We start from the raw sequence: 72,089 nt of genomic DNA, 5'->3' as shown, positions 1-72,089 counted from the left end.
CATATGCTGATTGACTTTTGACTTTTTAACTTTACTAGTGCCTTCATAGGTTACTTCAAGCTTTTTCCAAATCTCCTGTGCTGGCTCACAACCTGAAATCTTATTGTATTCTGTAGCATCTAAAGCACAGTGAAGCATATTTATAGCCGAAGCATTAGTTTGTAATTTTCTGAGGTCATCCTCTGTCCACTCAGCTTCGCTCTTAACAATTTTCTCATTGTTAACAGTTTTATAGGGCACATGTGGACCTTGAACAATTACAAGCCATGCACTCATGTTTGTGGCTTGAATAAAGTTTTTCATCCTATTCTTCCAAAATGTATAATTAGATCCAAAGAATAGGGGAGGTCTAGTGATTAACAATCCCTCAGGGAGTATTTGTGTAGTTTGGTTCCCTGAAAGGAAACGAGTGCTGTTCTCAGCCATTTATGGGGATCCGCTCAAGATAGTTATATCTTTGAGTAGTGAGCTTAGGCTCTGATACCACTTGTTGGTCCCGTGTGATTAGTTCCAAGGGGGGGGGGGTTAGGAACTAATATAACTTTTTCGTTTAATTAATATGCTGACTTAGTTATTTGGTGAGTTTGTCAACTCAGCTTTTGGTCAGTTTGGCCAGATATGTTACAAGACAGCTTCGACCAGATATTGACTAAGGCTATTTTATTTGTAAGTTAGATATTGACACTCTTGGAGGTCAGTTTCTAACTCAGCACTTGAAATAACTTAGAATCAACTTTAAAACAATTTTGTATGCTGAATAAACTTAACACACAACACATGCAAATATATATATCGAGAGAGAGTTTAGAGATTACTCAGTATCACTTATCCTGGTTCGGCCTCTCCGCCTACGTCCAGTCCCCAGAGTCCTCCAGGCTTTTAGAATCTAATACTGAGCTCTTTAAAGGTAGAGCACAAACCGATTACAAGGCAGTTGAATATGCATGAGTACCTTCCTCTATTCGTCTACTCAACTCCTACTAAGTGCTACAACCCAGCACCTAGATTTCTCTACCACTGAATGTTTACAACCAAACACTCAGCACAACACTCTCAATGTTACAATTGATAAACACTTGTTCCTTTTCAAATGAAGAACACTTTAGAAGATTACAAGTAATCACTCTAGCATTTACACAAGGAATGGAAGATGGGTGTAAGATCTCTTTTTGTATCTAAGTGCTTTTGTATCTTTTCTCTTCTTGTACTTTTCTTTTTGTAAAAACGGCTTATGATCCAAGAAGTTCGATTGTCCTTATATAGGGTAAATCTGTGATGGATCATTTTGAAATGATTTAGCCGTTGCTGTTAAAACGGCTCTTTTAGGGGACAGATTCTGGTCAGCTTCAGACTGTTCCAGCCATTCCCTTCCTCTGCTTTCCTTCAGACGTTAGGTTTGTCTTCTTGCGTCTGGCTTGTCTTTTTGTGCCAGTCGTCCTTTACCAATAATCCATTGACCCATACATCTCGGAATGTGTCTTCTGCGTATTTTCAAGGATTCAATTATTGGTACAGAGGGGCGGTAATCATTGTCTTTTAGCAAACGACTTTTTCATGCTGTCCTGAAGAATCACTCAGCTTCTACTGCGTAAATCATTGTCTTTGGCAATTCCTAGGCTAAGTATGTTTTTAGTCAGCTCAGCTTCGTAAGACAGTTGTTGTTGCTGTTTCTTATGCTGAGTTGCATTTCGCTTCTCTTTGTTGGACTTTTATGTTTTAGTCTCTTGATGCTAAGGTTGATTCCACTCAGCTTGATACTTTAGGCTTCTATGCTGACCTTCATTCTACTTAGCTTGTTCTGTTCATCTCATGCTGACTGCTTCCTATCTTACTTTTTATATTTATCTTTATTTGTATTCATACTCAACATTGAACAAACGGATTAGTACAATTAAAATAAAGCACTTAAATTTAATTGTCTTTTAATCATGGATGATTTTGTCAAATCAAAATCTTGTGGAAAGGTGTTTCAACAAACTCCTCCATTTTGATGTTGGCAAAATGCATAATTATGGAACTCAGTTTTGAAATTCCCCATGATTGATTTATTTTTCATGTTTCTAAAATTTCTCCCCCGTAAGGGTTGCATCTGTTAATTTACCTCTTAAACCTTCCAAGATTTTATTTTGAGACAAACTAAGGATGTGTGTACTGACTAGATTCAGTTCTAATTTATTTTGAGTCTAGGTCAGCTTTCAGAAATGCTTGAATACTCAGTTTGATTTACTCGTTATTATGTATACTGAGTATTTGTTTGTTCAATTTGCTTATGTTAATGTGCATTGACAAGCATGGCATTTGAACAGAATGAAAAACACAGTTCATTGGAACTCAAAATAAAACATACAAATACAAAATACTTGTGCCCACACAAAATAGAATCATAAAAAAAATTTCACTAGTCTCTCTTCTTAAGCCTTACCTTTTCCTTTCTCACCCTTGCCTTTCTCTTTGCTCCCTGATGTTCCTGTCCCTTGTTGAGTTCCATCTTGAGTTCTCTCCCCCGTTTTGCCAGCATCGGGTTTATAGACAAAGGTGTCATTTCTCGCAGCAGAGGATAGAACATTTGAATAGCGTTGTAATCTCTTTGTGCTTTCACTCAAGCTATCTATCACAGGAACATAATCATCTCGAACGTTTCGAGGAACTGGGATAGACCCAGTGATCAGGTTGATAATACACTCATGGGACTTACTAAGCCAAGTAAGGGAGCTGGTAATCTGAGCAAAGGATTGATGATACATCTTCAGTAGAGCAGAGTCATAGAAGATGCGTTGAGCATTGTCGTAGCGAATGGCTTGCAAAATACCTTTTGACAGATTATCATTGATGGGGTCAACATCCATCTGAGCTTTGTTGACACTGAGAAGACTCACGGCTTCACTGAGTTGATCAATTGTACATTAAGAAGTGGAGGAAACGAGCTCTCGTGTACATGTGAGATCAGCAGTCAGCTTGGCAAAGCAGTCATGCAGCTCAGCAGATGTGGCATACGCAAGATTGGTCGTTGTCCCAAGGTTGGGTAGTTCTGTTCTCAGTTTGGCAAATTGTTGATCTAACTCAGCCGAAGTTGCATATCCTGGATTAGGTGCAGAAAGATTGTTGATTTTACCTTCAAGGGAGTTCATGTGGTTTATCATCAGAAGGAATAGCTCAGTCAGTTTGGCAATGTGATCTTGTTTAGGTTGCTGTGATTGGATGATGGTCATAACACTGATATGATCCTTGAGTCCCTTAATTTCAGTAAGAAGTTGAGTGATGGCAGAGATATTTGTTGACTCAGGATGAGCAGACCTAGCAGCATCAGAAGTGGTGAACTCCTGGAGAAGAGATTGAGCCGATTCTATGATTCGACGGCCAGACTGAGTTGCACTAAGATATGCAAGTTGATCAGTGGAATTTGGCTCAAACGCAGGAATGGAGGTGGAGCTGGATGGTGGTGGAGTTGGGTGCTTACTAGCTTGAGTAATTGGTTCTTGATGAGGTGCAATACCAGGATGTTGAGGTTGAACAGGTGGATCCATAGCTTTCTCCCCGTGCTGAGTGGCTGGATCTTCGAGCTCTTGCTCGGCAGGATTTGGATTCTGTGGAGTCTTGGCATGTTCCTCAGTGCGAGTAACAGAGGCTTGATTTTGCTCTAGTTCCTTAGGAGGAGACTCAACATGGTGGGAAAAATACTCGAACTGGATATTGGATGGATCCGTAGTTTGCTCCAAAGATGGAGAATCTGCCAAGAGATCAATGAGAGGAGTTTTAACAGCTTTCTTTTTCAGTCTTTTTAGGGACTTAGTTTTTGGAGGTGATGGGTCAGTTTGAACATTTATATCCTCAACCTCGGCTTCAACATTCAGATCCTCTCTTTGATTATCTTCTTCTTCTTATTCAACATGTGCTTCCTGATGTTGCTCAACATTATCCGGCTCAGCATGATCTTTCTCTTCAGTATTAGGCTGAGTATCAACCTGTCTTTGTTCTTCCCCTTCATCAGCTTGCTCAACTGGAGTTTTCTCAAGATCAATCCCAATGTTCTGAGTGCAGTGAGATTTAGGTGTCACAACCCAATCAATGGGATCAGCTTCAACAACTTTCAACCCAGAACTTTTACTTTTCTTCTTTAGAGGTTGTTCAGGGGATTCTTCATTTTCTGCTTCGGGCTGAGCTTGCCCTTTCATTTTCTCTGCTGACTTAGGTGTAACCTGAGGTAGGTCAGCATCAATATTCTTTCCTCTGGTCATAGCCCGTTTCTTCCTAGGCACAGCTTCAATATCCTTAGCACATTTTGCAAGTGCTTTTCTCTTCTTCTTTGCCTTAGGGGACTCAGCAGGAACTTCCTCTGGTTCAACTTCTGGCTCAACATCATCTGCTGCTAGCTCAGTTTCGATTTCTTGTTCAACATCGTTTTCTTCCTCATCTTCCTCAGCATCTTCAACTCCCTTTAAAGGTTGGTTGAATAGCAACCCAAATAACAGAGTCGCAGTTATTTCTGATCCCAAACTTTTAGTCTCAGAGATTGTCTCGATCTTGTGATCTTCAAGGATTTTGGTGATTAGAGAACCTAGTCGAAGTTTCTTACCTCCACGTTGGAGTGCACCAACTAGAAACACAAGCATATTGAGTGGGCAATAGGTTAGCATGTGCCATATAAAGCACTGCTCGAAGTTGGAGGCAGACGAGGCTGAGTTGAGTTTAGGGAAGATGAAGTTGGTGAATATGTAGTGCGCCATCTTCTGGTTTTGCCCCATACTAGTGCTGGGTATTTCTCCTTTGTGATTTTTGGGTTTGCAAAATCCCTTCATCTGGTCAAGCTTTTCCGTTTATACCTTTTCCTTTGTTGTTCTAAACTTGGTTCCTTTGTTAGGCAAGTTGAGTAAGGTTGCCAAGTAGAATGGAGTGATTACAATCTTGTGACCCTTAACGTGCGTCTCCAGATAGTCAGCATCGTCCTTATCAACATGGAGACCGGAGTAGAATTCCTTAACCAACCGAGGATAGGTGGTTCCGGGGAGAGAGAAGAGGCATGTCCACTCGTTCTTCTCAATCCATTCACATAATGGCTTTTCGGCGGTAATGAAGCTGGGAGAGAACCAGCGGCATTTTAGGACTTTTAGGTTTTTGACTTTCGTGTGAACTTTTACCATGGTTCTAGCCTTGGTTTTTTGTTTTGAGGAGCTTGCTGGGTCATCTTGACGGCGTTTGCTCGGAGTTAGAGTAGATTTAGGAGTAGATCTGGGGCTTTCATCGGTGATTATTTTGCCGGAATTTTCACCGGAGATGTTTTGAGTGTTGGACATTTTCAGAGATTTTTTAGGAAGTTTTGAGAGAGAGAGAGATTCTGAATACCAAAGGATTTACACGTGAGAAGTTTTGAGGAGTAATTCTTCCATTTTATATAGATCTAAAACGACCCTATTTATTGAACTAGCCGTTTTTCCTTGGGGCGTTCAACCGACAGAGATTCTGTTATTTATGACATTTTCGGCGCATGGGTTGTCTCATAATTTTTTGCCTTTTCCAGGTGCCAATTATTTACATGTGTTGGCATTTAATGGTGCAAGTGGGTTTTGGCGCAGTTTTTCTAGAAAATGAACCGTTTGTGATACTGAGAACCTAGTTCTTATCAAGGTGAATTCCTAACTTAGTATATGATAGTTCCTCAGTATATGTACCTACTCAGGATAATCACTCAATATGTATTTCAACTCAGTATAGGATGATGTTTCTACATTATAAGCTCAGTAGGTAGTAGTTACTTAATTTACTCAGCATGGCATTTGCACAACGTTCTAATTTTCACTCAGCATGGCAATCATTCAACATTCACTAGAGAATTATTGAAGGGGATTAGACATACCGATAGCTTCCCTTAGTATGTTGAATTTTTCACGTGCCAAAGGCTTGGTGAAGATATCTGCAAGCTGTTCATTTGTTGGCACATAGGTCAGATTGATCTCATCTTTTAGTACGTGATCTCTGATGAAGTGATGCCTTATGCTGACATGTTTCATCTTGCTATGTTGGATTGGATTTTTGGACAGATCAATGGCACTCTTGTTGTCACATTTGATCTCTATTGTTTCAGTCTTCACTCCATAATCCTCAAGCTGTTGCTTTATCCATAGAACTTGAGCAACACAGCTTCCGACAGCCACGTACTCAGCTTCAGTTGTAGACAGGGCTACAGATGATTGCTTCTTGCTGAACCAAGATACTAGACAGCTTCCAAGGAAATGACATCCTCCCGAAGTGCTCTTACGTTCTAGGTTATCTCGTCCATAGTCAGCATCAGTATATCTAATGAGTGTGAAGTCATTTGAAGTTGGATACCATAGACTTGCATCAATTGAGCTCTGCAAATATCTAAAAATTCTTTTTACAGCCGTTAGATGAGATTCTCTGGGGTCAGCTTGATATCTCGCACAATAACATACTGAGTATTGTATATCAGGTCTACTCGTTGTGAGAGAAAGTAGGGAACCTATCATACCTCGATAGAGTTTACTATCTATTAACTTACTTTTCTCATCTTTGCATAGGACAGTATCAGTACCCATAGGGGTTGATATTGGTTTGCAATCTACCATGCTGAATTTCTTTAGCATCTCTTTGGTGTACTTGGACTGACTTATGAAGATACCATTCTTACCTTGCTTGATTTGGAGTCCGAGGAAGAAGTTGAGTTCCCCCCATCATGGACATCTCGAACTCAGTTTGCATCTGTTTGCTAAATTCTTTGCACAAAGATTCGTCAGTAGCACCAAATATTATATCATCTACATATATTTGTGCAAGTAGGGTATGTTTCCCTTTTTTCTTAATGAACAAGGTTGTGTCAGCTTTTCCCCTGACATAGTTCCTGGTTAGTAGGAAGTTGGTCAACCTTTCATACCAAGCCCTTGGAGCTTGTTTTAGGCCGTACATGGCCTTTTTGATTTATAAACGTGGTTTGGAAATTTTGGATCTTCAAACCCAGGAGGTTGATTAACATATACCTCTTCGTTTATGAAACCATTAAGAAATGCGCTTTTAACATCCATTTGGTACAACTTAAAGTTCATGAAACTGGCATAAGCACACAATATATGTATTGCTTCTAACCTAGCAACATGTGCAAATGTTTCCCCATAGTCAATACCCTCTTGCTGACTATAGCCTTGGGCTACAAGTCGAGCTTTATTTCTTATTACATTTCCATGCTCTTCTAGTTTGTTTCTAAACACCCACTTAGTTCCTATAGGCTTTTGATTCCTAGGTTTAGGCACTAAATCCCGTACCTCATTTCTGGTGAATTGGTCGAGCTCTTCTTGCATGGCATTGATCCAATATTCATCGTGCTCAGCATCAGCAAAATTCTTTGGCTCATGTATTGAGACGAATGCAACATTGCTGAGGTATTTCCTAAGCTGATCTCTGGTCATCAACTTGTTGTCAGCAGCATCAAGAATGGACTTTTCTGAATGTCCTCTTGGGATTTTTATTTCTTTGGGCAATGTTGAGTCATTGGGAATAGGTGTTTCTACAATCTCTACAGGAATAGATTGGTCAGTAAATGTTATTTCAACTTCTTGTTTACTTTGTGTTGAGCGATTTCCGCAAGTGCACGGTATACGCTTGTAGTAATAAAAGATATCGAACCCACAGGGAACGCTTTTTAACTAAATTTTATTTAATTCGGTTTAATCACGTGTTTTAGGTTTAATAAAAGAAATACGTTTAGTTGATTGAATAGGTTTTGGTAAATTAGGATTAGATAGAAAGATTATATCAAGTTTAGAGAACAATTCCTTTTTGGAATTTTGATTACAAAACAGATACTTCCGTAATTGGAATAAAATAGATCTTTATTTTCATAAAGCAAAGTAAACAACTTTAACTTTGTGATATTATGGACATGAAACAATATATCAATTTACTCAATTAAATGGCTTTGAACCGTAGAAATCCCCCTGATCTTGAGATGATTCCTACCTTAATCAAACTAGTGTTTTACTTCTGATAAGCCGCGATCAGCGATCATGTCATCCATAAAAACTAAATTTGTTAAGTGTTCAACAAAGTTCTTATGTGAATAAGATGGAATAGAACGTTTTAATAAAAACACCAATATATCATTTTGAAAATCATTTTGTCAGAACAACATCAAAATAACAATAGTAAGAATATATTGAATAAAGAAGTATATCATTAATCGAAATGTGAATTTTCACAAGTTAACAGAGAAGTAGAAACTTGGATAGCATGGTAACGAAGGTTTTGAGATCCGGGTCGTCAATCTTTCTCTCAAACTTCGTAGGCTCGTCAAACCGTGGGCGCTTCAGCCGTTAATTCTTCTCGCTGGATCTTTGGAATAGAGACTGATCTCGTCTACTACCAGAATGAAAACTAAACTAATACTGTGTTTGTAACTAATCTAAATACAATTCGTGTTCAACACGATTGCTTACAGAAATGAACTCTAACTTCCTGATTCTTTTCTGAATCAGAAACTTTAACATAACAACTCTCTTCTCTAATTTCTCTAACTTTTCCAACATAACCAACCTTGACTTCTGAAATGAATCACTTATTTATAGTTGTTGAAGGGTTGTAAATGATGGGTCGTGTCTGCTGGTGAACGGTTGCTTTTATCCGAACGAACAGACGCGTTTTTACGAAATTAACATGTGTTTAGTGTGCAGGAGGGCTGTCTGTCGCGACTGAGATTCTGAAAATCTCAGTCGCGACAGGGGGTATAGGGGCGAGCTTTGAGACTTGATTTCCTCCGGTCTGGGCTCCGTAAGTCGCGACTGAGATTTTGAGAATCTCAGTCGCGACAGAGAGTATTCCTCCATGGCGTTCGACTGTTTTTCGTCCTCCTCGAGCGTTCTTCTGACTGATATGCATTCTCGATGCGTTTTTTAGGTTTTTCCTTCATTTTAGCTCCGTTTTCGCTCCTATTTGGATTTTACCAAATATTTAGGTACCTTGAATCAAAGAAGTAAATAAAGACGTAAAAGTATTCCAAATGAATATAATTAACACGATTTCAATGTAAATCTAACGTATTTATATAGGATATTTTAGGTATATTTTGGGCTTAACAAACTCCCACACTTAAGCTTTTGCTAGTCCCGAGCAAAATTTCACTGAATTTATTCTTTAATCAATCTCTCTATAAATAGAATATATATCCATATATTTCTTTTTGAATTAGTTAAACCGAAAGATAAACTTTTCATCGTACATTTATACGCAAAGTATCAAACTAGCTAGTATAAAAGAGATATATCATTCGTCTTGTATTTCAATTTTTATATTGAAGTATTCGGGACGGTGTAAGCACGCATGTTTCCGAATCTTTTGTCTCAAGGCATTTCTAAGCACAAAATTTCCTTTCCCAAACCTAAACTATTACAAATATAGATTTATTTAAGGACTTAGGTTTAATATATTTGCTTTAATTACGCCCAAGATAAGGGTGGTCTCGATCGTAACTTTATACGCATTAATTTGCTTTCGTGTTCTTTTAAGAGGTACCGACCATGCCATGGGTGGACGCAATCGTTACTTAAAACTTTAAACACTTTTAATTTTGCTTTAATTTATATCGTTGCTTTCATACCTCGACCGTGATAAGGGTGGTCGCAATCGTGGCCAAAAGTAAACGATACTTAACGTTCTTCCCTTTCATACCTCGATTGTGATAAGGTTGGTCTCAATCGTGGCCAAAAGTTAAGAATACGACTACTTGATTTAATTAATAAAATAAAATTGGGAAAGAAAAATAGCACATTCATCCTATATTGACTTGAAATTCAACATGTATTATGGCTAAAGTTTCCTTAAAAACTTCAATTGGTTTTTAATGTAAGACGAAAAAAATAATATCGAGCTAAAAAGCTTAAGTTGTTAGTTCGATTTATGCCTATAAACCTAATTGAAAATTGAAAATAAGATTTATATTTATCATGAATTCATGATATAAAATAGAGATGTGAAACTAAAGAAATTTTACTTATATACATTTACTCGAGACGTTTTTGATAAAATCGTATCGGAGATTTGTAAAAATATTTGTAAAAATATAGCCCGTATAGAAATATTATTTCTATAAATAATGATAACCTTAAAATATGCTTAACATTATTTTGAAAGCAGAATTGTTTGAAACATATGAAATAAATAGTTTAACAAAAATTTATGTTTATGAAAAATTTGCTATTATTTTGGAAAAGTGGTGCACGTTATATAAAAATGTTGCATGGTTTTGAAAAAAATGTTGCAACTTATATTTGACTTAAAATGAATAATAACAGGCATTGATACTTAAAATAAATATCATTCATTCTCATTCGTTGCATTCATTCGTACTTAAAAATAAAATGGTTGACTTAAAATGAATAATAACAGGCATTGATACTTAAAATAAATATCATTCATTCTCATTCGTTGCATTCATTCATACTTAAAAATAAAATGGGTATGAAATACCTCCTCCCACACTTAATTTGGACCATGTCCTCATTGGTGCAAAAAGCGATAAAACACGAAAAATAGTACGAAATAAATCATACGAATTAGAAATGAAAAATATAGTACCATAACATTCAAACATTTAATAATAAAAATTGTACCAAACATAAGTAAAAAGATTGTACTAAACCGAATAAAACATAATAATAATAACGAAAATGAGTTAAAGAGAGAAACGATAAAACCTATCAAGGTGATGGTGGTGGAGAAGGCGTAGTCTCAACTCCTTGGCGTCGGAAGAAAGAGAGCATCCGGCGACGAGTAGACTTGTGCTCACGACTCAATGTAGTGATCCTTGAACTCATTTCGGCATTATTGGCAACGACTTCATCTAACCGCAAATTCATGTTACGGTTATGCTCGTTCATTTGTGTCAAAACACGTTGCCATCCAACTTGTTCCGCTTCATTCGGTTCCACATTTGCTTGCTCTTATGCATTGGCATCAACATTCTCTTCCTCCTCATCTGCTTCATCAAATTCCGCTTCATCCTCCTCATCATCATCTTGGGCACCTAAACCTTATGAACCCGATGCTTCACTACCCATGGTAGCGAAAACACGCCTTGTGCGATCCGCATAAGAGATAAAGGCGGGTGGTCCCAACTTCTTCAATAAATTGGCCCTTTGAAGTGCCGTGAGATCCAATGATGGTAAACCAACATGAGACATATTTTGATAATCCGCTAATTCACCCCGAGCGCCCAAAACAATGCCGGTAATTAAATTACCCATAGGCACTTGCTTATTGCGGGACTTGGAAGCTCGAACGAAATTAGTAAATATCATTTCAATACTATCAATTGTCAAACCCTTAAAAATAGCATCAAACACAACCAAATCACGAACTTGCACTTTTGAACTTTCAACCCGACCAAATAAGGAGAATGATAAAAACTTGTGAAAGAAGAATACACAATCATCCTTAATTAGCTTGCTAGATGTATTCTTAGGACTAAAAGCATCTAAACCGGTTAAAGAATTCCAAACTGCGTTTGAATCAAAAGGCTTCGGCTTTGAATAGAAATTTCGAGTAGGAAAACCAAACCAACGGTTCATATTATAACGGACTCCATCACTCCGAAAAGAGATAACTCCTTTCTTTTTGTCATAGGTTAGAGTAACCAAAAACTCAATAATATGCGTTTTAAGACTAGGAAAACGCATACTAGCAAATCGTTTCCAACCAAGAATGGTAAGAAATTCATCAATACGCTCGGTAAAAGAAAGAGTATTTACCGTGTCGGTGTCAAGAAAAGGCATGTCCACAAACTCTACAAGGACATTAGAAAACCGGCGATATAGGCGTCCTTCGGCTTCCGACGTGATATCGAACGGTGCTCCATATTGAACCCGTAATCTATTGATCTCGGTAGCCTTGGTTTTGTTTGCAACGGTCTTTTGTCTAGGCATAGTGTTTGGTTTGTGAAATTTGGATGAAAAAGAGTAAGAAAATATGAAAATATGAAGGTTAGAATGAAAGATAATGGTGGTGAATTGAGGAAGAAGAAGATGAATAGGGTAAAAATTTATGGGGAAGATGAGTGAATCTTGGTATTGGGAAGAGTAAAAGATGATTGATTGGTGTAAAAAGAGGTGATATAAATAGGTGTAAGTAATAGGTATTGATTAGGATAGTTGAATAGGTAGTAAATAGAGTAGGAATAGGAAAAGAGGGTGAAAATTTCGCCCAATCCCGCACCTAGAAGTCGTAAGTCGCGACTGAGATTTTCAAAATCTCAGTCGCGACAGACAGAAGGGAAAGGGCAAAATTCTTGCTTGAAAAATGTTCCTTTGCTGTCTCAACTGAGAATTCGAAATCTCAACTGAGATTCTGAAAAATCTGGGTAATTTGGGACTGTTTTGGATGATTTTAACACTTCGAAACCAATTCCTCTTTAAAATTAAGTACCAAAATGTGAACATTAATCCCTGAAACTGAGATAAACAAAACTAAAACATTAAATTAAAGGAAAACCAAAGGTTGTTCCTTAAGATAAAAGAAATAAACTAAAGAATTACTGCATTTTTATTTATCTTTGGTAAACAATACCATAATTTACATCTATATATAAACATTATAAAAACATAATTGACAAACAAGCACTCATATATATTAAAAACAACAAACAGAAACACATAAAATGTATATATATATCCCTAACTAGAAGATGGACGACGTGCATTGGCCCTTTTGATCTTCTTTTGAATGAAGACTTGCCTCTCTGGTGCAGAAAGGAATGTTGGACCAGAACGGAAAACTCGTTTAACAAGTCCCTCGTTCTCCAAGAACTCGTAGTCTAAAATCGGGTATGGTTCTGTATCAGTCCAAGGAACAGAAATGTTTCCCTTGGCTCCTAATATGATTCCACAAATGATGTTGGCGAATCCAATCTTCCGTTTCTTCGAACGAGAAGCAGCAACTAACCCCTCCATTAGAATCTTCGAGGAGTTCACTGAGTTGCCTTGGAAAATGTCGCCCAACACATAGAGATCAGTATCTTTCACAATATTGCTACTGACCCGACCAAAAAGGCTGTGACAGAGGAACTTATGTAGATACAGCATGGAATTAGAATTAATGGACTTGTTGAAGGCAAGACATGGATTGAATCGCCAAAATCCTGTTAGCATTCTCCATATATCTCTAGAAGTCATATCCCTTCCAGGATGGTGTTGAGTTGTGTCTCGGGGTGGAAATCCAAACCAACTATGTAGTTATGGATATCCAAAAGTGAATACCTCCCCCTCACAACGAAAACTGAGACGAACACGTCTCTTGTTGACGAACCTAACGGTGGAGAAAAATTCCAGAACCCAATTTCCAATAATAGGAAATTTCATAGAAACAAATTTGGTCCAACCCAAATTAGTCAGATGGCGATCAATGTCTTCGCTTATCCCGAGTTCCTCGTTCAGAAACTCGTCCAGATACATCATGCCAAAGAATTGAGCATATCTGAATTGCAGAAAACGTTTCCCCTCATCATGGTTATAAATGGGAAACCATGCACCATATCTATCAGAGATATCTATTTTCCTTTTTGGAGAAGAATTTCGTTGTTGAACGTTCTTCAAAGACTTAGTCATGTCTGTGATGGAAAAGAAAAAAATGAAGTCTGTAGGATTTGGGAATTTGAGAAAGAAATTTAGAAAGATGAAGTGAAATGGAAGAAGTCTGATCCTACAGGAATATATAAGAACTATAAGTGAAAGGTTATGTCTGTTAGAAAGAAATAGGTGTCAAAGTGATACCTCTTTGATTTTAACTGACAGAAAATGTAAAGAAAGAATACTGTAAACCCTTACAGTTATTTAAAATGTAATAAGATAGAAAATCTCTCAACTGAGATTCTCGGAATCTCAACTGAGATTTTCAAATCCTGAAACATAGAAAATCTCAACTGAGATTTCTGCACATATAGTTTCTCAATAATACTTAACACTTAATGAAAATTTCAAAACATGACTAAATGAAAATTTTAATGTGAATAAAACTCATTTTGACTTAATGATAATAATAAAAATAAAATTAAAATCAAAGTAAAATAAATTAAAAATAAAAATTGATAAATTAAAAAGAAAACAAAAACATTAAAAAGAAACAAATAAAATTAAAAACATGAAAATCAAAGAAATTAAATTTTGTAAAATTTATCCACGGATTCAATTGCTTGAATTGGAGTTCCGTCAAAATAAATTTTGCAACGATTACCATTGACCTTAAATCGGGCGCCATTAGACTTTTCTAGCTCCAATGTCCCGTAATCAAATGTTTGAACAACCAAAAATGGTCCAGTCCATCTAGATTTTAGCTTACCTGGAAATAATTTTAATCTAGAATTGAAAAGTAAAACCTTATCTCCAACATTAAAGGTTTTAATTTTGATTTTGGCATCATGCCACTTTTTAATTTTCTCCTTATAAATGCTCGCATTTTCGTAGGACAAATAGCGTAATTCATCCAACTCGTTTAAGTCAAACAAACGCTTTTTCCCTGCGCCTTGCAAATCATAATTAAGGGTTTTTATAGCCCAATATGCTTTATGTTCTAATTCAACCGGCAAATGACAAGCTTTACCATAGACTAATTTATAAGGTGTCATCCCGATATGTGTTTTAAATGCAGTACGGTATGCCCATAGTGCATCGTCAAGTTTATGTGCCCAGTCTCTTCTAGAAGACGAAACTGTTTTCTTAAGTATCCATTTGAGTTCTCTATTTGAAATTTCTGCTTGACCATTCGTTTGAGGATGGTACGGTGTAGATATACGATGGTGTACTCTGTATTTTTTCATAAGTGACTCAAAAGCTCTATTTACGAAGTGAGTACCACCGTCGCTTACCATAACTCTAGGAACTCCAAATCGACAGAATATTGAATTTAAAAACTTAACAACTACTTTAGAATCATTTGTCGGGGTTGCAATTGCTTCAACCCACTTTGAAACATAATCTACGGCTACTAATATATAATTTTTGCCAAAAGAAGGAGGAAAAGGACCCATGAAATCAATACCCCATACGTCGAAGATTTCAACTTCCAATATGTTCGTAAGAGGCATCTCATCTTTCCTTCCTATATTCCCCGTTCTTTGACATTTATCACAGCGTATAATAAATGAACGGACATCTTTAAACAGAGTAGGCCAAAAGAATCCGCATTCAAGTATTCTAGCTGCTGTTTTGCTTACGCTATTATGACCTCCGTAAGCACTAGCATGACATTCTATCATTATAGACTCTTGTTCAAACTCACTAACACATCTCCTGAATATTCCATCGCCGCATGTTTTGAACAAGAATGGATCTTCCCAAAAATATTTCTTAACTTCTGAAAAGAATTTCTTCTTTTGCTGGAAAGTCAATCCATCTGGTACAACATGTGCAGCTAAGTAATTGGCTATATCCGCATACCATGGAGTTATGACACTTTGTAATTGCATGAGATGTTCATCGGGGAAATCATCTCGAATGCCTGATGTTTCACCGATGGGACCGTCTTCATCCTCAAGTCTTGATAGATGATCGGCGACCAGGTTTTCAACTCCCTTTTTATCTTTAATCTCAATGTCAAATTCTTGCAATAGTAAAACCCATCTAATAAGACGTGGTTTTGCATCTTTCTTAGCAAATAAATATCGCAAAGCTGCATGATCAGTATAAATGATAACTTTAGATCCTAACAAATAAGATCGGAACTTATCACATGCAAAAACTACTGCTAACATTTCTTTTTCAGTGGTGGTGTAATTTAGTTGTGCACCGGACAATGTGTGACTCGCATAATATATAACATGAAGTTTCTTATCCTTCCTTTGACCTAATACACATCCTACAGCTAAGTCACTCGCATCACACATAATTTCGATAGGTAGATTCCAATCGGGTTTTGATATTATAGGTGTACTGACTAAAGCCGTTTTCAAAGTATTGAAAGCTTGTAAACAATCTTTATTAAAATCAAAAGTTGAATCCTTCATAAGCAAATTAGTAAGTGGTTTGGAAATTACAGAAAAATTCTTTATAAACCGTCTGTAAAAACCTGCATGACCTAAAAATGATCTTACTCCCTTAACAGTGGTTAGTGGGGGTAATTTTTCTATAACTGAAGTCTTTGCTCTGTCCACTTCTAATCCTTTTTCAGAAATCTTATGACCTAAAACAATTCCTTCGTCTACCATGAAATGACATTTTTCCCAATTTAATACTAAATTTGTTTCCTCACATCTAGACAATACTTTATCTAAGTTTTGTAAACACGCATCGAAAGAATCTCCATAAACTGAAAAATCATCCATGAAAACTTCCATTATGTCTTCAATGAAGTCATTAAATATTGTTGTCATACATCGTTGAAAAGTTGCTGGTGCATTACATAAACCAAAAGGCATTCTCCTATATGCAAAAGTTCCGTAAGGACATGTGAAGGTTGTTTTATCTTGGTCATCCGGGTAAATGTAAATTTGAAAGAATCCGGAATAACCATCAAGAAAACAGTAAAATGCATGATCGGCTATCCTTTTGATCATTTGATCAATGAAAGGTAGAGGAAAATGATCTTTCCTGGTTGCTTTGTCTATACAAACCCTCCAACCGGTGGTGGTTCGTGTAGGTATAAGTTCACCTTCATCATTTCTTACAACAGTTATGCCTCCCTTTTTAGGTACACAATGGATTGGACTAACCCATTCACTATCCGAGATCGGATAAATGATTCCATTGTCTAAAAGTTTAGTAATCTCATTTTTGACTACTTCTTTCATGTTCGGATTTAAGCGTCTTTGTCTATCCACTTTAGGTGGCTTATCTTCTTCTAGATGAATTCTATGCATTACTATACTAGGATTAATTCCTTTTAAGTCTGAAATTTGCCATCCCATACTTCCTATCCTATTTCTAACAACTTCTTTCAATTTTTCTTCTTGATCGCTTGTTAATTTGTTAGAAATAATTATAGATAGAGAATCGCTTTCGCCTAAGAAAGCGTACCTCAAATGACTGGGTAACTCTTTAAGATCTAATTTAGGGGGTGTTACAATTGAAGGCAGAACTGGTCCATCTTCTCTAATCAAAGGCTCTGGGTCCTTATCGTCTAATTCCTCATTTACTATAGGTTCAATTATTTCTTCACGTTGAATTATATCATTGACACATTCTTCGACTAAATCAAGTTTCATACAAGCGAATTCCTCCATAGGGCATTTCATCGCTTTGTTCATGTTAAACTCGACCTTATCTTCTCCTATCCTTAAAACTACCTTCCCTTCCGACACATCTACTAGAGCGCGTCCTGTGTTCATAAACGGTCTACCGAAAATTAAAGGGCAATTTACATCATATGCAAAATCTAAGATAACAAAATCGGTAGGAAAAATAAATTTATCGACTTTGACTAAAACATCTTCAATTATACCATACGGCCTTTTAGTGGTTTGATCCGCTAACTGCAAAATCATATTGGTACGTTTGATATCTTCTTCTAAACCTAACTTGTTAAAAATAGACAATGGCATTAAGTTTATACTTGCTCCTAAATCACAAAGACAACTTGGGAATTCAATATCTCCCAACTTACACGGAATAGTAAAACATCCGGGATCTTTGAGTTTAGTGGGCAAATTACTTGATACTATTGAACTACAGTCTTCAGTTAACAAAATGGATGAAATTCCTTCCCAACTGATTTTCTTTGAAATCAAATCCTTTAAAAACTTACCATAGTTAGGAATTTGTGTGATTGCATCCATAAACGTCAAATTGATATGCAAATTTTTAAGTTTATCCAAAAACGTTAGAAGTTGTTTATCATAGTCCTTATTTCGGACTTTGTGCGGAAAAGGTGGTTTGGGTACAAAAGTTTTGGTACCTGTGTCAAATGGTGAATTATTTTTGTTTAATATATCTTCTTTGGACTTTGGTAAATCAGTTCCTGGTAATATTGCATCTTTGGGCATTTCAGGCCCTTGATAATTTTTTCCTGAACGAAGAGTAATAGCCTTCACCTGCTCTTTCGGATTTTCTTCCGTGTGGCTGGGAAGACTTCCCTCTTTTCGGGATGGAATTGATTTAGCAAGTTGACCAATTTGAACCTCCAAATTATGGATGCTAGATGAGTGGTTTTTAATAAGCTGATCGAATTTATTTTCGATCCGTTTAAAACCATCGTCGTGATTACTTATTTTTCCACTGATAGCATCTATAAACTTGTCGATTTTAGAAGATAAAGTGCTAATCGTATCTCTTGACTGATTTTGATAATTAGTGGTACGATTTTGATTAGCACTAACATTATTGTTACTGTTATCTTTCCAGTTAAAGTTAGGATGATTCCTCCATCCAGAGTTATAAGTATTAGAATAAGGATTATTAGTTTGGTTTTGTCATTGGACAAAATTTACCTGTTCGATCTCACTCATATTTTCGTAGTCCACATCCGTTTGGATTGGATTACCATTGGTATCGCGAGGTGCCATAAACTTGTCAATTTTGTGCGATAAAGCAGAAAATTGGGCTTGTAACATCGCGACTGGATCAAGTTCAACTATACCTTTAACTGATGGTGTGGTTGAGGATGATGGTTTTGCTACCGGCATATGTCCACGTTCCGCGGGCCACATACTGCTGTTGATTGCCATTTCCTCCAAAAGTTCTCTCGCTTGGGCTGATGTTTTCTTCATAAATAACCCTCCCGATATAGCATCTAATGAACCCCTAGTTGTAGGATTAAGTCCATTGTAAAATGTTTGCATTAAAAGTTCAGCGGGTAATTGGTGGTGTGGGCATAAATGTTGAAGTTCTTTAAAACGTTCCCAAGTTTCATAAAGGGTCTCATTATCATTTTGAGAAAAAGATGTTAACTCCTTTATGACTCTTGCGGTTTTTGCTAAAGGAAAATATTTAGATAAAAACGCTTGGGCTAATTGTTCCCAAGTGGCAAAAGTTGCGGCTGGCATAGAAGTTAACCATTCTTTGACTCTATCCTTCAAAGTGAAAGGAAAGAGACGAAGTTTGATTGCTTCTACAGTCACATCTGGGATTTTAAAAGTGTCACAAATTTCTAGGAAATTTGTTAAATGGGTGTTAGGATTTTCGTTAGGTAACCCATAAAATGTTACATTATTTTGCAACATATTAAGCAAAGCTGGCTTAATTTCAAATTGATTTGCGGTGATTCTGGGTCTAACGATACTATTGGTTACATCGGCCACACCTGGCCTAGCGTATTCCATAAGTGTAGGTGGGTCTGCCATTTTGTCTGGCTCGGTATGTGTTTTTACTGGGGTCTTATTTTTTTTTCTTGTTTTTCTTATTCGTCCTAAGGGTTTTCTCAATTTCTAGGTCTATAGGGTCTGGTGCAATGCCTGAATTTCGAGAACTGCGCATGAACCTGAAATCTTGCACGAACCGAAACTACCTACAAAAACAGAATTTGATAAATAAATAAATTAATTAGTATATGAAAACTTTTAAAATTATAAAAGTTAGATTAAGTATGTTTAAACCTAGATTCGAAATAAAACACGAAAAATTTAAAATTTTGTCAAAATTTTGGCATTCCCCGGCAACGGCGCCAAAAACTTGTTGAGCGATTTCCGCAAGTGCACGGTATACGCTTGTAGTAATAAAAGATATCGAACCCACAGGGAACGCTTTTTAACTAAATTTTATTTAATTCGGTTTAATCACGTGTTTTAGGTTTAATAAAAGAAATACGTTTAGTTGATTGAATAGGTTTTGGTAAATTAGGATTAGATAGAAAGATTATATCAAGTTTAGAGAACAATTCTGTTTTGGAATTTTGATTACAAAACAGATACTTCCGTAATTGGAATAAAATAGATCTTTATTTTCATAAAGCAAAGTAAACAACTTTAACTTTGTGATATTATGGACATGAAACAATATATCAATTTACTCAATTAAATGGCTTTGAACCGTAGAAATCCCCCTGATCTTGAGATGATTCCTACCTTAATCAAACTAGCGTTTTACTTCTGATAAGCCGCGATCAGCGATCATGTCATCCATAAAAACTAAATTTGTTAAGTGTTCAACAAAGTTCTTATGTGAATAAGATGGAATAGAACGTTTTAATAAAAACACCAATATATCATTTTGAAAATCATTTTGTCAGAACAACATCAAAATAACAATAGTAAGAATATATTGAATAAAGAAGTATATCATTAATCGAAATGTGAATTTTCACAAGTTAACAGAGAAGTAGAAACTTGGATAGCATGGTAACGAAGGCTTTGAGATCCGGGTCGTCAATCTTTCTCTCAAACTTCGTAGGCTTGTCAAACCGTGGGTGCTTCAGCCGTTAATTCTTCTCGCTGGATCTTTGGAATAGAGACTGATCTCGTCTATTACCAGAATGAAAACTAAACTAATACTGTGTTTGTAACTAATCTAAATACAATTCGTGTTCAACACGATTGCTTACAGAAATGAACTCTAACTTCCTGATTCTTTTCTGAATCAGAAACTTTAACATAACAACTCTCTTCTCTAATTTCTCTAACTTTTCCAACATAACCAACCTTGACTTCTGAAATGAATCACTTATTTATAGTTGTTGAAGGGTTGTAAATGATGGGTCGTGTCTGCTGGTGAACGGTTGCTTTTATCCGAACGAACAGACGCGTTTTTACGAAATTAACATGTGTTTAGTGTGCAGGAGGGCTGTCTGTTGCGACTGAGATTCTGAAAATCAATGGGATCAGCTTCAATGGGATCAGCTTCAACAACTTTCAACCCAGAACTTTTACTTTTCTTCTTTAGAGGTTGTTCAGGGGATTCTTCATTTTCTGCTTCGGGCTGAGCTTGCCCTTTCATTTTCTCTGCTGACTTAGGTGTAACCTGAGGTAGGTCAGCATCAATATTCTTTCCTCTGGTCATAGCCCGTTTCTTCCTAGGCACAGCTTCAATATCCTTAGCACATTTTGCAAGTGCTTTTCTCTTCTTCTTTGCCTTAGGGGACTCAGCAGGAACTTCCTCTGGTTCAACTTCTGGCTCAGCATCATCTGCTGCTAGCTCAGTTTCGATTTCTTGTTCAACATCGTTTTCTTCCTCATCTTCCTCAGCATCTTCAACTCCCTTTAAAGGTTGGTTGAATAGCAACCCAAATAACAGAGCCGCAGTTATTTCTGATCCCAAACTTTTAGTCTCAGAGATTGTCTCGATCTTGTGATCTTCAAGGATTTTGGTGATTAGAGAACCTAGTCGAAGTTTCTTACCTCCATGTTGGAGTGCACCAACCAGAAACACAGGCATATTGAGTGGGCAATAGGTTAGCATGTGCCATATAAAGCACTGCTCGAAGTTGGAGGCAGACGAGGCTGAGTTGAGTTTAGGGAAGATGAAGTTGGTGAATATGTAGTGCGCCATCTTCTGGTTTTGCCCCATACTAGTGTTGGGTATTTCTCCTTTGTGATTTTTGGGTTTGCAAAATCCCTTCATCTGGTCAAGCTTTTCCGTTGATACCTTTTCCTTTGTTGTTCTAAACTTGGTTCCTTTGTTAGGCAAGTTGAGTAAGGTTGCCAAGTAGAATGGAGTGATTACAATCTTGTGACCCTTAACGTGCGTCTCCAGATAGTCAGCATCGTCCTTATCAACATGGAGACCGGAGTAGAATTCCTTAACCAACCGAGGATAGGTGGTTCCGGGGAGAGAGAAGAGGCATGTCCACTCGTTCTTCTCAATCCATTCACAGAATGGCTTTTCGGCGGTAATGAAGCTGGGAGAGAACCAGCGGTATTTTAGGACTTTTAGGTTTTTGACTTTCGTGTGAACTTTTACCATGGTTCTAGCCTTGGGTTTTTGTTTTGAGGAGCTTGCTGGATCATCTTGACAGTGTTTGCTCGGAGTTAGAGTAGATTTAGGAGTAGATCTGGGGCTTTCATCGGTGATTATTTTGCCGGAATTTTCACCGGAGATGTTTTGAGTGTTGGACATTTTCAGAGATTTTTCAGGAAGTTTTGAGAGAGAGAGAGATTCTGAATACCAAAGGATTTACACGTGAGAAGTTTTGAGGAGTAATTCTTCCATTTTATATAGATCTAAAACGACCCTATTTATTGAACTAGCCGTTTTTCCTTGGGGCGTTCAACCGACAGAGATTCTGTTATTTATGACATTTTCGGCGCATGGGTTGTCTCATAATTGTTTGCCTTTTCCAGGTGCCAATTATTTACATGTGTTGGCATTTAATGGTGCAAGTGGGTTTTGGCGCAGTTTTTCTAGAAAATGAACCGTTTGTGATACTGAGAACCTAGTTCTTATCAAGGTGAATTCCTAACTTAGTATATGATAGTTCCTCAGTATATGTACCTACTCAGGATAATCACTCAATATGTATGTCAACTCAGTATAGGATGATGTTTCTACATTATAAGCTCAGTAGGTAGTAGTTACTTAATTTACTCAGCATGGCATTTGCACAATGTTCTAATTTTCACTCAGCATGGCAATCATTCAACATTCACTAGAGAATTATTGAAGGGGATTAGACATACCGATAGCTTCCCTTAGTATGTTGAATTTTTCACGTGCCAAAGGCTTGGTGAAGATATCTGCAAGCTGTTCATTTATTGGCACATAGGTCAGATTGATCTCATCTTTTAGTACGTGATCTCTGATGAAGTGATGCCTTATGCTAACATGTTTGATCTTGCTATGTTGGATTGGATTTTTGGACAGATCAATGGCACTCTTGTTGTCACATTTGATCTCTATTGTTTCAGTCTTCACTCCATAATCCTCAAGCTGTTGCTTTATCCATAGAACTTGAGCAACACAGCTTCCGACAGCCACGTACTCAGCTTCAGTTGTAGACAGGGCTACAGATGATTGCTTCTTGCTGAACCAAGATACTAGACAGCTTCCAAGGAAATGACATCCTCCCGAAGTGCTCTTACGTTCTAGCTTATCTCGTCCATAGTCAGCATCAGTATATCCAATGAGTGTGAAGTCATTTGAAGTTGGATACCATAGACTTGCATCAATTGGTCTGCAAATATCTAAAAATTCTTTTTACAGCCGTTAGATGAGATTCTCTGGGGTCAGCTTGATATCTCGCACAATAACATACTGAGTATTGTATATCAGGTCTACTCGTTGTGAGAGAAAGTAGGGAACCTATCATACCTCGATAGAGTTTACTATCTATTAACTTACTTTTCTCATCTTTGCATAGGACAGTATCAGTACCCATAGGGGTTGATATTGGTTTGCAATCTACCATGCTGAATTTCTTTAGCATCTCTTTGGTGTACTTGGACTGACTTATGAAGATACCATTCTTACCTTGCTTGATTTGGAGTCCGAGGAAGAAGTTGAGTTCCCCCCATCATGGACATCTCGAACTCAGTTTGCATCTGTTTGCTAAATTCTTTGCACAAAGATTCGTCAGTAGCACCAAATATTATATCATCTACATATATTTGTGCAAGTAGGGTATGTTTCCCTTTTTTCTTAATGAACAAGGTTGTGTCAGCTTTTCCCCTGACATAGTTCCTGGTTAGCAGGAAGTTGGTCAACCTTTCATACCAAGCTCTTGGAGCTTGTTTTAGGCCGTACAGGGCCTTTTTGAGTTTATAAACGTGGTTTGGAAATTTTGGATCTTCAAACCCAGGAGGTTGATTAACATATACCTCTTCGTTTATGAAACCATTAAGAAATGCGCTTTTAACATCCATTTGGTACAACTTAAAGTTCATGAAACTGGCATAAGCACACAATATATGTATTGCTTCTAACCTAGCAACATGTGCAAATTTTTCCCCATAGTCAATACCCTCTTGCTGACTATAGCCTTGGGCTACAAGTCGAGCTTTGTTTCTTATTACATTTCCATGCTCATCTAGTTTGTTTCTAAACACCCACTTAGTTCCTATAGGCTTTTGATTCCTAGGTTTAGGCACTAAATCCCATACCTCATTTCTGGTGAATTGGTCGAGCTCTTCTTGCATGGCATTGATCCAATATTCATCGTGCTCAGCATCAGCAAAATTCTTTGGCTCATGTATTGAGACGAATGCAACATTGCTGAGGTATTTCCTAAGCTGATCTCTGGTCATCAACTTGTTGTCAGCAGCATCAAGAATGGAATTTTCTGAATGTCCTCTTGGGATTTTTATTTCTTCGGGCAATGTTGAGTCATTGGGAATAGGTGTTTCTACAATCTCTACAGGAATAGATTGGTCAGTAAATGTTATTTCAACTTCTTGTTTACCTTTGGTCAGCCCTTGTATTGATGATTCAGAGGCTCCATTTTGATCAGCGGAAGCTGAGCTTGGTTCATCTTCAATAAGCTGAGTTGACTTTCCTGCAGGGTCAGCTTCATCGAACTCAATATGGATAGACTCTTCTACAACCTGAGTTCGTTTATTATACACTCTATATGCTTTGCTGTTAGTTGAGTATCCTAAGAAGATCGCTTCGTCAGCTTTAGCATCAAATTTTGCAAGATTGTCCTTTGTATTGAGTATAAAGCATTTACACCCAAAAGCACGAAAGTACCCAATGTTGGGCTTTCGTCCTTTCCAAATTTCATATGAGGTTTTCTTAAGTATAGGTCTTACTAGAGCCCTATTCACTATAAAGCATGCTGTGTGGACAGCTTCACCCCAGAAGTACTTTGGAAGCCTATTTTCGCTCAGCATGGTTCTAGCAATTTCGACAATAGTTCTATTCTTCCTTTCAACAATCCCATTCCATTGAGGTGTTCTAGGAGCAGAGAAATTGTGCTCAATACCACTGGTTTCACAGAATTCATCAAACTGTTGGTTTTTGAATTCTCCACTGTTGTCACTTCTAATATGAGCTACTTTTAGGTCTTTGTCAATTTTAAGTTTCTTAATAAGTGTAGTAAACATCTTAAAAGTTTCATCCTTGCTACTCAGCAAGATGATCCAAGTGTACCGAGAGAAATCATCTATAATGACCAAGGAAAATTTCTTACCTCCCAAGCTGAGTGGCTGGATAGGTCCGAAAAGATCCAAGTGTAGTAATTCTAATGGTCTCTTGGTTGAGACAATATTTTTACTTTGAAATGACTTTTTGGTTTGTTTCCCTTGCTGACAAGCTTTACATAATTGATCTTTCTCAAATTTTAATTTGGGTAATCCTTCAACTAATTGCTTTTTAGCTAATTTGGCAAGAAGGTCCATGCTGACATGCCCAAGTCTTCTATGCCATAGCCAGGAGTTATCCTCTTTAGACACTAAGCATATGTTTTTAGAAAACTGTTTTTCTAAATTTAGCATGTATACATTATCTATACGAGGGGCAGTTAAAATCAATTCATTTATGTTCCCCTCGAGTATTTGACACTTAGTGTCGTCGAATACAACCTTTCTGCCGCTCTTGCAAAGCTGAGCTACACTCAGTAGGTTGTATTTGAGACCTTTGACTAAGGAGACAGACTCAATAGTTGGGTTACCTCCGATAGTACCTGAGCCGACTATCTTACCCTTCTTATTGTCTCCGAAGCTTACACTTCCACCTCGTTTAAGCTCTAGTGTGATGAATTGTGTTTCATCACCCATCATATGTCTTGAGCATGCGCTGTCTATGTACCAAAGTTTTGACTTCTCCACGTATGTCAAGCTGACCTGCATTTTAAACTATTCATCTTTAGGTACCCAATTCTTTTTGGGTCCTTTCTTGTTAGTATAAACAGGTGCAAAATCATATTTTAGTTTCTGACGACATACTTTTAGAGTGTGGCCATTTTTACCATAAAAGTCACAATAAACTACCCTTTGAGGGTGATGCTGAGTGTGGTCAGCATTGTTATGTTGAGCATGCCAACATACCTTAGTGGTATGTCCTTTTCTTCCGCAGAAGTCACATTGGACAATCCGCTTGTTGAACCAACACACATCTTTTGTGTGTCCTCTTTTCCCCAACATTCACACTAGGTGAATTGTTTATGCTGACTAGTACTTGAGTACTCAGCATGGGATTTATGTTTATTTGAGCCTTTTACTTGACTCTGTAGGGTTGTAATGTCCTTTCTAAGTCTCTTTGACTCAGATTGAACCTCTGTGACAAACTTATGCATTATTTGAATGTTGTTATGTCAATCTGCATTGTCTTGGAGGAGATATCTGAGATCACTCAGCTTGACCTCTTCAATCTCGTCACACCGCCTGCCGAGTGATTTGATTTTCTTGTTACACTTTTTAGTTAGAGTGTATAAATCACTCAAGGCATTTACCATCTCATTTCTAAGCAAAAGTAGGGATGTTACCTCATTGTTGTGTTCCTCCTGGTCAGTTTCGTCAGAGAGATCAGCTTGCTCAGATTGAGAGTGTTCAGCATCATCCGCCATGAAGCATATGTTTGCCGTTTCATTTGCATCAGCTTCGGATGATGTTGATTCGTCACTGTCACTCCATGTTGCTACCATTGCCTTGTTGTTTCCCTTCTTATCTCTTTTTAGGTTTGGGCAGCTTGACTTGATGTGCCCAGTTTGGTGGCACTCAAAACATGTGACGGACTTGGAGCTGTCCTTCTTATATTTATCACTAGACTTTGTACCTCTCACCTCTCTTGTATGGCCGTTTGCTATTTCTGTCATTTCTTCTGAACAGCTTTTTCATCTTTCTAGTAAACATAGCCATTTCCTCATCATCAGTAGACTCAGCTTCTGTGGAGTCAGCTTTCATCACTAGAGATTTCTGTTTCTTATCTTCAGATTTTTCTTTTGCCTCAAAGTTTTTCATAGAGATCTCATGGGTCAGCAGGGATCCGATCAGCTCATCATATTTGTAAGTAGTCAAGTCCTGAGCTTCTTCTACAGCTGTTTTCTTTGCTTGCCAACTCTTAGGTAAACTTCTCAAGATCTTCATCACTTGTTCTTCTTCAGTGAAATTCTTTCCAAGCCTTTTAAGCTCATTTATAATATTTGTGAACCTTGAGTTCATTTCAAAGATGTCTTCGTTCTCGTTCATCTCGAACAGCTCGTAGAGTCTCATATGCTGATTGACTTTTGACTCCTTAACTTTACTAGTGCCTTCATAGGTTACTTCAAGCTTTTTCCAAATCTCCTGTGCTGACTCACAACCTGAAATCTTATTGTATTCTGCAGCATCTAAAGCACAGTGAAGCATATTTATAGCCGAAGCATTATTTTGTAATTTTCTGAGGTCATCCTCTGTCCACTCAGCTTCGCTCTTAACAATTTTCTCATTGTTAACAGTTTTATAGGGCACATGTGGACCTTGAACAATTACAAGCCATGCACTCATGTTTGTGGCTTGAATAAAGTTTTTCATCCTATTCTTCTAGAATGTATAATTAGATCCAAAGAATAGGGGAGGTCTAGTGATTAACAATCCCTCAGGGAGTATTTGTGTAGTTTGGTTCCCTGGAAGGAAACGAGTGCTGTTCTCAGCCATTTATGGGGATCCGCTCAAGATAGTTATATCTTTGAGTAGTGAGCTTAGGCTCTGATACCACTTGTTGGTCCCGTGTGATTAGTTCCAAGAGGGGGGGGGGGTTAGGAACTAATATAACTTTTTCGTTTAATTAATATGCTGACTTAGTTATTTGGTGAGTTTGTCAACTCAGCTTTTGGTCAGTTTGGCCAGATATGTTACAAGACAGCTTCGGCCAGATATTGACTAAGGCTGTTTTATTTGTAAGTTAGATATTGACACTCTTGGAGGTCAGTTTCTAACTCAACACTTGAAATAACTTAGAATCAACTTTAAAACAATTTTGTATGCTGAATAAACTTAACACACAACACATGCAAATATATATATCGAGAGAGAGTTTAGAGATTACTCAGTATCACTTATCCTGGTTCGGCCTCTCCGCCTACGTCCAGTCCCCAGAGTCCTCCAGGCTTTTAGAATCCAATACTGAGCTCTTTAAAGGTAGAGCACAAACCGATTACAAGGCAGTTGAATATGCAAGAGTACCTTCCTCTATTCGTCTACTCAACTCCTACTAAGTGCTACAACCCAGCACCTAGATTTCTCTACCACTTAATGTTTACAACCAAACACTCAGCACAACACTCTCAATGTTACAATTGATAAACACTTGTTCCTTTTCAAATGAAGAACACTTTAGAAGATTACAAGTAATCACTCTAGCATTTACACAAAGAATGGAAGATGGGTGTAAGATCTCTTTTTGTATCTAAGTGCTTTTGTATCTTTTCTCTTCTTGTACTTTTCTTTTTGTAAAAACGGCTTATGATCCAAGAAGTTCGATTGTCCTTATATAGGGAAAATCTGTGATGGATCATTTTGAAATGATTTAGCCATTGCTGTTAAAACGGCTCTTTTAGGGGACAGATTCTGGTCAGCTTCAGACTGTTCCGTCCATTCCCTTCCTCTGCTTTCCTTCAGACGTCAGGTTTGTCTTCTTACGTCTGGCTTGTCTTTTTATGCCAGTCGTCCTTTACCAATAATCCATTGACCCATACATCTCGGAATGTGTCTTCTGCGTATTTTCAAGGATTCAATTATTGGTACAGAGGGGCGGTAATCATTGTCTTTTAGCAAACGACTTTTTCATGCTGCCCTGAAGAATCACTCAGCTTCTACTACGTAAATCATTGTCTTTGGCAATTCCTAGGCTAAGTATGTTTTTAGTCAGCTCAGCTTCGTAAGACAGTTGTTGTTGCTGTTTCTTATGCTGGGTTGCATTTCGCTTCTCTTTGTTGGACTTTTATGTTTTAGTCTCTTGATGCTAAGGTTGATTCCACTCAGCTTGATACTTTAGGCTTCTATGTTGACCTTCATTCTACTTAGCTTGTTTTGTTCATCTCATGCTGACTGCTTCCTGTCTTACTTTTTATATTTATCTTTATTTGTATTCATACTCAACATTGAACAAACGGATTAGTACAATTAAAATAAAGCACTTAAATTTAATTGTCTTTTAATCATGGATGATTTTGTCAAATCAAAATCTTGTGGAAAGGTGTTTCAACAAAGTGTTTATTTAATTATCTAATTAGGAATCTTATTCGGAATAAGATTCCAATTATTTAATTACCTAACACAACTGGGATTAGGATTTAGAGAAGTCTATAAACAGACTCCCTAACCCCATAAATTCGGCCAACACAAATAAGAAGAGGAGGAATCGTTCTGTCGTCGTCTCGGCTAATTTACTTTGTTTCTTACTCCCTCTTTGATCTCGTATCGATTTCTGTTAGACGCAATCATTGCGATTTTTATACTTTAAACGTTGATTACTGATTAGTTTTATTTTTCTGTATTGAACAAAAACGTTCGTTGCTCACGAGTTGATAATAAGAAGTTGTGGGCACTTCGTTTGCAACGGTAGATAGTTCTTCACTAAAGGTATTACTTTCTATCCTTCTTTATATGAAATAACAATTAACAGATCTTGGAAAAGGGAAATATATAAAATAGATAAAATTTTATTATTCCGTTACGCCTAGACTTGTCTATTTTCCTACAGTATTTTTATAAAGCAAAATTATGCATGAATGAATTTACATTTACCTATCATGGTTAGTGTATTTGGTGGTTATGTGCCTGGGTTTATCCTCATTGTTCAAAACATCAAGCAAATGATTGAAACGTTCAGCGGATGGGAAGTCTGCTTGTTCTATGCATAATTCAACATTAGTACATAGCCAAATTGGTTATAACATTAGTCTTCTTATTCAGTGGAGGAATTAATGTTTTTTGCTTTCTCATTCTTATCAACAATATCATTGTTGGATCTAGTTAGGCAAGGGAAAGATTAAATGAAGAGAAATAAGGTAGAGAGAGGAGTTAGAGAGAGAAATGAAAAGGAGGAAGGAGGAAGAATGGGGTATAAAAGTAATCTTATATTAGGTGGTCAAAATTTGACTTTTTGACAGGTCAAACTCCTGATGTGGCGCGTTGACTGGTCATTTTTACCTTATGTACATTAAAGTGAGAGGTCACCTATAAGTTTGTACATATTAGTGAGACAAATTGAAGGTTGTACACCAAAGCGTGAAATGAGGCAAATGTTGTACACCATTAATGAAATTTATCCTATGATTAATCAAATAAAAGTAGTTAAAAAGTTGAAAAGGAGTCTCCTAAGGGGTTATGAAAAGCAAGAAAATAAAATAAATGAAAAGTTAATTCTAAAGGGATTTGTTTCATCATCTATTTCTTCTAACCAAAATGTGCGGACTTAATATGGTATTTAGTGTAACACCCCGATCCAATACCATGTAAATATTGTCCGCTCTGGCCCAATTCCAACACATTGGGCCTCACGGCTTTAAAACGCGTCTGCATGTATTGGATTCACATCTTACTAATAAGCCCCAATCACTCCCTCTCCACTTCCGATGTGGGATTCAGTTCATTCCTGCCCCCATCGCCATCCCTTAGGGCCGCTCCTTGCTCAGGCCTTCTTACCCCGGCGCCACCCACTCTGGACCGGGTCGTTACAGGCCCACCAGCTTCCGCCTAGTTCGTCCCCGAACCACACATCGTACGTGGAGAGTCGGCTCTGATACCATAATGTAACACCCGTGTCAAAAACCATTTTATTTAATTAACATTTAGCTATAATAAACAGTTAAAACATCATTAAAACAAACAGTTGTTTTGAACACGCCGATCTATTAATTGATCACAACTTTACACCTTAAAACTTACAATAAGTCTATATTTCATACTATAGACTGCAACATAGTTTAACATACTGATCATCCTTGCCGCTAGTCAATTATTACTTTTAACCTGAAAAGAAAACTGGTGGAGAGTGGGGTGAGCTTGGTGGGCTCAGTAAAATAGCTAATTATATACATAACTCAACCACACGCGCATACAATTCAGTTTACATACATTTAATAACTAATAGGTGACCAAGCATCAAAACACGGCCTTTATTATTTATTTATTAGTATCTGTTTTTAGGGCCCCACTTGTCACGAGGAGATATACCCAATGGTTCATCGGTCAATTCAAACAATCACAGTCTCATCATATTATTATATATCAACAGCACAGGATACCATTCCACGTCAGGTATCCCCGCACCACTCTGGTGCGTAGCAAAAACAGCACAGAATATCTCCTGCATCCCGAGATACTCCGACACTAGCCTCAAGGACAAGTGCCTAGCAAATCATATATCCACTCAAACATATATACCATCAATTAACCATTGAATATATCTTCGTCATGACAAGCTATAATTATCATCTTTTTCTTTCTTTACCGAACACCTCTTACATTCGTTTTTCTCAATAATAATTATTTCATAACATTTAATATCACACTATTATTATATGCCTCTAGCCATATTAAGTAAGCAAATCACAACGGTCACGTAGTTTCAACCATCATCATAGATGTCATCAACCGTTTCATATTTACAAACTTAACACATCAATCAACAACCCAATATAATAATTATAAACTTAGCAATCAGATACACTGAATCTCTAAATAAACATTATTATGCATATAATTAACCACTTACCTCTATTTCGAAACAGAGTGCTAAATTAGCAAGTGATGATGATCATCTATCTTCAATTCATACATCGTTTCCTATCTAGAACAATAAAAAGAAATTTTCTGGAGTATCAATGTGGTGGTTTGCGGCCTCCCCTCTCCCCCTTTTCTCAAAACCGAATTCCTCCTATGTATCCATAGGGAAAAGAGTTGTAACCTAATTAAAATTGATTTGTTTTTTAAATATAATTATTACTTATCTTCTAATATAAATATTTATTTGTGTTATATTTCAATACAAACACATTATACTCAACAATTAGTAATATATCTTAGCACAAACCTATTACTCTTTCAACAAATAAAAATGCTGATTTATTACGAATTTTTCTTTTCAATATAACTATATAATATTTTTTTTAGATAAATAATAAACCTTAATTAATTAATTTAAAAACCCAATTTTAAAGATTTAAATGCATGAATATAATATTGACCCCCTTTTTTCCGGGCGTTACATTTAGTGCAATACACACACAAGAAAAGTAAAACTTTTTTATGTTCGTTCTCTAGGCTCGAAAATAATTCACACAATACTAGGTTATTTTGTGTTTTCAAACTTCCATAAAAGTTCAAGTTCGGTCGTATATGCCTTTAATAGTTAGCCTATGAACTAAGGAATCAGATGTAGACTAATTATCACGAAGTAGACTTAATGCGGTCCTAGTGTTTTAAGTGTACAAATAGCATTGTTCGAGTCTTACACTAAAACTAATTGTCATGTCAAATTCAAATTCGGGTTTATATCTAACTATAGGGCAAATAATGAAGCTTAATTTCAGATGGAGCAGACAACGTGCTTCCAGCAAACCCTAAACCCTAAACCCCAGCAATGTGCTTCCAGAACAGAATGATTAGCAAAATATTCTAGAAGCACACTTTCTCCCTAGTGTGCTTCCAGGACATTTGGGAGAGATTGTGCTTCTAGAAAATTTGCTAAGAAGTTCAGAAGCAAAAGGAACTAGAACATTTGATCTTCACCATCTTCATCATATCCCAATCACCCCTCGCTATAATTGATGCCTTTGTATTTAAGATAAATGGATCACTGTGATTGATGCCTTTGTATTCAACCTTCACAAAAATTAAGTCATTTTAGGTAAATAATGAAAGAAACGCTTCGCAGAGACCGAATCTGCGAAGAGAAATACACCTAAAAAGAAATGATTTTTGCTTTGTAAAAAGCAAATCTGCGAAGAGAAATACACCTGAAAAAGATGATTTTACTTCGTAGAAAGTGAATCTGTGAAGTTTGCGAAGAGAAAAACAAGCTAAAAAATGATGATTTTGCTTCGCAAAATGTGAAGCCAAATCATTCTGCGAAGTTATCTTCTAGAGAAAATACTACTTCAGAGGATGATTTTTCTTCGTAGGCTTCGCAAAATGTGACGCAAACTCATTTTGCGAAGCCATTTTCTGGAAAGAGAGGAAGATGAAACATGAGAAATACAGTAGATACTTACCTTATTTCCGTCTTTTGCCATTGAAATCGACAATAAACAAATGATAAACGCAGAAGAACGTCGAATACGATACCTTTGATTCGCACAACAAGAAAGAAACAAAGAGACGAAGAAGAAACACGAAGATGAAGAACCATGCCTTCACAAAAATAGAGAGACAAAGAGAGGAAGAATAGACAGGATGATGAAAAAATGGAGGTGATTCCCACAATATAAAGGAAGGGGAAGATGAAACGATGAAACCGATAAAAAAGAAAGGAAAAGATGAAAGGTTTAGGGTATTTTGGAAAAGTCACAAATATATAATCTAGATATATAATGGTACGGGTAATTGGTATAAATATGTAAATAGCCTCCCATTTGATCCAATTTTATAATTTTTCTTTTTTAATTAAACATGTGTAAATGGCTAACCGGACCAAATCGCTCAACCGGACCAATTTACGGTTGATCCGACCGATTCAAACGGTTCAATCTGATTTATTGAAAATCTATTGAAAACTAGTAGCAATCGGACCAAAGACCTAACCAATTTGCAGTCGAACCGGCCGGTCCCATCCGGTTTTCATAACATTACATATTTACACCAACATGTTGAATACCTTGCAAAACAAATACAAACTATATTTCAGATCAGGGTGTGTTCACGCTTACTTTGTTTTTGACAAAGTAAATTTAACTTTGTTTTTTCCACCATTGGATGAACTTTGTCAAATTTCACCATCATCCAATGGTGGAAAAAACAAAGTAAGCATAGTCTAACCCTTCAGGTCATCATGTTGTCGAAGCAACAACCTCGATGAATATAATTAATATATCATTTAGGCTTAATACCTTCCGAACCCCCTCAAGTTGTCCCAATACTGCAACTGACCCTCCGAACTTAGACTTTTGACAACTAACCCTCTCAACTTACTTATTTGGAACAAAGAACTCCTCAAATTGCTCAATGGGAACAAATAACTCCTTAAGTTACTTATTTAGAACAAATAACCCTTAAACCAAAAAAAAACATTCAATATAATATCACATCAGAAATAAAAGATTTCAAGTTATCGGTTGCTACATATAATATTACCCGGATGTGATTTGAACCCATGACTTCCCTAATAATAGGTAAGTTCTCAAACGCTAGGCTAATAGCTTCACCACAAGATCGGAAATATATATAAAGCAAAGAATATTAATTACTTGTATTTAACAAAATATATACAAGGAAAGATGAGTGAAAAGTAATATAATATTCAACTATGATTTGTGTGTACAGTTGATGTTCCTGTATATTGAAAATTCAACTACGACGTGCCTGTACAGGACTTGATAAATTTCAATCTATAAAAACATGTGTTGTTGTAATATTTGCATAATTTTCAATCTAGACAAGCCAACAAAAGGAATGGTATCGAAGTAGTTGAAGGAGTTTAGAAATTTAGGATTCAAAAAAAGCAAACTAGTTGCGTCCTAAACCACAAAAGTGTTGTCGTGTATGCAAGTTGCAATAAAAAAGAAAAGTCGCATCTGCATTTTTACAACATCTGCCTACCATTCCAGCCAGGAAGATATATAAAAAACCAAGCTTTGAATCCTATTCATTATTATATCAAATCAAATCAACCCTCATTACATTTATACGAGTTGACCATGCTAATAATAACATCTTCATCTAGTCTTTCCATCCCACAATATCCTCTCTCTAACCCCATTTTTCTGTTGCGGAACTCCCAGTTTTTGCAAATTTCTTCAAGACCCACCTTTTTGAAACTGCAGCATGGAAATAATAATAAAATGTAAGTACAATACTAATATATATTCATGATTTTTATAGCTCTAATTAACTTGTTTGTTGGATTCGATGATCATGGTGCAGCTGCAGCAGGTATATGGCTGTGCATGCTGGGGTTGATCCAGGATCTGTTGTTCCTCCCGATCCCTCGTCTATTCCTTGGTACGTAAAAAGTATTCAAATTTTTGGAGTAAATTATATAGGTGGTGTACAACCTTTGATTTTTAGCGAGGTCAATTGTGTTGATCAGTTACAATTACCGGCTGTAAAAATTGTATAATTTTATGTGCAAAATGAAAAATTGTACACCAAATTATGAAATAGGTCAAAGATTGTAGCTATGTAATTTATCCAAAAATGATTTATCAAATAATCCATCTATATTTTTATTGTCTTGATTTCATAATGTTATGTGCTGAATGCTGATGATGCATTTACAGGAAATTTTGGATCGTTGGAATGCTAATAACTGCAATTCTACCCTTTTGGAACAAATTTTGGCCACTAACTAAGCTAAAAGGTACAAAAATGAATTAATTATGTTTTGAGTTAATTAAGGTGAAATAGCTGATTTAATTAAAATGGATACAATTAATTAATTAAGCAGATAGAGTTGATTCAATTGTGGAAAACGTAGAAGAAGTGGCTGAAGGAATTGAAAATGTGGCTGAAGGAATTGATAAGGTTGCTGAAGAGCTCGCCGATCATCTGCCGGAAGGTGGTCGCCTTCAAAAAGCTGCAATGTTTGTTGAAGATGCCGCCGAACAAGCAGCTAAGAATGCCCATCTTCTAGACCAGTTCATTGACAAGGTTTTCTTTTTTCTTTTTCACCCTAATCTTTTCTTTATTTAATTATTATTGTTACTATTAGTTTAACTTAATCCTATCATATCCCATATCACACCATTACGTTAGTATTTTAATTAAGCAAGTGAGGAAAATTATAATATCAGCTTTGACTTTTTTATTTTGACTTTTCTCTTTTAGAAAATTAATTCACAATTTTGACTATTATATTTAAATGCTACTTAGTTTTGATTTGTCTACTATCAAACTTTTCAAAATTAATGACTTGTTTGAATTGAGGTATTTTAAAGTAAGTGTAATTAGATAATGTTTGTTTTAAGATGTAATTGAAGGTAATAGTAAGTGGAAGTAGGTGATTGGAAATTTGGATAGTTTTCCTTAAACCCTTAAATTGAAGGGAAATTACAATATATCTTTTTTTGTTTTTCAAAATTACCCTTTAACTTTTATTCTATTTAAACAAATGAAAAAAGTAAAACTTTTATTTGTAATCTTAAAATTTTCAAGTATCTAAATATTGGATTGGAAAATACCACTTATGCTCCTAAACTTTATCAACAAAATAAATAAATATTCCTCATCATTTTTAACATTAATTAATGTCATATATTTATTTATATATCATATATGTCAAAAAGATCTTATATTCTAATTTAACATTAATTAAGATCATATATATATATTGATAACTTGCCGAATTTGATTGGATGATCCTCGTTGTAATTACCTGCAAAACAAAACCGGAGACACGATCTCCGGGAAAACTCTCCGACGATCAAGTCAGTTTTATATGGAATTTAGTAGATCGATAATCGTATAGAGGATTAAAAAATGCGAAGCTACCTCTCTCCTAGCTTCCTTATCTCTTTTATAAACACCTCCAGGTAACCGCCTTCGGCGGTTACTCCTCCTGTGCCACGTCCCCCACGTGGTCATATACGTGGTCCTTTATAACCGTTTCTCTGAGTGGGTGGTTTAGTGTCTTATTAGGATTTCGGGCGGTTAGCCCTTTCCTTTATTAGGAGCCCATTCAACTTAAACCGTGGGCTTAAGTTATCGTGGGTTGGGCCCGTATTTTGGATTCGGTCCAGTTGGCTTCGCGAATCATCACATGCCTCCCCCCTGGTCTGGTAAGAGCCCTTTTAGGGTCTTTTCATACGTTTAGGCAACTCTTCACATTCGTCTGGGTATTGGAAATTTGGGGGTTTTAACCAGTAGCTCTTTCGTTGTCCAGTTGGAGGCGAAAGATGCTGACATGGATGAGGTACTTCTCCTTGACTGGAAGAGTTCCAATGACTTTCCAATCAGCCGCGAGATCCCAAACCAGGATGTAGAAGAAGGTGCACCGCAAAATGTTTCTCACGTCGAGCCAGAGGTACCTCGCTCTGATGTGATTACTAATCTTATTGTTGGGGATTCGCTTGAAGCAGATCACCCTAAAAAAGATGGGGAAGCCGCTGGAGGCGAAGGGGGGCAACAGAGGCGAATAGGAAGAAACTGTAGTATAGTTTTATTCATATCTGAACTTTTGTATGTAACAAACTTTAAGCATATATTAACCGAGTGACTTTACTTTCTTCGCTTGCCGTTTTACTTACATGTGCAATTTCTGTGGGGTTTCTATTCCTTGTTGCCTTAATGCCGGTTACTTTTGTATGCGACCCTTGCCTTTTGCCGACTTCATACTTGTAATTTTTCGTAGTTAGTTTTGTTTTCGTTAGGGTGGCCAGACCCTTTTCGCAATTTTTGAGTACTCGTTTATTCGCTTAATTTTATGCCTGCCTTGTAATTCTTAAACAATCATAAGGTTTAATCATAAGGTTTTGCGAATGATGCGTAATCATGCATCCGCCTTTCTTTTTGTAGGCAACACATTTATGTGTTTCTATTATCAGTTGAGAAGGACATGCATTCAGCTGTTGCATATTGAATAATTGTAACCGTTGAATATCTTTATTTTGCTAAAAATAAAAAACTTCACGTTACATGGATACATAAACTGTGTGGGATCAAAGCCTCATTAAAACTTTTTATCAGAAAATCCAGTGGGAAAAAACTCATAAAAGGAAAAAGAGTACTCGTCATTTCCCTGAACTACTCAGCCTGTTTGTATTGGCGCAAGTTCTCTAGATTCCAGGTGCGCGGGAGCTTTTTCCCGCTCATTTCTTCTATTTCAAAGGTTGTCGGTCCCAATTTCTTGGATACCCTGTAAGGCCCAACCCAATTGACGCCTAATTTTCTTTTGCCTTCTCTGGATTGTATTTTGTCTGCTTTTTTCAAGACCAAGTCCCGCTCATTGATTATCACCTTTCGCACCCTTCTGTCATGATACTTTTTGATTCTATTGTGATATACTGCCATTCGCATGTAAGCTTTTTCTCTTCGCTCTTCAACAGAATCCAATGCATCTTTAACATTGATAGGATTTTGGGTGGCGCAGTAATAAATCATCCTGTCTGTAGGTGACTTGACTTCAACAGGAAGAACTGCTTCGGCCCCATAAACCAGCGAGAAGGGTGTTTTGCCTGTCGCTGCCTTCACCGAAGTTCTGTATGCCCATAACATATGCGGTATCTCATCCACCCAACCCGTTTTCTTATCACCGAGTCGCTTCTTGATGCCCTGAATCATGGCTCTGTTGGTAACCTCTGTCATACCATTCGATTGGGGATGATTCACGGAGGAAAAATGATTCTTGATCCCCATGCTTTCGCAATATGCTTTGAATTTGACACAGTTGAACTGGGTACCATTATCGGTTATGAGCATTTGCGGGATTCCAAACCGCATGATAATGTTCTCTCGTAAGAACTCGATCATTCGATCAGGCGTTTGAGCGGTTACTGCCTCTGCTTCTACCCATTTGCTGAAGTGGTCCACCGCGACTACCAAGTACTTCCTTTTCCTTGTTGCTTCTGGGAACGGGCCTACTATATCGATCCCCCACGTTGCGAATGGCCATGCCGTCATTATAGTGACTTGTTCGGCTCCAGGGACATGCTTTTCATTCGTATGGATTTGACAGCTGTGACATTCCGCTACCATTTTCTGGGAATCCTCTACCACCTTTGGCCAATAATAGCCCATCAACTTGACTTTTTCTTGCCAATGTTGCGGATGCCTCATGTGCACCACAAATTCCTTCATGAAGTTCTCTCAGCACGTAATCTCCTTCGTTGCGGCTAATACATTTCAGCCATGGACATGTATATGATTTCCGGTACAAAGTCCCATCTCGAATTGAGTATCTCGCTGACTGCCCAATTAGCTTTCTGGCCAAACTTTTATCAACCGGCAAATCTCCATTTTCCAGATATTGGCGGATGGGCATCCGCCAATCTTCATAATCTTCTAGCTCTTCGATGACCATAATCTGATCGGCTTCGAATGCTGGTGACGACCTTATTTCCAAATTACATGCTTTTTGACTCCATGGGTCCCTACTTGCCGCCGCTTTTGTCAACTCGTCAGCCTTCTTATTCTGGCCCCTTGGAACATGCACCATCTCCCAAACGATTCCTTTATGTGTTAACTCCTGTGTCAATCTACTAACAACCTGATGATATTTGACCAGATCTTCCTGTTTCACCAGATAATTCTTTGTGATCTGATTTATCATAAGCTTAGAGTCGCTGTAGATTACCACTCTTTCTGGCATAAGTTCGTTAATCAATTTCAATCCGCATATCATTGCCTCATATTCTGCAGCATTGTTAGTAGTTTTGAATGTTAACTTTGCTGTATAGTACAGGCGAATAACGTCCGGACCTTTGATAACGACTCCTAGTCCAGCCCCATCTGCGGATAATGCCCCATCTGTGAACATACTCCACTCTTCTTTTTGTGTTTTTGGACATTCGTTTTCATACCACGTGAACTCATTCACGAAATCGGCAAGTACTTGACTTTTTAAAGCTGGTCTTCCTTCATAACGAATGTCGAATTCTCCCAAGCGAATTGACCATTCCATTAATCGTCCGGATGCGTCAGGTTTCTGCAATACCTTTCGCATTGGAATTCCAGTTCTCACAATAATAGTATGCGCCTGGAAGTATGGCTTCAACCTAGCCGCCGTGGTTATCACCGCGAGGGCCATTTTATCTAACCTCGAATATCGAAGTTCTGCATCCTTCAAGACTTTACTCACATAGTACACCGGATATTGTTGCTCTTCTTCTTCTCGCACCATTACGGTGCATATCGCCGTGCTGGTGACAGATACATAATGAAATAAATCTTCTCCATCCATTGGCCTGCTCATCAAGGGCGGATAACATAGTAATCATTTTATCCCCTCGAATGCTTCTTGACAATCCGGCTTCCACTCGAAGGACTTAGATTTTTTGATGGCATTGTAGAAAGGTAGACATCTTCTAGCAGAGCATGATATGAATCGCCCTAATGCCACCAACCGCCCATTGAGTCGTTGTACTTCCCTTATGCTCCTTGGAGTCTTCATCTCCATCACTGCCTTAACCTTCTCAGGATTCGCCTCAACTCCCTTGCCACTAACAATAAAACCCAGGAATTTTCCTGCTCTCGCTCCAAACGTGCATTTCTCCGGGTTTAATTTGAGGCCATATTTGATCAGTACTTCCAAAATTTCTTTAATATCCTGTGGATGATCTTGCATTTTTTTGCTTTTAATGATCATGTCATCTACATAGATCGAGAAGTTCTCACCTGATTTGTCTGAAAATATCTTGTTCATCATTCGTTGATATGTTGCTCCCGCATGCTCCAGTCTGTGGTTCCATCTGCCATTATGTTGCGAATGCTCATGATATCTGGATTCTGCAACCGCACCAGGATATCATTAAATGCCATGACAAATTCCCTCAGCGAAGTGTAATTTCTATGTTTGATCTCTTTTAGCTGTCTGTCCGTCACGTCCGCTGCTTTACAACCCACAAACTTTGCACAGAAATCACGACTGTACAGAGTCCAGTTGTGAATAGATTCGGTGGGTAGAGATCGGAACCAATCGGATGCTGCTCCACCTAAAGTGGTCGAGAACAATCGACAAATTATGCTTTCGCTTACTCCTGCAACATCCATTAACTCTCTATAGTTCCTGACATGCGCCTCAGGGTCAGAATTTGGATCCCCATAATATTTAGGTATCGCCGGTGCCTTTATTCTGTGATCTGGAATAAATTCCCGCAACGATGGGGCAAAAGGCGAATCACTCTGCACTACTGCTCTCGCCCTAGGGGTGTACCCCATTCGCTCCATCATGTTTCGCAGTTGATCTTCCAATTCAGCATTGGGTTCCCGCCGAACTTCTTCCATCCGCTGCTGGTGAATTCTGGGTGATATCCACCTACCATACTGTGTTGACACTTGTTCTCGTTGTGGGTCTAACCGTTGTCCAGTTATAGGATCAAAATTCCAAGTGTGCTCCCGCCCAGACATATTCACTCCAGATGTTACCAACTCTGAATGTCTGTGAACAAAGGGCTCCGTTTGTTGTAGTGGAAAAATTCCTTGCATTCCTGACATCGGTTGGGATGCTTGCCAGGTCGGATGGATCGTCATATTAGGATCTTGGTGCGAGTAGTCGCCTGGATTGCTATATGGTGTCATGCGACTACTCTGACCCACCCGATTTGTCTCTCGAGATGACTGCGGAAGCGTAGATACGGTAGGAATAGTTGATGGTTGTGTCGAGGTGACAACGGGTTCTTGAGGGGCAGCCGCTACGGCGGTATCGTGATCAGCGACTGCAGTTAATAAACTAATCATTCGATCTCCCGCCGCTTGGCTCATATTCGCAGCCAAGACCTGTCCTACAGTTAGACGAGGTGACGCGGCCTAATCTCCGGGGCGGACCGGGGGGTGGACAACCTCATGGCGACGTAAGCGGTGATTGGCGCCGAAAGCAACCAATCGTGGAATCAAGCTGCTCGGCAGGACCGGAGCTCGGAGATATGGAAGAGTCGCCACCCACGAATGGGAAAATGAACACCGATCCCTTGCGGGAGACCGGTGTGGGTTCGGGAAACTTAGGTACGAGCCGAGAAGGCTAGCTCCTTTCCGGAGAAAGGCTACTAGGCACCCCGACATCGCCCGGTTATGAACCACCGGCCTCCTACTCAGCATGTTAGGCGATAACGGACTAATCGTATACTTCTTTAAGTTTAAAATTCATTTGAAACCCTTTTCTTTCTCTTTTTAGAAACCGTTTTGAGCATATGATATTGAAAAGCCACATCAGTAAAGAATCACCCATTTATGTTTATACATACACAGAGAGGGGAACGAAAGAAGTGATTTATTTACAACCGTATTTAAATGTTATGTTGTGTGTCTATTCTGCGCTAACTTATTTCCCCAAAACGAGTTTATTTACATGGTTCGCACCTTAATCGTCGTTGGAACGATTTAGGTGCGTTTTAAAACCCTGTTTGATGAAGTTTACCCGAATCGCCGTTGGAACGACTCGAGTATTTGAAAACGTTTGAGATAAAAACTTTTTTATGAGAAAACGTGGTTAAACATACAAGTCAATTTTATCTTGTACAAATTCTTTAAGAAAACGATTCAAAATCTCTATTATTAACAAAGAAAACGATTTTGATTACAATGTTCGCTTAATCCGTCGTTGGAACGGACTAAGGTTTTAAAACGTGATATTTTGAGAAATGGTTTGAAATGCTAACGAAAACGACTCTATTTATTCACATTAGGAAACTCTAAAAATTCATTAATTTAAATAATTAGGTTGAAAACTCTCTTTTTGTGATTTATTTTCCCCACTTATTTAATGGACTCTCTACCTATTATAATTATATTAATAAACCCATTTAAACCTCCCTCCATACTCAAACAAAGCCCACTTGAAATATGGACATAAGATTAAGCCCAAAAGAATAAAGAAAGTAATTTATACATACATATATACATTTAAATCAAAAATAGAATGTGAAAATAAAAGCTAATACAAAATGAACTATATGTATATAAAAATAATAAGTACAATATATATATACTTTAAAAATATGAAAATAGTAAATAAATCCTATAACTAATGAAATAATTCTTAACCGAAAATAGTTTTATTCAATAATCACCAAAATAACCCAAATGTTTCAAAGCTATACATATACATAACTAATATAGTTTTAAATACCACAAATACCATATGCTAATATATATTAATTATTTCCTTCAAAATACCAAATAACTAACATTTAAAACATAATCCAAATTAATAAAAAGAATACATATATATACTTATATTTATATCGTAAAATGGGATAAATAATAATATACACATATTCTAAAGTAATTATGTATGCTAAAATTCTAAAATAACTTGAAAAGAATATATTACATAATTATATATATATATATATACTAAGGATTAAAAGCTTAAAAGTTAAGAAAAAGGGACTGAAATGGCATTTTTTACATTTTGGGCAGATTTACCGACGGAAAATCCGTCGGTAAACAGCATTTAGTGACAGAATTGGCAAATTACAGCAGCACTCCAATATTTTTCAGATTTATTCAAAAGCTTTAAATTAAATCTAATTCAATCGTTTTGGACTTCCGAACTACCAAAAATGGATCATAGTCGAAAACGGAAGTTCCTAAAATGATGTTTTATTTTAAAACGTTATTCGGAAATTTCTTTTAAATTAAAAAACTTATAATTACAACGTTTTCGACACCCGAACTACCTTTTTATTGGATCACGGTTCGTATTGGGATATCAAAACGAGGTTTTTATTTTAAAACAAAACCGAATTTTATTTAACACGAAACGAAAATTAAATAAATACACTAATTAAATAAAATGTGACAAAATAAATAAATGAATAAATGAATAAAAACTATATCCTAATAAAAATAAATAGAAGGAGAGAATAAATTAAATAAAATAAAGAGTCTAGTGCTCGGATAATACCTTTGATTCGGTATCTGACAGTCGAAGCCGATTGATTCCACGAACCGCGAGCTCCCGATTTTAATAAAAATTTAGTAAAAATTGAACTTAGGAAATTTGGAATTTTTGAGAAAAAAAATATTTTTCTAAAAAAAAATCCACTCTCTCTCTCTAAAAATGTTTAGAGTGAGAAAGTTTTTTCCTCCAAAAAAGGCCCCCCCTTCACCTTGGGATCCGTGCCCTTATATAGGGAAACGGATCCTGGAACAATGGGCGACGCCCAAAAAAATTTGGGTGTCGCCCATTGTGGTTGGGCGGCCGCCCAACAATAGTTGGGCTTGGGCGAGCGCCCAACGCGAGGTTGGGCGCCCGCGCCCAATCCTCGTCGGGCGTCCGCCCGATGTGGTTGGGTGCCCGCCCGGCGACCCTCGGGGCGTGCCCCGCGCCGTCGGACGCGTGCACTCCGTGGCCGCCGAGCGCGCGTTCCGCGCAGCCAGACGCTCGCACGTCGCGGCCGCCGAACGCGCGCCTCGCGCTGCCAGGCACGTGTGCTCAACGGCCCACGAGGGCGCGCACCGCCAGCGGTCCCAGGCATTGCTTGGACGTCGAGAGCGTGCCACTCGCGGTGCGTCCGACGGACGCCGCACGCACGTCTCGAGCCGTCAAGCGGGCGTTCGACCATCGTCGTCCGCGTGCGGGATGCCGTTGCGTGCCCGCGCCGTGCCGTTAATTTTCCTCAGTTTATTATTCTTTATATATTTTTCAAAACTTCCAGAATCAATCGCTTCGACCGTCTTGTTTTAGGTTTTCGTCACAGGTCCTCCGACTCGGTGTCTACAGTTGCCCCTGCTTTTCTATTTTGACAGTGATGTGTGTGGTTCGAAAACGTTTTTTGCTAACGTAACACATGCAATGTAAAACATATAAAAGTAAAAGACACGTAACGAGTAGGAGGAAACATACCTGATCTTTGCGCTGCGGGCTCCGGCGTTGCTCTCTGACTGCATCAGACTCTGCTTCGGGTTGCACCCTAGTTCACGACCGCGGGGATAATGGCTAAATAGCTACCCTAGTTTACGACCGCGGGGATAATGGCTAAACAGCTACCCTATTTCAAGATTGCGGGGATAATGGCTAAATAGCTACCCTGATTTACGACTACGGGGATAATGGCTAAATAGCTACCCCATTTTAAGATTGCGGGGATGATGGCTAAACAGCTACCCTGGTTTATGACTGCCGGGATGATGGCTAAACAGCTACCCTGGTTTACGACTGCGGGGATGATGGCTAAACAGCTACCCTGGTTTACGACTGCGGGGATAATGGCTAAACAGCTACCCCATTTCAAGATTGCGGGGATAATGGCTAAACAGCTACCCTATTTCAAGATTGCGGGGATAATGGCTAAACAGCTACCCTATTTCAAGATTGCGGGGATAATGGCTAAACAGCTACCCTATTTCAAGATTGCGGGGATAATGGCTAAACAGCTACCCTGATTTACGACTGTGGGGATAATGGCTAAACAGCTACCCTATTTCAAGATTGCGGGGATAATGGCTAAACAGCTACCCTATTTCAAGATCACGGGGATAATGGCTAAACAGCTACCCTGATTTACGACTGTGGGGATAATGGCTAACAGCTACCCTATTTCAAGATTGCGGGGATAATGGCTAAACAGCTACCCTATTTCAAGATCACGGGGATAATGGCTAAACAGCTACCCTATTTCACGACTGTGGGGATAATGGCTAGACAGCTACCCTATTTCAAGATTGCGGGGATAATGGCTAAACAGCTACCCTATTTCAAGATCACGGGGATAATGGCTAAACAGCTACCCTATTTCACGACTGTGGGGATAATGGCTAAACAGCTACCCTATTTCAAGATTGCGGGGATAATGGCTAAACAGCTACCCTATTTCAAGATCACGGGGATAATGGCTAAACAGCTACCCTATTTCAAGATCGCGGGGATAATGGCTAAACAGCTACCCTATTTCAAGATCATGGTGATAATGGCTAAATAGCTACCCTGATTTGCGACTGTGGTGAAGATGGCTAAAAAGCAACTCCGGTCAGCGACCATGAGCCAGATGGCTAAAAAGCAACTCCGGTCTGCGACCAAGAGTCAAATGGCTAAAAAGCAACTCCGGTCTGCGACCGAGAGTCAAATGGCTAAAAAGCAACTCCGGTCTGCGACCGTGAGTCAAATGGCTAAAAAGCAACTTCGGTGTGCGACCGAGAGTCAAATGGCTCAAAAGCATCTCCGGTCTACGACCGTGAGTCAAATGGCTAAAAAGCGGGGGCTGTTTCTGGATTTTCTTACCACACTGTTGTCTGTATTTTCTCACTGGAGCTATCATCTCGATGATTCGATGGGCACACGTCTTAGTCCGAGGCGGCCCCTCCTATCTTCTCCTCGAGGGTCCCGTTTGATCCCTCAGACGCTTCTCTGACCACGAGAGAGACTTGTAAGGATTACGTGGGGCTGTCTGGTTATCTCCGAGACCGCCTCAGCTTGCGCTGCACCGATCACCTGGTATGTATCATTACTGAACTTTAGTGTAGTGAAATGTATGCATGTATGTATATGTTTTTGCCTATGCTGCCTTTTTTTTTCTGTAGAGTGATCTGCATGCCCATGAGCGGAGACAGGGCGAGCTAGTGCGGGAAGCTGATGCCCGAGTTGGTCATGTGTATCAAGAGAGGAACGACCACTGGTCGGGGATGATGCGACGGGAGACTGAGGGTCGCCTTGCCGTCAAAGAGAGGGCGTGTGATGAGTCGATCAGACGCCTTGCTGCAGAGGAGAGAGCACGAGCTGCTGATGAGAGAGCACGGGTTTCTGATGAGAGAGCGCGAGTTTCTGATGAGAGAGCACGTGCTGCCGAGAAGACACTATCTGCGGAGCGGGCATCTCACCTAAGAGATTTTGAGAACTATTGGGACTTCCCTCCGTATTAGGCTCGTAGCTTTCATTGTTGCTTTGTAGCTTTCATTGTTGCTTTGTAGCTTTTATTAGAGTTTCCCCGATGTATAGCTGATGTATAGGGAGTGGGGTGGATAGTAGGTAGGCTTTTTGTGAAAAGTAGGATAGGAAATGTATAACCCGTGATTCATATTACCATGCATGCTGTAGATTATAATGATTCCAACCATTCTCGTCAAATATATTCATGCCTTTATTTATTTACAAACAACAGAAATGCTTAGTCTCTTATACATTGTTTTTGTAATTGCTCAAGTTATAACTATTGTTACCAGGACCCGCCTTTCGGTTTTCGGATCCCGGCGATTTTTCTCCTCTCCTTTTACTATCCCGGAATTTTTAAATGAGTTCCCTTTCGGGTTTTCACCCATTGGGATTTCCCTTATTGTTGCATAGGTCGCCCTTTGCGGGTTTTCAACCTATCGGGAATTTTTCTTTTTTTTTCTTTTTTTTTTTTTTTACGAAAAGTATTTCTTAAGCCTATCCAGATTGGTAGGTTCGGAGAATTCCATGCCGTCCATTGTGGTTAACTTCACTGCTCCTTTGCTTAGTATCTTCTTTATGACGAATGGTCCTTCCCAGTTAGGCCTGAACTTCCCCCTCGGGTCGGTGTGCGTCACACGGATCTGTTTCAGCACCAAATCTCCTTCTTTGATAGGGCTGGTCTTGACTTTTTTATTGAAAGCCCGAGCCATCCTTCTTTGATACAACTGTACATGGTAAAGGGCTTCCATCCTTTTCTCATCAACTAAAGCCAACTGCTCGCATCGCCTCTTTACCCATTCCGTCTCGGGAATTTCTGCCTCCACCGCAATTCTCAACGATCGCTTTTCGATCTCAACTGGCAAAACTGCTTCTGTGCCATACACCAAAGAGAATGGTGTTGCCCCAGTCGAGGTTCTAACTTTCGTGCGATAAGCCCACAACGCGAGTGGGAGGTGCTCATGCCAGTTCCGATGTGATTCCACCATCTTTACGAGGATCCTTTTAAGGTTCTTATTAGCTGCTTCTACTGCCCCATTAGCCTGTGGACGGTACGGAGAAGACCTGTGATGTTCAATGCCATATTCTCGGAAAAGATTCCTTACTTCCCCCTGAAACTGGACTCCGTTATCCGTGATCATGTGATGAGGCACTCCGAACCTGGTGATCAAGTGTTTTTCAATGAACTTTCTCATGTGCTTGGATCCCAGTTTGCTAAACAACTCTGCTTCTACCCATTTGGTGAAATAATCGATGGCGACTGCAATAAACTTATGTCCATTTGAAGCATTAGGCCTTACTTCGCCGATGATGTCAATGCCCCAGGCAGCGAATGGCCAAATAGGTGCTAGCACATGTAGTTCCATGGCCGGAAGATGACTGCAATCGCCGTGGATTTGACAATCGTGACATTTCTTCTCATACTCGTTACAATCTCTTTCCATGGTGAGCCAATAGAAGCCTTGCCTAATAATTTTCTTAGCTAGTACTGCTCCTCCCATATGGGCTCCACAAATTCCCGAATGTACTGATTCCATCGCCTCGCGGGCTTCCCCCGCATCCAAGCATCTTAGTTGTAATCCATCAATGTGCCTTTTGTAAAGCAAGTCGTTATGGATGACGAACTGATGAGCTAGCCTTCTAATCACAGCTTGATCCTTAGGTTCTGACTCTGCCGGATATGTTCCATCTTTCATGAAGTTCACGATATCGAAATACCACGGTTTTTCATCTGCCCCTAACAGCATTACGTCTTCGTAGCACGGTTTGTGAGATCTTCTCAATACCAATGGTTTCGAAGCAAGGTTCCGGGGGTTGTCCCAAACTGACACCAAAGTGGCCAAGGCATCCGCGGCCTGATTCTGAGCTCGAGGAATGTGATAGAAGCGACATTCTTTGAATCTCAATGCCAACCCTTCTAGCTGATCTAGATACGGACCTAGCCTTTCTTCTCTCACTTCCTAGTTTCCTTGTGCCTGTTCGATGATCAACTTGGAGTCACCCCAAATTTCGACATATGACGCTCCCAGTTCTGCTAATGACTCCAAACCATAAATGCATGCTTCGTATTCGGCCATATTGTTGGTAAGGTGGAAGGATAACTTCTTCGCCATCGGGATTCTTTCTCCTTCCGGGGAGATAAGTAGTACTCCTACTCCGGCTCCATTCAAATTAACTGCTCCGTCGAAGAACATTTTCCACGGTATAACTTCGATTGCATTCAAATGTTCATCGGGGAACTCATAGCTTATCTCTTCTTCTTCTGTATTCAGGGGTTGATTAGCCAAAAATTCTGTCACGGCTCTTCCTTTGATAACCTTCTTTGTCACATATTCAATGTCAAACTCGGACAAAAGCAACAACCATCTGGCTAACTTCCTCGTCAAGGATGGAGTTCGGTATAGATACTTCACGGGGTCCATCCGAGAAATAATGATCACTTTATACGATTGGAAATAGTGCCGCAGTTTCTTCGTCAACCACACCACTGCCACACATGTCTTTTCGATCATGTTGTACTTGAGCTCGTACTCCAGGAACTTCTTACTCAAATAATACACCGCGTGCTCCACACCGGTGTCTCCCTCTTGAGCCAACATCGCCCCAATAGATCGCTCCTCAATCGCTACATAGAGGAGAAGTGGCTTTCCCAGTTTAGGCGGTCTCAACACTGGCGGATTAGACAAGTAGCTCCGGACGCTCTCCAACGCTTGCTGACATTTATCGTTCCAAACAGCGGGTTGGTCTTTCCTTAGCAACTTAAAGATTGGCTCGCAGATTGCGGTGAGTCTTGCTATGAACCGACTGATATACTGAACCTGCCCTAGAAACCCTCTCACTTCCTTCTCATTTCTCGGCGCCGGCATCTCTTGTATAGCCTTTACTTTATCAGGATCTACCTCGATTCCCTTATTTCCGATTACATAGCCTAAGATTTTCCCTGACGAAACGCCGAAAAAGCACTTCTTCGGGTTTAACCTTAGCTTGAATTCTGCAATTCGGGCCAAAAACTTCTCGAGCGTGGCAAAATGCCCTTCTCTTGTCTCTGATTTGACCATCATATCATCCACGTAGACTTCTACCTCCTTGTGTATCATATCATGGAACAGTGCTGTGGCCATTCTCTGGTAAGTTGCCCCGGCGTTTTTCAAACCAAACGGCATTACCCTGTAACAGTATGTCCCCCACTCAGTTGTGAACGAGATTTTTGCTTTGTGCTTTTCGGCCATCTGAACTTGCATGTAGCCCATGAAACCATCCACATTCGTATGTAAGACGCTTGACGCTGCACTGTCGATCAATACGTCGATATGAGGCAATGCGAACTCATCCTTGGGGCATGCCTTGTTAAGATCTCTGTAATCCACGCACATCCTCACTTTGCCATCCTTCTTTGCGATGGGCACTACATTTGCGACCCAAGGGGGATAGTCGATTACTTCGATGAACCCTGCTTCTAACTGCTTCTTTACCTCCTCTCTGATCTTATCTGCCCATTCGGGTCTCATACGTCGGAGCTTCTGCTTTACGGGCCTCGCCTCGGGATATGTTGGAATACGGTGAGTTACGATTGATTGATCAATTCCAGGCATGTCTTCGTATGTCCAAGCGAATACAATTTCGTATTTTTTAATTATTCTCTCAAATTCTTTTCTCTCTTCAATAGTTAATTCTTGAGCAATTTTTATAAGTTTAGGATTTTCATCCGTACCAAGATTGAAAGTTGACATTTCTATCGTATTGATTTCAAATGTAGGCATGTTATATGAATGAGAATGCATGGAATGATCATGATCAACATCAAGCAAGTAAGCAAAATCAGAATTCATTTCATTGATAGCATGGGCGATTACATCATCTGATTCAAACAAAGCAGTAATACAATTTTCATCCTCAATATCTTCGGACTTCTCATATACTCTCGAGGTACTAGGCTCAATTTCAGCTCCTATAGTCGCTTCAATGGTAATGACCTGCTCCTCGGCATTTGAATCCAGCATCATGATCTCCTCGGCAAAGCAGCTTGCCTTTCTTTTGCCCCAATCGGCGACATCATTGAAGATTTCAAACCCTGGCAGAATCTTTCCTTCCGTGCTAGTCCACGACTCGGAGGTTCCCGAATATGGCTTTCCATGCCCCTCGCTTACAAAATGCTTCCTCAAGCCTATTTTTCCTTCTGCACTCATGTTGGATGGACTCCCCTGCTCATATCCCAAACCCCTCCGGGTTTTCTGACTTTTAAAATCCGGAAACTCCGATAACCCTTGATGGTGTGCTCCTAAGCCCATTCCCGGGACGAAACCTCCTTTCATCATCTTCACCACATCGGTGGTCATGCTCGACTCGTAAATCCCGGAGACTTGGAATCCGGAGAAGAGTTGAGGCTCAATTCCCAATGCTGCCACCGAGCTCAGTTTCTCAGCTCTAATTGTTACTATCTCCTCCCCGAAAGGGAACTTGATCATTTGGTGGAGCGTGGAGGGCACACCTCCAGCTTGTGGAACCAAGGGCGTCCCAACAACACAGCAAAAGTTACTGGGATATCCAACACAGTGAACTCAGTTTCTTCCTCATGCGGCCCTACTTTCAATTTGGCCTTGAAAACTCCTTCAATATGCCTACGGCTGTCATCATATGCTCTGATCACTGTTTCAGAAGCTGTCAAATCTCCTCTCTCCACTCCCAACTTTGACAAGAGTTTCAACGGACAAACATTAATGGCCGATCCATCATCGACCATCACACAGCTAGTCTTCTTCCCGTTAATTTCCACTCGGATATACAATGGCTTGTTGTGAGCCTTCCCCTCTTCTGGGAGATCCTCGTCGGTAAATGTGATCTCAGTCCTCTTTCGAGCCATAATTGCCCCTACTAGCGCTGTCGGCTCGGTATCGGTGGAAATAACCAAATTCTGCAACTCTTTCATCAGATTTTCATGATGGTACCTAGAATGGCATAAAACTTCCCAGACCGTAGACTTAGCTTGAGTCTTCTTCAACTGTTCAAGAACTTGGTCGTCGGGCTTAGGAGCCGAACCTTCTCCCATCTCAATCTCTATCATTGGTGCCTTTCCCTCGGCCACACGACCTGATCTCATCATCACCGCAACTTCCGGCTCGTCATCCGACTCGTCCCAAATTTTGATAGGGACCCTTCGATTGGCATCCTCCTCGTCCGAGGAACTCGCCCAGATGTCTACGACCATTAAATCCATGACGTGAGGAACACTCGGATTCAGGAAAAAAGGATCCGCCGATCCATACAAGGCCCAACCTATCAACTCATCATAGTCACGGAGGGACACTCTACTCATCCTTCTCGCGGCCAACGGAATAGCGCCTCCTTGTATGCACATAAGCTGCACCTTATCGCTCATTGTCTCATTACACCGCTCATAACGGTGCCTCCACCTCCTAGCATAATCCACAAAATGTTCCTCGGGGAATTGCCTAATCCTGTCCAAATCATCCAGGGATCCCGTCCACGGAATGTACATTTCGTATCTCGCCACAAAGGCATTTCTGAGTGGTACCCAATGACACATCTCTTCCTCCGACAGACCCTGATGCCACAATAAGGCTTCACCCATCAAGGTTTCCGGAAAATGTTCATGCAACTCACACTGTGGAAATCCAGCGTTATACATATGATCGCGGAATATCCTTGCATGCTCCACAGGATCCCGGTATCCACCATACCTAGGCATCGCTAACACCGCATCGGGTGTCTGGTAAGACGGGGAATCAGGGGTTTGCTCTGCTAGCATCCATATTGTATACTCCTTGATAAATCTCTTTGTCATAGCTGCCCAATCGGTCTTAACATACATTGGCAGCGACATATACCATATCAGCGGTTCACCCATCAATGAATTACAAAACAAGCTAGTGATCTCTTCCTCTTTGAAACTCAAGGCTGTCATAGCCGACAAATAGAAGTGAAGGTGCTCCATAGGGTCCTTATTGCCGTTATACTTGCTCACCCTTGGCAATGGACGCTTGATGGGTCCAATCTGCATTGCAAAGTGCTCCGCAGTTCTATCCTCAGCTCTCTAATACTTTTCAAGAAACAAATCCGACAACCGATCCCAATCGTGCTTGCAAGAGTCGGGCAATGAATGGAACCATTGCAAAGGCTCACCTACCAGCGAATGGTGGAACCACTGAGCAATTTCATCTACCCCGAAGGATTCAATAAACATGTCGTGCATATACTCACGCAAGTGCACTTCGGGATCCCTTCCTCCACCGAACAAACCCAAATTTGGCACGATAGTCCGAGACGACCCTTCACCGGTCTCTTCGGCACTATCCTCGTCATATGGTGCTCCACCATCTGATCCCTCCTCCATTGGTTCGTCCTCTTGTTCCTCACCCAAGAAGGACACATACAAACCATTTCCCACATTGCTTCTTTCGACGGAGTCCAACAACTCCTCTACATCTTCCTCAAAAGATTCCATTACTACAATTTCCGTCAAACCAACTCCGATCACGCTCACCCTATGATTAGGCAATGGATTGCGCCTAACGGAAGGGTTTGCTGACGAAGGATCAGCTATCTTCTTCTCCTCAATCAAATCTTGGATTTCGTGTTTCAGCCTCTCGCAATTCTCAATCGTATGTCCATAACTGCTGTGGAATTCACAATACCCTCTAGCCTGAATCTGCGGAGTAGGTTGAGCTTTGTTATACGGGGTAAGGGCTTTCAACAACCCCTTCTTCTGCAGACGTTCAAAAACTTTCGCATAGGTCTGATCGAACTTGGCGAACCGCCTCTTTTCGATAGCATTAAGATCAACCACTTTCACTGTCGCAGATTCCGTACTCGCGCTAGGCCCTCCGGCACTATATCCAGACTTCGTCCACTTGGTATAAGCTTTCTTCGGCTCCCCATCGCCTTCGACAGTCAAGGCACAACTATACATCTGATTGAAATCTGTGAACGGCATATATCTCAACTCATTCTTAATATACGGCAACGTATTGCCAATCACCATTCGGATCTGATCCTGCTCGAGCGGCTTTTGTTTCATGACCGCGGCCTTAGCCCTCCATCTCTTCACGAAGTCTGAAAGGGATTCCCCAGTCTGCTGCTTAGTGCTCTCTAACTCTTTCAAAGTGACTTCCAGCATGGTGTTAAAGCTATACTGAGCGATGAATGACTTCGCCAACTCCTTCCAATCCTTCTTTGTCACCATTGGTAACGCATGGAACCATGTGAGGGCAGCCCCCTCCAGGTAAGTGTTAAACAGCCCCAAGACTTGATCCTCGGTCAGGATCGTGTGCTTCATTACCACAACGTACTGATTCATGTGAGCGGTGGGATCTCCAGTTCCATCGAACTTTTTCATGTCAGGGAGCCGGAATTTCAGAGGCAAAGCTGTTGCTGTCAAGCAATTCTTCAAGTTATAGAAATCCTGACTTCCGGAGCTTCCTCCGCGCAAGTCCTGCACTTCCTGTGTGATGTGTTGCCTCCACTCCTCTTCCTTAGCTTTCTCCTTCTCTAACTGTTTTCGGACATAATCCTGATAATCCTCCTCATTCCCAAAGCGAGGGCCATCGTTCACCTCATTCTCAGCACGCTTACTACCACTCTTGTTGTCCTTCAGTGCTAACTCAGCTAGCTGGGCCAAGATTGCGGCCAGCTGGTCGTTGATATTGTTCACAGAATTCTCCAATTCAGTCACTTTCTCGTCGGTTGCAGACATACTGACGGAAGACTGAGTATACTCGGATGAAGATGATTCAGAAGCCACAACTACTGATTCGGGACTGTCTACTTGCAACTGATCAAACTGTCTGACAAGCCGATTACTCTCGCGAAACCACAACCGCTTAATGATGACGTCTGCGTGAACGGTATCCATTAGTATGTATGCATGGTTTTATATGCATGATTCGTGGTGTGTGCGTTTATTTATTTACGATCATAAAATAAGAAAAACAAACATTAGTCCTATTTACACGTATCACAACATCTCTCTTCCACCCTTATTCCTCCACACACTCGTTGGTCCAGGTCTCTTTCCTAGGATTTTGGTTTTTTGGCTCACCTTGCGGTCCAGGGGACGCGTGATGCCGTCGATTATTGCGGGAAAGTAAATCAACCATCAGACAATACAGTTCATTTTGACGTATCCATATTCAGTGACTAAGAAATCGACCAAGTTGGATTGTCCTTTCAAAATAACTCGTCTTTCGTCCTTTCGTGAGACGTAATAGTTCGGGTTTTGACTCCCTTTGAGCGCATCTCAGTTTTTAGACGTGGTACGAGTTATTCTTCTAGTCCAATCGTTCGTTATTGTCAATGACTCGTTCCCCTTTATTCGCGTGGGTTCATGTCTCGATTTTTGGATTACAACGGGATCTTTTGGATCTATCGAGAGACGTAACCACGTGTTTATTTAGTGATGGAATCATTTTTGGATTTTATTTTAGGGAACGGATTCATTGCGTAACGTGTTTGTTTTTAGCGTTGAGATTCCGTTTGCTCATTTTGCTACATGAAAAGACGGCGAGTCTTATTTGAGCGCACGATAATCTTTCGGCTAATTACAACTCTTTGTTCCTCCCAATCCACGGGATATATCATCTCAGTGTGGTTATAGAAAATCAACGTTTCGTTGAATCGCATGTTTATTCGAAGCGAGGATATCACCGTTTTCCTTCCTTTAGGCGCGAATTTAAGCAAACACGTATATCGGGCCATATTTCTTGCAGTTTTGGTAACGGTCGAAATGATCGAGTCGTTAGTCAAAACCCGCAGTCTCGTCCATATGACGCAATTATATAGTTTGGCTTAATTCGGCTTCGAGATTTTAAACGGGGTATACTCTCGTCCGAGGCACGTATTCAACGATATTGGTTTATTTTCTTTAACTACTCGCGGGATTAACATATATCGTAGATTCAGAATGATTTTGGTCGTTTAGTTCATTTTTTTTCTTCTTTATTTTCTTAGTCATCTGTACGGACACATCCATTTCTCTTAAGAACGACACGAGGCATAACGTAAAAGCTCGTCTTTCATTCGGAAGGGACGGGCTACTTGTGCGAAACTTTTCACGTTACGACAGGGTCATTCGAAACAGAAATGTTCTTCGTTTTCGTTTCGTCATGATCTCGTTTTATCCTAACTTATTTAAAGAATGTGAATAACGGCTACCGTTAATATAGTCTTTTGTATCGAAATGTAACTATCCTTAACACCGAACCGATTCATACTAATACGTGCTTACGTCATAACGTATTTCCTGAACACGTGCCTTCGTCGGGACACCGAAAGGGACAAGGCGGGTCGCACATGTTCATTCATATGAGATGACTAAGTCGTCTTTAGTTCAAATCGTTTCGATGTTTTAGGGTAATTAGTATGTCGATTCATGAGTATATATTAACGCATCGTCTCATTTTCTTTACATAATTTAGGATTAGACACGTATCATGGCGGTTTGAAAACACGAACTGATTCATTTATCACATCAAAAATAGTAACGGGTAATCCTATGGAAACTTCTAAGGCTACTATATGCTGACACGGCTGACCGCGGGACCTCACAAGACCGCACAGATTCGCCCCTAACGAATGGATGGGGACCCTCTGGCGCCTTACTGTAAGGGGAAACTTACGCTAGCCTCTTTCGGGCGACGAATGGACTCTCGCTAGAGGTTTCGCGGAAATTACCCAAAGGGTTTGCAATAATGCTCGTGAATGCATACGAAAAGAAGTAAAACGATCCGTCCCCGTTAAGGGCTTAGTGCATGCCTTCCGGAATTAAATTTCTCGCTTCCCCAGCAGAGTCGCCACTTGTTAGACGAGGTGCCGCGGCATAATCTCCCGGGCGGACCGGGGGGTGGACAACCTCATGGCGACGTAAGCGGTGATTGGCGCCGAAAGCAACCAATCGTGGAATCAAGCTGCTCGGTAGGACCGGAGCTCGGAGATATGGAAGAGTCGCCACCCACGAATGGGAAAATGAACACCGATCCCTTGCGGGAGACCGGTGTGGGTTCGGGAAACTTAGGTACGAGCCGAGAAGGCTAGCTCCTTTCCGGAGAAAGGCTACTAGGCACCCCGACATCGCCCGGTTATGAACCACCGGCCTCCTACTCAGCATGTTAGGCGATAACGGACTAATCGTATACTTCTTTAAGTTTAAAATTCATTTGAAACCCTTTTCTTTCTCTTTTTAGAAACCGTTTTGAGCATATGATATTGAAAAGCCACATCAGTAAAGAATCACCCATTTATGTTTATACATACACAGAGAGGGGAACGAAAGAAGTGATTTATTTACAACCGTATTTAAATGTTATGTTGTGTGTCTATTCTGCGCTAACTTATTTCCCCAAAACGAGTTTATTTACATGGTTCGCACCTTAATCGTCGTTGGAACGATTTAGGTGCGTTTTAAAACCCTGTTTGATGAAGTTTACCCGAATCGCCGTTGGAACGACTCGAGTATTTGAAAACGTTTGAGATAAAAACTTTTTTATGAGAAAACGTGGTTAAACATACAAGTCAATTTTATCTTGTACAAATTCTTTAAGAAAACGATTCAAAATCTCTATTATTAACAAAGAAAACGATTTTGATTACAATGTTCGCTTAATCCGTCGTTGGAACGGACTAAGGTTTTAAAACGTGATATTTTGAGAAATGGTTTGAAATGCTAACGAAAACGACTCTATTTATTCACATTAGGAAACTCTAAAAATTCATTAATTTAAATAATTAGGTTGAAAACTCTCTTTTTGTGATTTATTTTCCCCACTTATTTAATGGACTCTCTACCTATTATAATTACATTAATAAACCCATTTAAACCTCCCTCCATACTCAAACAAAGCCCACTTGAAATATGGACATAAGATTAAGCCCAAAAGAATAAAGAAAGTAATTTATACATACATATATACATTTAAATCAAAAATAGAATGTGAAAATAAAAGCTAATACAAAATGAACTATATGTATATAAAAATAATAAGTACAATATATATATACTTTAAAAATATGAAAATAGTAAATAAATCCTATAACTAATGAAATAATTCTTAACCGAAAATAGTTTTATTCAATAATCACCAAAATAACCCAAATGTTTCAAAGCTATACATATACATAACTAATATAGTTTTAAATACCACAAATACCATATGCTAATATATATTAATTATTTCCTCCAAAATACCAAATAACTAACATTTAAAACATAATCCAAATTAATAAAAAGAATACATATATATACTTATATTTATATCGTAAAATGGGATAAATAATAATATACACATATTCTAAAGTAATTATGTATGCTAAAATTCTAAAATAACTTGAAAAGAATATATTACATAATTATATATATATATACTAAGGATTAAAAGCTTAAAAGTTAAGAAAAAGGGACTGAAATGGCATTTTTTACATTTTGGGCAGATTTACCGACGGAAAATCCGTCGGTAAACAGCATTTAGTGACAGAATTGGCAAATTACAGCAGCACTCCAATATTTTCCAGATTTATTCAAAAGCTTTAAATTAAATCTAATTCAATCGTTTTGGACTTCCGAACTACCAAAAATGGATCATAGTCGAAAACGGAAGTTCCTAAAACGATGTTTTATTTTAAAACGTTATTCGGAAATTTCTTTTAAATTAAAAAACTTATAATTACAACATTTTCGACACCCGAACTACCTTTTTATCGGATCACGGTTCGTATTGGGATATCAAAACGAGGTTTTTATTTTAAAACAAAACCGAATTTTATTTAACACGAAACGAAAATTAAATAAATACACTAATTAAATAAAATGTGACAAAATAAATAAATGACTAAATGAATAAAAACTATATCCTAAAAAAAATAAATAGAAGGAGAGAATAAATTAAATAAAATAAAGAGTCTAGTCCTCGGATAATACCTTTGATTCGGTATCTGACAGTCGAAGCCGATTGATTCCACGAACCGCGAGCTCCCGATTTTAATAAAAATTTAGTAAAAATTGAACTTAGGAAATTTGGAATTTTTGAGAAAAAAAATATTTTTCTCAAAAAAAATCCACTCTCTCTCTCTAAAAATGTTTAGAGTGAGAAAGTTTTTTCCTCCAAAAAAGGCCCCCCCCTTCACCTTGGGATCCGTGCCCTTATATAGGGAAACGGATCCCGGAACAATGGGCGATGCCCAAAAAAATTTGGGCGTCGCCCATTGTGGTTGGGCGGCCGCCCAACAATGTTGGGCGATCGCCCAACGGCGTTGGGCGAGCGCCCAACGCGAGGTTGGGCGCCCGCGCCCAACCCTCGTCGGGCGTCCGCCCGACGCGTTGGGCGTTCGCCCGACGTGGTTGGGTGCCCGCCCGGCGACCCTCGGGGCGTGCCCCGCGCCGTCGGACGCGTGCACTCCGTGGCCGCCGAGCGCGCGTTCCGCGCAGCCAGACGCTCGCACGTCGCGGCCGCCGAACGCGCGCCTCGCGCTGCCAGGCACGTGTGCTCAACGGCCCACGAGGGCGCACACCGCCAGCGATCCCAGGCATTGCTCGGACGTCGAGAGCGTGCCACTCGCGGTGCGTCCGACGGACGCCGCGCGCACGTCTCGAGCCGTCAAGCGGGCGTTCGACCATCGTCGTCCGCGTGCGGGATGCCGTTGCGTGCCCGCGCCGTGCCGTTAATTTTCCTCAGCTTATTATTCTTTATATATTTTTCAAAACTTCCGGAATCAATCGCTTCGACCGTCTTGTTTCAGGTTTTCGTCACAGGTCCTCCGACTCGGTGTCTACACCTGCCATTTGTACGAACTCACTATTCGACATCTCCATCTCAGTTTGCACTTGGACCTCCAATAATGGACTCAACTGTCCTGAAGGATTCGACGAGCTGGGTATCACAGGCTGTGTACTCGCAGGCTGCGAACTCACAGTCCGTGGACCTCTTGAGTTCATACTAGTTGATCTGGTTGTAACTCCGGTTGTACGTGATAGTTCTGACATGTTCTTGGTGTACCTTTAACCAGATGTTGGTAAAAAAGGTCCACGCTCACCGCACCAATTGATAACTTGCCGAATTTGATTGGATGATCCTCGTTGTAATTACCTGCAAAAAAAAAACCGGAGACAGGATCTCCGGGAAAACTCTCCGACGATCAAGTCAGTTTTATATGAAATTTAGTAGATCGATAATCGTATAGAGGATTAAAAAATACGAAGCTACCTCTCTCCTAGCTTCCTTATCTCTTTTATAAGCACCTCCAGGTAACCGCCTTCGGCGGTTACTCCTCCTGTGCCACGTCCCCCACGTGGTCATATACGTGGTCCTTTATAACCGTTTCTCTGAGTGGGTGGTTTAGTGTCTTATTAGGATTTCGGGCGGTTAGCCCTTTCCTTTATTAGGAGTCCATTCAACTTGAACCGTGGGCTTAAGTTATCGTGGGTTGGGCCCGTGTTTTGGATTCGGTCCAGTTGGCTTCGCGAATCATCATATATATATATATATATATATATATATATATATATATATATATATATATATATATATATATATATATATATATATATATACACACACACACAGACAGGGGTGAATCCAGGATTTCTCCCTCATGGGAGCAAACAATACAACTAAAATAATTTTTATCCAAAAAATAATAATTATAGAAAACCAGAGATCAAAACTCAAGTTCAAGTAAAATAGTAGCAGAAATATAAAATCAAAATTCAAGTAGAAGCAAAAAAAAAACCAAAGCAGAGAGGCAAAGATCGGAGATGGAGTGTCGGACCAACAATCAACGATCCGATTATGGAGGGATTGGCTGCCGATTTTGATTTAATCTTAGTTAGGATTAAGGATTTCAATTTAGGTTTAAGAAGAAAGAGGAATCGAGGAAGAAGAACTAAAGAGATTAAAGAGAGTAAGAGAGACCGATAATTCGTTTTAGGACCTATTTAGTTTTACATTTAAATATTTACTTTTTATTTTTTATTTTTGTTGTAAACAAAATGACGTAGTTCTAAATAAAATGACGTCGTTTTGCTTTAAAACAAAATTAAAAAAAATTAAAAAAAAATTTAAATTTAAAATCATTCTTCATCTTCAATTATAGAACCAATAAACCCTAAACCTCCATTGATGAAGGGGGCAAAACTTTAAAATTTCAAAATTAATATATGGATTTAAAAAAAAATACAAATGTTAGTGGTGGCAACTGCTCCAGTGCCCCCATACTGGATTCCCCTGTACACAGGCACACGAGTGTGTATGTGTTTGGTGTGAGAATACAATAGCTTTCACTAGACGAGTCACTTAGATAAACACCAGTTATATAGTGACAATAATCCTTCCTTAATATGGATATAAATTGAACAATTACTAATATTTTGTTTATATAATATTTATATGTTTGGCAAATTTTAACTCAATTTTGAATTAAAAATGCAGGTACAAGAATTGGAAAAGGAGGTAGAGTCCTTGAATAAAGAAATAAAGGACCAACCTAATTAGTTAATTAGACAAACAACAGATACAGGTTATACAGTTTAACTCTACATGTTGAATTAGTTATTTTTTCAAAGTGATATGTGTTGGAATAATGATTAGTTGTAAGTTTTTTTATCGTATATTTTTTAATTGATTAAAACATATATTAATTTTGATATCGTTTATTATGGTAAAGGTTTAGTATTTATAACCAGTTTTTAAATGTGTATTTAATTATCTTCCTATAAATAAGTTTTCTTATCTTCATTTTGAAGTGAGAAGAATCTTTTCATTGGGATTTATTTCTTTGTAAAAAATTGTGTATTTCACTAGATATTTCCAAGTTGTTGTTGTAGAGTTCTAACCTTAAGTGCATGAGTTTAGAGCTCACTATATTAACCTTAGGGAGCCACCAGTGGTTGAGATTGCACCTATATATGTCTGCCGAAAAAACCGCTTTAAGGCAGTGACTCGTCCACGGTGCAACAATTTTTCGATTATTTTTTTCTTTATTCCAACAATTTAAAAGCGATTTTAATTGAATAATAAAAAGACTAACATATAGTTTTGTTGGATTGCATGGCATAGTTTGATACTTATTGAATACCTTGAAATTATTTGTTTCTAAAAGATAGAGTCGTCACCCGTTTTCAGCCAATCAAGAAATTCAGTAAAACTAGTCCTGAAAGACAAACCTGCCTTCTAGAGACTAGATCGTGGACTATAACTTACTTTCTAATTTTAAAGGCATTTAAATTTAATTAATGGGTTTCTTATATTTTCTACGGTTATTTACAGTTGTATATATCTACATGAGTACATTGCGACATACTTGCGAAATATCTAACCAAGATATTGAAAATGTTTTATTGAAATAATTCTTTTTGTTGAAAATGTGACTTTGATAAACAAAATAAGTTTCAAGGACTAAAATTGTAATTTTCCATAGTGTAAAGGTGAAAATTAAATCAATTTGGGGTTTTAAATACACTTATAAAATTTTGAGAAAATAAATAGAAGTTTAGGGTAAAAAATAATATTTTTGTCCTATTGAGGGACCGAAACTTATAAAAACTGAATATTTATTTTAAGGATTTTAGTTTAAAAACTATAAATATATATAATAAAATATTTTGAAGTATAGTTGATATCTCAAATTAATTTGTCAAGTACGTAAATTAAATAATCAAACAAGGAGTAAGGGATTTTATACCCTCAGTGCGTTACCTTGGAACGTGCTTCTAGTATCTAGTGTAGTTTCGGCGTCGGGAGTCCTCATAAAGCGTTCCAGATCTTTGGCTAGAAGTCGATAGATCTCCAATGTTTGGCATCTTGAGTTGAATGAAATGCCTTAGAAACTTTCTCTCCAGATTTTCTAAGATTTTCTCTCATTAGATCTTCGACGTCCCAATATACATTTTCAACCCAAATAAATACAATTTTGATCTTCTGATTATGTATTGGCATGTTTGAAACATACATATTATTTTTAATCTATTGATTATAATGATATAATACAAAATCTACAACTCTGGTACCAATTTTAAATTTATTATCATATAAATCCAAATAAATTATGGATAATTGGATTACCTCTTATTAGCGCAAATTATTGACTTATGCATCAGAAGAAATCAATTGAGATATTGTATTACGTGTCACACAACTCCAACGTCAAATGACTTCGAAAGAAGGTTCTATAAATCTACGAATTAAATGCTACTGAGTTATGGTATGTGTAGTGTCAGGGAATTGAGTTGAGATTCTATTTTTAAAATGCTCAACCTAATCCTTAAGAAAATATTGGTCTTTACTAAAATATAATCCATACTCATTAGTAGGATTAAAATTACAAATATTTTATCTTTATTGATGAGGAGGATTAGGTTAGATAAGGGGTATTTTTGGTCTTTATTAAAATACCTTGAATCTAATATGATCCATTTAAGTTAAGACCGGATTCTAATCTGATTATATATTTCAGCTAATAGTTGAATCAAAACGTGTGTGATTCTCATTTATTAATGGTTGAATGTGCAAATTGTAAAATAAGAAAATATAGAAGAAAAAAGAATTAAAATGTTGTTGTGCTACTTGTAAGATTCCATGACAGCCCAAATACCACGAGCAAGACAGGCAACATAGAAGTTAGAGAAACCAGCAGCCATTACCAGAGTTTGGAATTGCTTAGCAGTTCTCTCTTTACCACAAGGTTGCATCAACATTGTGTTATCAAAGTCTCGAAACATATTGTGATGCTTTTGTTGTCTCTGGTTTCTCTGGCAATATTGCATTCATTATTATAAGTTTCCCATTTTTGGCTAATGCTTCATATATATTCTTCAATACTTTTATCACATTTTCATCACTCCAATTGTGACATGTGTCCTGCAACAATATATAATATATTATTCTCCATTTGCTTATATATAAGAAAATAACATTCATTTTTTCTTTATGAACACATTAAACATGAAATTATAATCATTGATTTATGTTGTGTTAATTAAATTGAAACTAAAAAACATGATGAAAAAACTCACTGTACTTTTCCTTAAAAAAAAAAAAACTCACTGTACTTTTAATTATATATATATATATATATATATATATATATATATATATATATATATATATATATATATATATATATACCTTAATCATGATTGCTTCTCCATTTGGAATGCTTAATAGCATATTTTCACCAACATGCTGGATACCTTGAAAAACAAATACAAAATATATATCAGGTCATGGTTTTGAAGCTGATAGAGAGATATATATTATAGGTTATATATGTGATAACTTGCCGGATTTGATTTGATGATCCTCGTCGTAGTTACCTGCAAAACAAAACCGGAGACAGGATCTCCGGGAAAACTCTCCGACGATCAAGTCAGTTTTACGTGGAATTCTAGTAGATTGATAATCGTATTGAGGAAAAATGTGAACTTACCCCTCCCTTGGCTTTTTTATTTCTTTTATAAGCCTTTCTAGGTAACCGCCGAGGGCGGTTACTCTTTCTGTGCCACGTTCTCCACGTAGTCACAAACGTGGTCCCGTTTCTCTGAGTGGGTGGTTTAGTGTCTTGTTGGGATTTCGGGGCGGTTAGCCCTTTCCCTTATTAGGAGCCCATTTAATCTTGAACCGTGGGCTTAAGTTTGGGATGGGCCCGTGCTTATGATTCAGCTCAGTTGGTTTCACGAATCATCACATGCCTCCCCTCTAGTTTAGCAAGAGCCCTTTAGGGTCTTTTTAGACAACTCTCCATCTTCATCGAGGTATTCAAAATTCGAAAGTAGTTCGTTCGTTTTCTGTCATTTCCTCTCCGGCATCAACCCTTTTGCGTTCGTTCTTCTCTGCATTCTTTCTCACATGTAAGTTTCCCTTTCTGTAACTCGTAACTCGTTCAACCATTTTTTCTTTTATTTCTGTTCGTTTCCTTCACCGGTATGTCGAACCCTGAACTTGATTTCGCACCCTTCGACGAAAATTACGATCGCGAGGTGTCTCACGAGGTTGATGAGATGGTTGATGAAGCTTCAACTGGCTCTCCTAGGTCTGATTCTCATCCTGCCGATTTTCTCCATCTAGCGAATACGACTGATGAGGGCCTAGGTTTCGACCCCAAAAAGTTGATTCCACCACATGTCCCCACTCCCCGTTTATTACCGAAGAAGGATAGGTCAGGAAGCCTAGTCTGCCGCGAGACGATTGACGACTTGCGGGAGCAGTATCCTTGGCTTCAAGGCCTGGAAACAAGCATTCCCGGGGAAAATAGAGGACCCGGCGACTTCCCGAAGGGGTATTTTACCATTTTTGTCGCTCAAATTATCTGCGGTTTCACGTATCCGCTAGCAGATGAGATTGCTTCCATCCTTGGAGGTTATGGAATCGCACCCGGGCAACTGCACCCTAATGGATGGGCCGACTTGACTCTGGACAAGTTTTTGGCGGATTGTCTGGAGGTTCCCTTCTCGCTCAAGATTTTCTCCAAGCTTCATCATTTCAAAAGTTCGGGGGAGTATTTTACTTTCATTCGACAGAGCGGTTACTACAGCTTTGACGAGAAGTCGAACAAAATCCGCGAGTGGGACAGGTCTTATTTCTTCATCAAGTTCCATGAAGGGAATCCGAACTTTCTTCGTTGCTGGGGCCGACCTAATGTAAAGAGTTTGAACTTTGGTTATCCAAGCAAGGAAGAATCCGCTATTGTAAAATTCTTGAAGAGTACTCCTCCTTTTGTATGGACATATGATCAGGCATTCCATATGCTAAGGAGCCGAGTAGCGATTGCCTACCGCGAGGAAGATCGCGTTGTTTATATCCCTTATCGCGTTTTCGTACAAGGTATTATTAGCTTATTTCCTAGTTGATGATTTCTCTTAACCTTTTGCAGGGGTGACCCTTTATCCCAACTCGCTGCATATCGGGAAGCGAAAGCCTTGGCGAGGAGGAAGAGGCGATTGGCGGGAACAACTTCTATTGCAGGGGCGGATTCTCCTGTGGGGGCGACTCCTTCTGTTGAGGCGGCTTCCCCCACAATTGCTTCCGTTTCACAAGGCCCTGCTTCTGCTTCTGAGGACCTTCCCTTAAATAGGAAGCGGAAGAGTAATGCGGATACGGAGTCTTCTCGCCCCAGGAAGAAAAATACCTCCGTATCCTTGACTGTTGGTGGTACACCCATATCCACCCCATCCAAAGAAAAGGGCAGTACTCCATTTCACGAGGTATCACGATTTACTCACTCTTTTTGTGTTGTTTATTTTCCTTTATCAGTTATTTGCTGTTCTCCTGATCCCTCTCCTTATGTATTCGCAGCCAATTCCTGACATTAGCGGGTGGTGGACTAGGACCTTTGGTAAAGCCGTGAGCTTTTCCTGTAAGGACATTGTTTCTTCCATATGCAATGTCCTTGGGCGACTCCCCTCTGCTTCTCGCGTGCGCGAACAAGTGCCGCTTCCAACTGCCATGGAGGGGATTGAGAAGCGTGCTATAGAGGTAAATTGCTTTCTACTCATGTTCCATCCCTCAAATGCATGTCTCCATTCGCTCTTTTTATTCACGTATCGTCCTATATGCAGATTATCAATTTCGCGGAGGGTGCCCTCTGCAGGGATGCTGAACGAGCTAGAGAGCTGGAAAGCCTTGGCACTGAATTGGCGACTCAGAAGTCGCTTTTTGATGATGTCCAAGGCAAAGTAAAGGTCCTTGAAGGTGCTTGTCAGAAGGCCATCAGCGAGAAGGAGGAAGCTCTCAAATCCCTCCAGGCTAAGTCCGATGAGCTTCAGAAGGCCATTGATGATCTGAATTCGTCCAAGGAAGCTTTGGAGATGCAAAAGAGGAGGGCCGAGGAGATCACAGCTGAAGATGGTGCTCGCATCTATTGGTATGGAGAGCGGATTCATGCGGCTTATGAGCATGGACATCCAGATCGTGTACTTAATCGCCCCAAGGTTCCCATTCCTGAAAAGAATTTAGCTGAAAAATGGGACAAGTTGGAGGCCGAGGATGCCGATATGGATGAGGTACTTCTCCTAGATTGGTAGAGTTTTCATGACTCTCCAATTAGCCATGAGATCCCAAATCAGAATGTAGAAGAAGGGGCACCACAAGATGTTTCTCACGTTGAACAAGAGGTACCTCGCTCTGATGCGGTTACTGATCTGATTGTTGGGGATTCGCTTGAAGCAGATCACCCCACTGGAGAAGATGAAGGAGCCGCTGAAGGCAAAGGGGGCAATAGAGGCGAAAGAGAAGAAACTGTAGTATAATTTTATTTATATCCGAACTGTTGTATGTAACAAACTGCCAGTATATATATCAACCGAGCGACTTTGCCGCCGCTTTTCATATATGTGCAATTGCTGTTTTATTCTTCGTCGCCTTAATGCCGGTTATTTTCGTATGCGACCCTTGCCTTTTGCCGACTTCATACTTGTAATTTTTCGTAGTTAGTTTTGTTTTCGTTAGGGTGGCCAGACCCTTTTTGCAATTTTTTGAGTATTCATTTATTCGCTTAATTTTATGCCTTATAATTTTTCAAATAATCATAAGGTTAACCATAAGGTTTTGCGAATGATGCGTAATCATGCATCCGCCTTTCTTTTGTAGGCAACACATTTATGTGTTTAAGGTTAACCATAAGGTTTTACGAATGATGTGTAATCATGCATCCGCCTTTCTTTTGTAGGCAACACACTTATGTGTTTGTATTATCAGTTTGAAAAGGACCTGCATTCAGCCGTAGCATACTGAATAATTGTAACCAATGAACATCTTTATTGATAGAGAAAAAAGACTTCTTGTTACATGGGTACATAAACTGTGTGGGATCAAAGCCTCATTAAAACCTTTTATCAGAAAACCCAGTGGGAAAAAACTCATAAAAGGAAAAAGAGTACTCGTCATTTCCCTGAACTACTCGGCCTGTTTATATAGGCGTAGATTCTCTAGATTCCAGGTGCGCGGGAGCTTTTTGCCGCTCATTTCTTCTATTTCAAAAGTTGATGGTCCCAACTTCTTGGATACCCTGTAAGGTCCGATCCAGTTGACGCCTAATTTTCCTTTGCCTTCTCTGGACTGTATTTTATCTACTTTTTTCAAGACCAAGTCGCTCTCATTGATTATCACCTTTCGCACCCTTCTGTCATGATACTTCTTGATTCTATTGCGATATACTGTCATTCGCATGTAAGCTTTTTCTCTTCGTTCTTCAACAGAATCCAATGCATCTCTAATGTTGATAGGATTTTGGGTGTCGCAGTAATAAATTACCCGATCTGTAGGCGAATGGATTTCAACAGGTAGGACTGCTTCGGCTCCATAAACCAGCGAGAAAGGTGTTTCGCCTGTTGCTGCCTTTACAGAAGTTCTGTATGCCCATAACATATGAGGTATCTCATCCGCCCAACCTGTTTTCTTATCACCTAGTCGCTTCTTGATTCCCTGAATCATGGCCCTGTTGGTAACCTCTGTCATACCATTCGATTGGGGATGATTTACGGAGGAAAAATGATTCTTGATCCCCATGCTTTCGCAATATGCCTTGAATTTAACACAGTTGAACTGGGTACCGTTGTCGGTTATAAGCGTTTGTGGGATTACAAACCGCATGATAATGTTCTCTCGTAAGAACTCGATCATTCGCTCAGGTGTTTGAGCGGTTACTGCCTCTACTTCTACCCATTTGCTGAAGTGGTCAACTGCGACTACCAAGTACTTCCTCTTCCTTGTTGTTTCTGGGAATGGCCCCACTATATCAATCCCCCATGTTGCGAATGGCCACGCCGTCATTATAGTTACTTGTTCGGCTCCTGGGACATGCTTTTCATTAGCATGGATTTGACAACTGTGACATTCCGCTACCATTTTCTGGGAATCTTCCACCACCTTCGGCCAATAATATCCCATCAACTTGACTTTTCTTGCCAACGTCGCGGATGCTTCATGCGCACCACAACTTCCTTCATGGAGTTCTCTCAGCACGTAATCTCCTTCATTGCGGCTAATACATTTTAACCATGGACATGTATATGACTTCCTGTATAAAGTTCCATCCCGAATTGAGTATCTCGCTGACTGCCCGATTAGCTTTCTGGCTAAACTTTTATCAACCGGCAAATCTCCATGTTCCAGATATTGGCGGATGGGCATCCGCCAATCTTCATCATCTTCTAGCTCTTCGATGACCATAATCTGATCGGCTTCGAATGCTGGTGACGACCTTATTTCCAAATTACATGCTTTTTGACTCAATGGGTCTCTACTCGCCGCTGCTTTTGCCAACTCATCAGCCTTTGTGTTCTGGCCTCTTGGAACATGCACCATCTCCCAGACGATTCCTTTATGTGTTAACTCCTGCGTCAATCTACCGACAACCTGATGGTATTTGACCAGATCTTCCTGTTTCACCAGATAATTTTTTGAGATCTAATTTATCATGAGTTTAGAGTCGCTGTAGATTACCACTCTTTCTGGCATAAGTTCATTAAGCAACTTCAATCCGCATATCATTGCTTCATATTCCGCGGCATTGTTGGTAGTTTTGAATGTTAACTTTGCCGCATAGTACAGGCGAATAACATCCGGACCCTTGATGACGACTCCCAGTCCAGCTCCATCTGTGGATAATGCCCCATCTGTGAACATACTCCATTCTTCTTTTTGTGCTTTTGGACATTCGTCTTCATCCCACGTGAACTCATTCACGAAATCGGCAAGTACTTGACTTTTCAGAGCTGGTCTTCCTTCGTAACGAATATCGAACTCTCCCAAGCGAATTGACCATTCCATCAATCGCCCGGATGCGTCAGGTTTCTGCAGTACCTTTCGCATTGGAATTCCAGTTCTCACAATTATAGTATGCGCCTGGAAGTATGGCTTCAACCTAGCCGTCGTGGTTATCACCGCGAGGGCCATTTTATCTAACCTCGAATATCGAAGTTCTGCATCCTTTAAGACTTTACTCACGTAGTACACCGGATATTGTTGCCCTTCTTCTTCCCGCACCATTACAGTGCATATCGTCGTGCTGGTGACGGATACATAAAGAAATAAATCTTCTCCATCCTCTGGCCTGCTCATTAAGGGCGGATAACATAGTAATCGCTTTATCCCCTCGAATGCTTCTTGACAATCTGGTGTCCATTCAAAGGACTTAGATTTTTTGATGGCATTGTAGAAAGGTAGACATCTCCTAGCTGAGCATGATATGAATCGCCCTAATGCCACCAACCGCCCATTGAGTCTCTGTACTTCTCTTATGCTCCTTGGCGTCTTCATCTCCATCACTGCTTTAACCTTCTCAGGATTCGCCTCAACTCCTTTGCCACTAACAATGAAACCCAGGAACTTCCCTGCTCTCGCTCCAAACGTGCATTTCTCCGAGTTCAATTTGAGGCCATATTTGATCAGCACTTCCAGGATTTCTTTAATATCCTGCGGATGGTCTTGCATCTTCTTGCTTTTAATGATCATGTCGTCTACATAGATCGAGAAGTTCTCGCCTGATTTGTCTGAAAATATCTTGTTCATCATCCGTTGATATGTTGCTCCCGCATTTTTCAGTCCAAAGGGCATCACCTTGAAGCAATAAGTTACCTGATGAGTTATGAATGACGTCTTGATCTCGTCCGCCTTCTCCATTGGTATCTGGTGGTAACTGGATTTCACATCGGTGAATGATAAAGCTTCAAATCCCGTAGTCCCATCTACCAATATGTCAATGTTAGGTAGCGGATACATATCCTTCGGACAAGCTTTATTCAGATCTTTGAAGTCTACGCACATTCTGTACGTTCTATTCGGCTTTTTGACTAGCACCACATTGGCTAGCCATTCCGGATAAGTGACCTCTCGAATTGCATCTGATTTTAGCAAATCCGCCACCGCTTTTTCAATCGCCTACTGCCGCTCTGGAGCATGTCCTCTCTTTTTCTGTCTCACTGGGGTTGCACTTTTGTCCACATTCAAACGATGTGTTGCTATTTCTGGACTTATCCCTTTCAGCACTTCATCTGGAGCGGCGAATGCCGACTCGCATTGGATCAACACCTCGATAATGGCTTTCTTCGTTTCCTCTGGAAGTCCTGCCGCTATCCTTACTTTCTTGTCATTTGAAATGGCGAATAGTTCTGTTTCTCCTAACGCTTCAGCCGACAACTTCTCATCAACTTTATCTTCTTCATCTGGCTTTGTTTCAAGTGACAATGTATAAGCTTGTTGAGATATAAGTTGATCACCCTCAACAATGACTCGCCCTTGGTGTGTTGGCAAATGCAATGTCAAATGCTTCATTGAAATGAGCGACTCCGTTTCCGACAGGAACGGACGCCCCAGAATTATATTATAGGCTAATGGGAGATCAACAATTGCGAATTCTAGATCACCTCTCCATTTTAGATTCTTATCGCCCATTTCTGTCTCCAACACCACCTGTCCACTTGTTTAAGATGATTGACCTCCAAAACCAGTTACATCCATGAACGTATGTTCTACTCGCTTGTCGTTAATGCCCAACTGGTTGAATGCAGTTCGAGTAATAACATTGCAAGAACTGCCTGTATCAATAAGGACCCGCTTGACGTCCCATCCTTCAATGGCCACCGTAATCACCAATGCATCCGCATGCGGCTCCGTGATTCGCGCAAATGAATAATTGAGGGCATCCCCCCTACTCGTGTTGCTTTTTCGCTGTCCTTTATGTACTTATGCTGAGATATAACAATGCATGTATCATTCCTGGATATTTCTATTCCCAAAAAGTACTTAGCAATCCCTAAGTCTTTAATTGTGAAAGACTCATGCAAAGCAAGTTTAACTGCATCAATCATGTCCTTAGAAGTCCCTGTAAGCAAGATATCATCTACATAAACCACTAGCACTATGAACTCTTGTCCCTCTGACTTTGTAAATAAACAATAGTCATGAATGGACCTGTGAAATCCCAGCTTAAGTAGTGTAGATGTGAGCTCTTTATTCCATTGCCTGCCTGCCTGTTTGAGGCCATAGATGGATTTTATGAGCTTACAAACTTCCCCTGGTTTGGTTTTGGTGTAGCCCTCAGGTGGCTCCATGTATAGCTCTTCTTCTATGAAACCATGTAGGTAAGCATTGTTAATATCTACTTGATATATCTCCCATTTAAAATGGGCTGCCAAGGCCAAAAATAACCTGTCAGTAACAACTTTGGCCACTGGTGAGAAGCTATCACTGTAATCAATACCCATTTTCTGGTTGTACCCTTTTGCCACAAGCCTAGCCTTGTATTTATCCAAGCTTCCATCTGCAAGAAACTTCTGTTTAAAAAGCCATCTAGACTTGATTGCCTTCTTTCCCTTTGGTAACTTAGTGATCTGCCAAGTACCATTCTTCTCTAATGCTTCCACTTCAGCATCCATTGCTTTTACCCAATTCTCATTCTTGCAAGCAGCTTGGTAAGTAGTAGGTTCTGGCTCCTGCTCAACTTTGCTAACAAAAGCACATTGTTGTTGATTGAATAATGGCATAGTGGGGACATCATCTGACATATAAATAATATTGCTGGTTACAAAATCCTTTTGCCATGTGGGTTTCTTGACTTGTCTACTTGATTTTCTGGCAGGTTGTAAGCATTGTGCAGGAGTTGTGTGAGTAATGGAAGTGGATTCAGCAGAAGAAAATGGAGAGGAAACTG

General features: G+C 39.3%; 2 protein-coding genes and 1 non-coding gene across 8 annotated transcripts; all 3 read left to right on the top strand.

Annotated features, from left to right (window-relative positions):
* The first annotated feature begins 18,776 nt into the window (after window positions 1–18,776).
* Window positions 18,777–18,883, top strand: LOC136201770 (small nucleolar RNA R71). Its single transcript, XR_010674112.1, has one exon. It is a non-coding gene; the product is annotated as a small nucleolar RNA R71 (small nucleolar RNA).
* A 15,485-nt stretch (window positions 18,884–34,368) lies between these two features.
* Window positions 34,369–61,083, top strand: LOC136235611 (uncharacterized). 5 transcript variants are annotated; one of them, XM_066025414.1, is made up of 6 exons: window positions 34,369–34,766; window positions 34,847–34,924; window positions 35,203–35,282; window positions 35,367–35,572; window positions 50,200–50,251; window positions 60,875–61,083. In XM_066025414.1, the coding sequence occupies exons 1-6, from the start codon at window positions 34,621–34,623 to the stop codon at window positions 60,910–60,912; spliced, it is 600 nt and encodes a 199-aa protein (XP_065881486.1). In that variant the 5' UTR covers window positions 34,369–34,620; the 3' UTR covers window positions 60,913–61,083. The 5 variants fall into 5 exon arrangements, with proteins under 5 accessions (XP_065881486.1, XP_065881487.1, XP_065881483.1 ...); XM_066025415.1 differs by lacking the exon at window positions 50,200–50,251; XM_066025411.1 differs by lacking the exons at window positions 50,200–50,251; window positions 60,875–61,083 and adding an exon at window positions 46,097–46,650.
* A 2,559-nt stretch (window positions 61,084–63,642) lies between these two features.
* On the top strand, window positions 63,643–66,684 carry LOC136200993 (uncharacterized). Of its 2 annotated transcripts, none has more exons than XR_010673632.1 (3): window positions 63,643–65,643; window positions 65,735–65,914; window positions 65,998–66,130. XR_010673632.1 is itself a non-coding variant. In XM_065991522.1 (3 exons), exons 2-3 carry the CDS (start codon window positions 65,885–65,887, stop codon window positions 66,460–66,462), a joined length of 495 nt encoding a protein of 164 aa, XP_065847594.1. In that variant the 5' UTR covers window positions 65,070–65,643; window positions 65,735–65,884; the 3' UTR covers window positions 66,463–66,684. The 2 variants fall into 2 exon arrangements, 1 of the variants encoding a protein (XP_065847594.1); XM_065991522.1 differs by having other exon boundaries at window positions 65,070–65,643; window positions 65,998–66,684.
* Window positions 66,685–72,089: the final 5,405 nt, after the last annotated feature.

This window comes from Euphorbia lathyris, chromosome 7, assembly GCF_963576675.1.
Source record: "Euphorbia lathyris chromosome 7, ddEupLath1.1, whole genome shotgun sequence".
Classification (NCBI taxonomy): domain Eukaryota; kingdom Viridiplantae; phylum Streptophyta; class Magnoliopsida; order Malpighiales; family Euphorbiaceae; genus Euphorbia; species Euphorbia lathyris.
This window is presented reverse-complemented; position numbering and strand designations above follow the sequence as displayed.

What these genes read in the sequence shown, in the direction of transcription:
- LOC136235611 (XM_066025411.1), top strand. Translation starts at nt 34,621, where the DNA reads ATGCTAATAATAACATCTTCATCTAGTCTTTCCATCCCACAATATCCT. An exon ending in GATCCCTCGTCTATTCCTTG is followed by an intron (nt 34,925 to 35,202) that starts GTACGTAAAAAG and finishes ATGCATTTACAG; the next exon opens with GAAATTTTGGATCGTTGGAA. An exon ending in GCCACTAACTAAGCTAAAAG is followed by an intron (nt 35,283 to 35,366) that starts GTACAAAAATGA and finishes TAATTAATTAAG; the next exon opens with CAGATAGAGTTGATTCAATT.
- LOC136200993 (XM_065991522.1), top strand. Translation starts at nt 65,885, where the DNA reads ATGGAGGGGATTGAGAAGCGTGCTATAGAG. An exon ending in TTGAGAAGCGTGCTATAGAG is followed by an intron (nt 65,915 to 65,997) that starts GTAAATTGCTTT and finishes TCCTATATGCAG; the next exon opens with ATTATCAATTTCGCGGAGGG.